The 72,089-nt window shown below is 37.7% G+C and overlaps 1 protein-coding gene across 2 annotated transcripts; it reads right to left on the reverse strand.

The window, feature by feature from the left end:
* Positions 1-1,272: 1,272 nt before the first annotated feature.
* On the reverse strand, positions 1,273-18,857 carry ZSCAN32 (zinc finger and SCAN domain containing 32). Of its 2 annotated transcripts, none has more exons than XM_007499088.3 (7): positions 18,773-18,857; positions 12,448-12,946; positions 10,599-10,803; positions 9,339-9,442; positions 8,862-8,988; positions 8,210-8,416; positions 1,273-3,141 (listed from the first exon to the last, which is right to left on the reverse strand). In XM_007499088.3, the coding sequence occupies exons 2-7, from the start codon at positions 12,817-12,819 to the stop codon at positions 2,261-2,263; spliced, it is 1,896 nt and encodes a 631-aa protein (XP_007499150.1). In that variant the 5' UTR covers positions 12,820-12,946; positions 18,773-18,857; the 3' UTR covers positions 1,273-2,260. The 2 variants fall into 2 exon arrangements, with proteins under 2 accessions (XP_007499150.1, XP_056661779.1); XM_056805801.1 differs by having other exon boundaries at positions 12,448-12,941; positions 18,773-18,855.
* Positions 18,858-72,089: the final 53,232 nt, after the last annotated feature.

The following is a 72,089-nucleotide window of genomic DNA, read 5'->3' on the forward strand; positions in this document are numbered from 1 at the left end:
CCCATTTTCAATCTCAGTGTGAGTTCTGGGCTAGAGAAAAGGGCAGATACACACTCCCTGATCTCTAGAACTCTAAGGAGAGAGAGATCCAAAGAAGCCTCCATATAATTGAGAACTGAATACAACTAATGAGAAACAAGAGGAAAAGGGAAAAAAAACAACAAAACTTTAGCGACCAGAAGTCTGAGGGTTTGCAAAATGGAATAGCTGCAGGTGTGTACTGGGGTTATAAGGAAACAAAGACTTTACTTACAATTCTCAGTGAATCCCAGTTTTTTGAAAAAATCTGAACTCACCAGTGAAACAGCCAGATTATGGGGCTGTGGCTGAGATTATGGGGCATGTGGCCAAGCACATGGCTTTCTCAGTGCAACAGACCAATATTGAACCAAATTTAATAGCCTCCAGATAAGCTTCCAGCAAGCTAAATTGTGCTCAGTTCTTCAAAAGGTTCCAAGCATAAAATTTGATACTTGACATATTACATGCAGCTTAAAGTAAATTATAAAGTACAAAAGACTGCTAGTGTAAAAGAATATAAAATGTACTTGCCTCCATATTTTCTACCCCCCAGAAAAATCACTAAGTAGCAAAGTAGGAATCTGAACTCAGGTTCTAACTACAAATATAGCATTCTTCCCACTCCTCTTATCTCAGGAAAATGTTCTCACTGTTCTTTAATTTTTTAAAAAGTTTATTATTTTTTCAACCAGCAAAAATTGGCCTTCTCATTCTCTCATGCTAACCACTCTCTCCCAAGACCTAGAGAAAAACAAACCGTTACATATGTGTAGTCAATTAAAACAGAAGTCCTCATTGGCTGTATCCAAATATTTGTTTTGCCCTGGACTACAGTCCTTCACCTTGTTATCAGGAGGTGGGTAGCATATTTCATCACTAGTCCTCTGCAATCATGGTTGGCCATTATACTGATAAGAGTTTCTAATTTGTTCTAAGGTTATTTGTCTTTGCCATATTGGTATCATATAAGTTGTTCCCTGGTTCTGTTTATTTCACTTATCCCCAGAATTAATAGATCTTCCCAGTTTCTCTAAAACCCTCCCCTTCATCATGGCCTTTCATTTCCTTGATTTGATTCCCCATTTACTTTCTGCCACTCACTTTGACTCTTAATTCTACCTGTACATTCTACCTTGAATGCTGTGCAGAACTTGACCCTGTGTGATAAGTTTGCTTTATGTACCATGTATTGATTCCCTTATCTGTGCTAACATAAATCAAGAGATTTTAAAAACAAAAACAAGACATAAAAAGAGTTGGGGAAGACTTTTATTTTAATCACAAACAGTAAGGTTTACAAACTAGTACAAATATTTGTGAAGAAAAGGCAAGCCAATTTCTAACAGCCAGATTCTTAACTTACAAGCTAGAATTAGGACAAAATAAGAGATCACTACATTTAACCTCAATTTTTAAAAAGGCAAACCCAGATATTATGTATGTTCTAAGAACAAGTCATTCTACATTGGCTTAATCCTACTCCATCCTACTTTATTAGTAATCTTTTACGATTCCTTCTATGCAATTCTGAACATCTCTATTTTGACCCAATGGATCACAGTGCCAAAGAACTTCAGGGAACTAAAATTGAATTACTGGTTATCTATGGCTTAATTCTCAATGCATATTCACATCAAGAGGAGGACATATGCTACAATATAACTGCCTCTGCCTGAATCCTGGCCTTGGAGTCAGGAAGGTCTGAGTTCAAGTCATATCTCAGATAGGTAGCTAGGGCACCATGGGAAAGTCACAAGCTTTTAGTGCCACAGGCAATTTTTAAAACTCTAATTAGATGTAACTGACTGATCTGTATGTGTGGAAGGAGTTTACACATCAGGGTCTCCATACACCGATAGAATCATGGTTCTAAATTTAACAAAAACAAAAAACCAACTCTCCAAGACTAGAATTAAAATACTTTTCACCTCACTTGTCTGCACAGCTTTATGAGCTGATGGGATCACAGAAATAAAGGACTATTCCAAGGCTTCATTTATGGGTCACACTTCTTTGTGTTACTGAGCGAAACAATGTTAACAATAGGGCAGATTCAGAGCTGAGAAGTCAGACCTAGATTTCTTGATTCTATTCTTGAACTCTACAAAGCCAACAAGAGAGTTCCTAGGATATGGATCTGCCTCAGTGAGAGGGTTGAGAAAACCATTACAAGCACCTGTTAGCCAGCTGTGAGTTAAGAATTTTCTATGTTTCATCCTTTACCCCAAGCATCATCTATTTACGATATGTCTCCCTCAAGTACATTAATCCTTGACTGAATCAAAAACTTTTCTCTCATATGAACTCCCTGGTGTCTAGTAAGGGCAGAGCTCTTCCCAAAGCTTCTCCCACACTGGGAACATTCATAGGGCTTCTCACCAGTGTGTGTTCTCTTATGAGCATTAAAGTGGGAACTATTATTGAAGCTTTTCCCACATTCTCTACATTTATATGGACTTTCTCCTGTGTGAGCTCGCCGATGAGCACTAAATTGGGAGCTATTGTTAAATCTTTTCCCACACTCATTACACTGATACGGCTTTTCTCCTGTGTGGGTTCTCTGATGGACAATGAGGCTTGAGCTCTGATTGAAGCTTTTCCCACACTCTCCACACTTATAGGGCCTCTCTCCAGTATGGGTCCTCAGGTGGGCTGTGAGATTAGAACGCTCACTGAAACTTTTCCCACATTCATTACATTTGTGGGGTTTCTCACCTGTGTGGATTCTCCGATGCCTAACCAGATAAGAACCACGACTAAAACTTTTTCCACATTGCTGACATTTAGTAGTCTTTTCTAATTCAGGGGCCGACTTGTGAAAATTTTGAGAGAAGCTATTGCCACATGCAAGCTGTTTATGGTGTTTTTCTCCAACAAAGAGTTTCTGTTGATCTAGTTGCTTCATTAAATCTCTCTCTTGGAAAGCTGGTTTCCCTTGTTTCTCTCGTGGAAAACTTATAAGTTGTTTCCTTAACTTGCTCACAGTCTCACAGGCTTCTTTGAGAACAGGATATTGGAAAATTTGCCGATTAAACTTTCCTTGTACTGTTCTGCTCAGTTGCTCTTCTGAAAATTCCCATTTTAGATTTTCCTTTTTAATCTCATTCTTCCTTTTAAAACCTGAAAAAAGAGAAATTAATTAACCAAGCCAGAAAAAAGAAAACCATGAGAAAATAGTGATTACTAAATTATTAATAGGAAAAATTCAAAAGCAGAATCTATTATGTTAATAAGCTTTATTTTAATAGAACTTGAGCATTTTGCTTCTCCATCATAGATCTATTTAGATACATTAAAAATCTGAGATTCCCAATTTTTTAATGATTTGAACCTGAGTTTATGGGGAAATGTCCACTACCACCATTTCCCTACTACATCTCTTGATGGGCACTGACAAACAAGTTATTTTGCACAAAAGTCAAGAAAAAGGGATAGTCCTTCTCTATAGGGTTATCAGGTTGCACTGAGTTAGCTGCTCAGTGCTAAATGTCAAAGCACAAAGTTAAAGGCAACACTTGCTCTTGAATACTTTAATCTTTGAAAATAAAGGTTTCTCAGACTGGGCCTCTGAATAAAAAAGCCTCTCCTTTAGTTCTGATCAAGTAATGCTAGGAGGAAACAAGCTCTAGTATCAAACAAAGTCCTGGGATGAGGAGAGCTGCTTTAGTGCTATTGTGGGGGTCTTTTCTGCATGGTAAGATCTAAAAAAAGACAAGTTTTCTAGATGCAACACCCCAAGAAATCCAAAGCCAGTATTTATATAAAGACAAGATGAACACAGTAACAAAATTTGTCTGGTGGAGTTGTGAATTGGTCCAAACATTCTGGAGGGCAATTTGGAACTATGCTGAAAGGGCTTAAAAAGAATGCCTACCTTTTGATCCAGCCATTCCATGCTGGGTTTATATCCCGAAGAGATAATAAGGAAAAGGACCTGTACAGAAATATTTATTGCTGTGCTCTTTGTAGTGGTAAAAAATTGGAAAACGAGGGGATGTCCTTTGATTGGAGAATGGCTGAACAAACTGTGGTATTTGATGGTGATGAAATACTATTGTGCTGAAAGGAATAATGAACTGGAAGAATTCCATGTGAACTGGAACAACCTCCAGGAACTGATGCAGAGTGAAAGGAGCAGAACCAGGAGAACATCGTACATGGAGACTAATATATTATAACACAATCAAATGTAATAGACTTTTCTATTAGCAGCAATGCAATGACTCAGGATAATCCAGAGAAGCTTATATTAAAGAACGCTATCCACATGCAAAGAAAGAATTGTGGGAGTAGAAACACAGAATAAAAAAAAAACATATGACCGATCACATGATTCAATGGGGATGTGATTAGGGTTTTGATGTTAAAAGATCACTCTACTGCAAGTATGATTAACATGAAAATAGGTTTTGAACAATGACATATGTATAATCCAGTGGAATTGCTTGTCAGCTCCAGAAGGAGGGAGGGCAGAGGGAGAGGGAAATCATGAATCATGTAACCATGGAAAAATATTCTAAAATTTTTTTTAATTGTCCAAAATACAATTAAGGTAAGATAGTGAAATGAGCCAGCAAGGAGATTTGATTCCTAAAATGTCAGTTTCAAATATAGAATGGATCTCAATGCATTTAGTCCAACCTAGTCTTTTCCTTACCACCCTTCTGGAACTCAGAAATTCATACCAGATTGATTTTTTAGAGGTTTTTGAATCTAAGGTTCTCGGCTTTCTGTCTAGACTTCTTAAAACCTATTTTGTTGCTCTCTGAATTATCTATTATTTATTCTTCCACAACTGTCCTGGGTTTTCAGCCTCCTGAGGCTTTGCTTTTCAGGCTCAACATTCTTTCTACCCTGATTAGAAATGCCACCTTTGCCAGAAATTTAAGAGTGAGGCCAGAAGACAAAGAGCTCAATAGAGCATGCATTTCCATATAAACACATGGCCTCTTCTTATTCTTGATTGGTTGTGTGGAGACTTGAATTTGGTTTAATATTGCTATGCTGGCTCTAGGAAGTCATGGTCTCCTTAGCTTTTCAACTATAACTCCATATATCTAGCTAATGTATAAGAAGCCTCCATTTTTCATAACACTGACATTTTCTGAAAATGAAAATGCAAGTCTTGGTTTCTTCATAGCCCTAGTACACATCTGCCACTAGGGGAGAAAGTTCAGAGCTAGCAATCCATTTTGTACAATAGAATCTTTAGCAGGCCCCAGATTTTACTTAATAATCCCTCGATTTATCCCATACCACTAGGCTTTTAGTAGCTGCTTCCTGAAAAAAATGTCCAGGATCAAGTTTTCTTCCTAACACGTAAAAGTATTTTTTGAAAAGTTAGCCTCTCAGCAACCATCCTTTCAAGTTTTTTAGCTCATCTCGAGAAATTGCCTTTCCTCTTGCCCCCTTTTAATTATATCTGCTTCCTCAAAATGATCCATTTTCCCAGATGACTTAACTAATGACAATCAGGGTGAGTGACCAATTAATGAGCTGAAACAGGTAAGAAGATATAAAAGCAAAGATCATCTTCTTGACAGATGCCTTGCTGCTTAGACTAGAGAGGACATCTCAGAATAGTTGTCTTTCAGCTACAGAATTATCCCTTAGCTGCTCTGTACATGGCTTACTATATCTAGGGGACCCCAGCCATTCTTCATATTACTCTCTAACATCTTCTCAATAGCTATTTTACAGGTTCCCTTCCCATCTCTCTCCCCTAACCAGTTCTGGAACTAAAATCAGTACTATCACAGCTATTGGAAATCCAGCTTTCCCCATAAGGCTCCTTTCACCATCCCTCTAACTTTCCAAAGGAAAATACCTTTCCCCTCCCTGGCAATCTATAAGTATTGTCCCTTTCACAATGGGGAAAATACTAATGTCTTTCCCATGAGCATGTAGGTTCCTTGAGGGAAGAGACTATCTTTGCATCCCCAGTGCTTAACACAGTGCTTAGTATGCAGTAAGGACTTAATAAGTGCTTTTTAACTTATTCATTCATTCAGCAGTAAGAAATGTTGAGTATCTAAGTAAAGGTAGATAAGAAAGAATCAAAAGAATACAAATTGATGAATTCTGAAGAAATCAGAAGGGGACTCACAGATTGAGCAAAGGGTACAGATGCCTACATTCATTCCTACAGTATTCTGTAGCACCTAGTCTAGCCCAACTCTATGACTATATCTCCTGTGTCATCCTGTGTTAACATTTCTATATCAAAATACTCTAAACTATAATTATTATGATATACACCAGTAAATACCACTTATCAAGAAGCTGGAACTTAGTTACACTTTATGCATATCCTTGAAATACAAATCAAGCCCAGAACCCCTCAAAAGACTTGATTTTATGTAAGTTGATGCAGGAGGGCTAAAATCTAGAATTTTTCCAAAATATTTAATCTGAATCCTGTCTAATTTTTGTCTAGAGAGCAAGCTATCCTCAACTTCTCTCTACCACCCCATTCTCATGCCTAAAGTTCTAGGCTGCTTGAAGGAGAATAAAGATGATAATGTGTCCAAGTTCAAGGTATGTCCAAAAGCCAGTTTTTTTTTCTGGTGATGCCATAAAAATAAACACAAGCCTATTTTAGGGCCTTTAGGGAGGCACTTAATCACACCACAATTCACACTAATACTGATTGATTCACACACAAAGACATAATTTATTGTGTTCACTGTAAATAAAAAGAAGTAAAGATGCTTGTGAAACCTAGGCAAGAAAGGGAGCCATGCTATGTATGGCCAGGAAAGATGACCTAAGCAGATCTGGTCCATGACCAAAAATTGAATCCTAAATTGAATTTATGCAATGGTGCATCTCTAGGAATCAGAGGGAGTATTGGGTAGGGGATAATGGTTAGCTTTGGAGTAAGAAAAATTAAGGTTCAAGTCCTGACTTGACACATACTAGCTATGTGACCATGGCAAGTCATAAAATTCCTCCCACCTCCCCACTGCCCCAGGAACTCTCTAAAGCCACAGATTATAGACTGCTGCTACTCTGCAGCTGGGAAAGAAATTTCCATACCAGGAGTTCTCCCAAACAGATAAAATCACAGGTCCAAAGCAAAAATAAAATCTATTCCAGGAAATGTAGTATTTAATTACTGTACAGTTCTTAGCCTTCATAAAATCTATACATTACATGGGATTTCTTTATGTTCATATATCCCAGATAAATAGAAAATCTACAGAAAAATCTGTAGGCTGAAAATATGAGTAATTTTTTTTAACCCTCACCTTCTATCTTAGTACTAATTCTAAGACAGAAGAGCAGCAAGGTGGAAAAATATTCTAAATAAAAATTAAAAAAAAAAAAGAGTAGCAAGGACTATACAATTGGGGTTAAGTGACTTGCCCAGGGTCACATAGCTAGAAGTCTCCGAGGCCAGATTTGAATCTAGGTCTTCCAGACTCTAGGCTGGGTGCACTTTCTATTTTGTCTCCTAGCTGCTCCAAATATGAGGAATTTTAAGATCATTTTTAGAGAATACAATCCAAATCTTCCACTAAAGTCCTTCTCTAAAGTTTCATTGTAACACTGAATTCCTGAAGGCTCTGCCAGTGGAATTAAGTTCTGACCAGTCCTCCTAAGCTGAAAAGGTTTCAAACTTTTGTTATAAGGAGTGCTCTACTGTGTGGGTGGGAAAGAGAGATTTGCAACAAGTCATTTGGAATTGATAATTTTTTTTACAAAAAAGAGCACTAATTTTCTAAAAATACAATTAATTTAAAAAGGTTTCAATGATAATTCAGCAACAGACTGTCATCTAAGAATCAGCTGATGTTTAAAAAGCCGCATCAATAGAAGGCTAGCCAGAGCAACCCAATCCAATGAAGACATGGAAGGAAATAATCTGAATCAATTGAGGGACTGCTCAAACCACTGAAATCACAAGTCACTGAAGTATAAACAAAACATGGTCTCTTGGTACTGTGCTAGGATTTTGGCACAATCTATAAAATCCCAGTATCAAACCCAAGGGGGACAAAGGGAACACAAGCTATGTGATTTTTCTAAGTGGGGAAAAGAAGGAAGTCTCTTCTTGAGATAATGGTCAGTTGGTCAACCACTGCCCTATACTCTTGGTTTTTCTGCTGATGGGTTCAGATTCCCAAACCCAAGATTCATTGTGAATTGAAAGGAAAGGCTTTGTTTCCTCAAAACTGCAGCATACCTGATATTTTCTCATCCGCCAACTCCTGTTGCCTCTGGTCTCCCCAGTTTTTTCCTTCCCTGTTGGCTTGTTTTTCATCAGCTTGTACTCGGTTCTCATTTGTATGGGAGCTACTTAGGATCTCTGTCTCCTTGGAACCTTGAAGATCTGGAATACATATATCTTTTCCATGGTTCATCCCAGAGATCAGAAGAGATTTGGGAAGTCCTAAACATTGAAAAAAAGAAAGGGAAAATCATAGTTTACACTGACCACAAAAAATCCCAAAATTCAGGTAAATGCTAGAATCTCCCAGATATGGAGTTTTGGTAGAGTGGGAGGCCTATATGAGAAGGTTGAGACATGATGCAGAGATGACAAAGCATGATGATTTAGAGATAGCAAAGAAGTGATCAATTTGGGCCACCATTGAAATCAGAACATTCTGTTAGGGAGAATCTTTCCTATATTGAATGATATAAGAACCAGAAAGAAGTCCATGATTCAGTCCCTCTAAAAGTCTAGGAGAATAAGGTAGAAATTACCCTGGGATGAGAAGGGTTCCTCTGTCACAAGAAGCAATGAAGCCTCTGTCTCTCTTAGGTTCTGGGGTTTTGGAAACTAGGTTAGTAAGCAAACTGGCACTAAGTCTATTAGGGAAATGAATTCTTACCCACTGAGTCCACATTTCTGAACTTCTCCTGTGCGATACCCTTGTAGAGGACCCTCTGAGCAGAATTCAAACACCTCCACTCTTCCTGGGAGAGGGGCACGGTCACATCCTCACATGTGACTGGTTCCTGTAACAACACCGGTACCTGCTGCTACCGAGAAAATAGCATCGCTCTATCCTAGGTTGAGGGGCAGAGACAGGAGCACAATGATCAGATCAGGACACAAGAAGAGAGCTGAGGTGAGGAGCCTCTGTAGTTAAAGTGAGGTATAGGTGGGGTGGGAAAAGGGGCAAAACATGAGATTATATAATTAAAGAATGTAAGAGATGCCTACAAGAAGCCAAATATACTCTATCTGCCTAATTTGCTTGGGAAAGAAAGGGGTTTGAGAACAGAAAGAAATGAACTCTGAACTATGAAAAAATCCCAGGATGAAACCTTGTGATCTCAGAAGGAACAGAGGAACTGCACCTCACCTGAAACCCAGTTGTAAGGATTACAGCTTCCATCTCCTGATTTCTCATCCTTCTTTCCTGGGAAAAGGCAGAAACCTGGGGAGTATCTCCTGCCAGAAGTCTGGCTATAGGAGGAAAAAGGAGTCATTAGAAGAATTGAAGTTGATAAATATTCTCTTTCTGTATAGTCATCTCTGAACTAATTTACTAATTTGATGAGATCTTTCCATGGTTCTTTATCCCTTCTGACAGAACAGCCTTTAAGCTCTCATTCTTTATCCTCTGAAACCAAAGAATATTCCCTCTTTCAAACCCCTCCAGGAATCCTGCACTTATGATTAATCACCAGTACTATTAACTTCAGGAGAACACACTTGGCATATGAACCTTTGTAATCATGAGCCATTTAGTAATCTGGATTAGAATTTGGGGACTAAAGCACAACAATCTCTTTCAGAAAATACCATTACCAGACTAAATATTCCATGAGGGAAGGAAATATATCTTATCTAAACACTACCTCTTTTCTGTGTATTGCATACATTGGACAGTTAAACATTGGTTAAATTTATATCTCCATTCAGTTGTTCTCTTTGCTAAGGGCTAATGCATTACAAGGGAAGGAGTAAAAATGTCTCTCTAGAAATAGGGGGAAAAAAATGTAAAACAAAACAGGAGAAAAATTTTGCTTTGCTTTTAAAAAACAAATAAAATGAAAGAAACCACTCATGTTAACTTTATTCTTAGTCACATAAAGTCTGCTAATGGTATGTACCATCTGGATAGGTTTATGCCCTGAATCTAGTCATACAAAAATGATCTGAGCTTTTAAAAAAGCTCACTAGCTACCAATGTCAATTTTCATACGTCAAAAAGGAGTCAAAATGCAATTTCCAAGAGTATGAAAACTCTGTTCCAGTCAATCAGTCTTACTTAAAAAGAAACTTCCACCCATGATTTTTTATTATAACATTTGGAAAATAGACAGGAGCACTGAAAAAAAAGGAACTCTAGGTAAAGACAAAAGGAAATGGAGAAACCCTATGGAGGAAAGGACACTGAAGGTGGAAAAAGTTAGGGCTTAATTGCATTCAGGTATAAAAAAAAAATTCAGGTGTAAAGCACTTCCTGACAGCAATTTATTTTATCAATGAAATCATCCTGAAGATCTCTTTCCTAAAGATCTTGAAAAGTTGGAACTTGTCCATATGAGTAAAAATCGGACTCCAAGGAGATATACTAGAGGGCCTTTCATCTGCCCGATCAATCACTACTTCTTACTTGTCTCTGGTCTCAGTTGAGGATCCTGTTTATAGTCAGCCTGATCTTGTGATCCTTCGTGAGGGCTCCACGATGTATCCTTTGAGGGATCTTCGTCCTGCTGGTTCTCCTCTTGCTTTAGCTGGTAGCTCACAGACTCCTGTGCTGCTCCCACAGGAACTATCTTCTCCACAAGCACTTCTGGGTTTTGCACACTGACTGAAAACTGGGAATAGCCCCATATATAGTTACTATATAATCTAAAATTGGACATAATTCTGGGAAAAGCTGAATCTAAAAACCCTCAAAGAGAGGAATGAAAATTAACTGTACCAAAAAGCAGAAATAATAAATATTGTTCCTTTGGCTATTGTGTTTCTACTTTTCCAGAAATTTACATTAGTCAAAGGTGGATTCCTTTTGAAATGAGAAAGTCTATTTTCTACTTCAAGAAACCTATGGTTAGTAAGGGTACTGTCATAAAAAAAAAATATGGCAGGGGACAGCTAAGTGGTTCAGTGGATAGAGCCAAGCCTGGAGACAGACACTTCCTAGCTATGTGACTCTGGGTAAGTCACTTAATCCCCATTGCCTAGCCCTTACTGCTCTTCTGCCTTAAAACCAATACACAATATTGATTCTAAGATGAGAGTTAAGGCTTTAAAAAAAAAAGGAAGGAAGTACTCTCTTGACATAACCTTCATCACTCTAAGCTGAGGATTCACAGAATCAGAGTTGGAAGTGATCTCAATGACCATAAACCTGAATCTGAACAGGAATCACCCATATGATATCACCAAGCTTTTTGCTGAAGATGGTTACCAAGAGTGAACCCATCACTTCACAGGCACTTCTCCAATAAATAATATATAATACTATATCTTTATCTCGGTTTCTCTTCTACCAACTTAAGCACACCCCAATTATTCAATAAAATTTAAATTTTTGTAGCAATTCATAAGAATCATCCATTTCAACCATCTTAATCTTAACATTACTCACCTATACACAAGCAGAAATAATTATACCATCCCACTCTCTACCACCAACCTTCATTTCCAGATTTCAGATCCTCATTCAAGTCCTAGCTTTTCCACCCAAAGCATCTAACCACACCTGTTAACCCTTACCTCTAGCTAGGATAACCCTAACCCTCCATCAACCCTAGAAATTATGCAATGTGTGACCTTGGGAAAGGTGCTTTGATCCCTTTTGGATCTCAGTTTTCTCATCTGTAAAATGAAGGGGTTGGGCTTGAAGACCTCTAAAGTCCCTTTAGCTCTACATCTATGACCCTAAGAAAACCAGAGAGGGCTCAACTTGGCAGGTTTTTCTACATGATGTTATGCACAATGTATATAGTCCATATTCTGTCATGCCCACAAAGCTGTTAGCTCCTTGATAAAAAGGACCACGTCTAGAATAGTTTTTTCTCTTAGCATTAGTGCAGTGTCTTACACATAGTAGAAACTCAACATATATTAGTTGAATTAACTACCTAGCTGATATAGAAAAAGGGAAGTTCTTTCCCTGCAATATAGTGGGGAAAAGACTAAACTTGGAATTAGAAAACCATGATTACGAACTCTACATTTATTTATTGTGTGACTTTGGACAAGTCACATCTATAAGCTCAACTTCTACATCTTCAAAATGGAATGACAATGCTTCAATTCTCCAGAAAGTAAGCACTTTATAAATGTAAGTTGCTAGCAATAATAGTAATAGTGGTGACAGAAGTACTATCGCATGAGAAAGATTTTTTTAAATCTTAGAAAAAGTAGTGGGATCCTTTTTCTCTTATACCAGCTGACTTCCTGATAGCTTCATCGTAGCTCCTTTCTGCTAGTCATGCATTTCTCCTTCTCACCTGCTCTTCTGGTCTTTCAGTCTCTTTCTGCAAATCCTCAACGAGTGCTACAGCCTCCTCTCCATTTTCTGGACGATGCTCCCTCACCTGGACCTGGATCTCTCCTGGCAGGATAGTCAGGAATTGCTCCAGCACCAACATTTCCAAGATCTGTTCTTTTGAGTTTGTCTTGGGCCTCAGCCACCTACAACAAAGTTCCCAGAGCGTACTAAAAGCTTCATGAGGCCCTCCCACCTCTTGGTAGCAGAATTGTCTGAACTGCTGACGGAAGGCTTCTGAGTCAGTTGTTACTTCAACTTGAAGGGCAGCTTTCTGACCCCAAGTGGAGTTTTTCTGTGGAGCTTGTACCTGGTGGCCCAAGGCTGCAGCCATTGTTTGCCTCAAAGGATGACTTCACTCCAGATGGTCACAAACTCCCAGAGTTAAATTCTCTCTCTCTGTCATGTCACTGGGTTGCCACCACATGAACTGGACACAGTAAGAGGAGGTTCTTTCTGGCCTTGGAAAAACAAAAGAGTGTCAGCGACATATATAAGAAATACCATTTTCAATTCACTTTGGGGACTCAGAGAATAAGGGAATATTCTGTAGATTCTATAGCCCATGTTCGTCTCAAAGGGACATGTAAGGAGCAAGGTCCATCTGTAAAAGAAGCAAAGCAGGGTGAAGGGAAACTATGAAATGAACTAATTGTTGTGCTTTATCCTCCCCAACCCTTTTCATCCTGTCTTTCCATCATCTGCAGTCTATCATTGTCCTTCATCTTAGACCTGCTTAATTCAGGACTCTACTAATTTTAAGGGATAATCTGAAGTGATAAAAAGAGGAAAATTCAGTAGCAATGCAATGATCCAGAACAATGGGATTTATGAGAAAGAACACTATCCACATACAAAGGAAGAACTGTAGGAGCAGAAACACAGAAGAAAAATAACTGTTTGATCACATTGATTGATGGGGATATGACTGGGAATATAGACTCTAAATGATCACCCTAGTGTAAACATCAACAATATGGAAATAGGTTTTGATCAAGGACACATGTAAAACCCAGTGGAACTGAGTAGAGAGGGTGGGGGAGGGAAAGAACATTACTCTTGTAACCAAGGAAAAATATTCTAAATGGACTAATTAAATAAAATTCCCCCCTAAAGGAGGAAAACCCCCTTTCCCCCCCCCTTAAAACCAATTGATTATTTCTCATGACATCAAGAGTCTTTGTCATCTATAGAGCCACTTCACTATTCTAAAATGTGGACTAGGTGACCTGACTGGGCATCCCTTATATACAAAGATGGCTCTTGGTTACTCATTTTCTGCCCATCATACTTCCAGGATGCTTGGGTATTAAAAAAAAAAAAGTTTACCTTTTATATTAGAATCAATACTATGTATTGGGTCCAAGGCAAAAAAGTAGTAAGAGCTAAGCAATGGGGTTAACTGACTTGCCTAGGGGTCATACACTCGTATAGGAAGATTCTAAGGCCAGATACTTGGGTAATTTTTGTTTTCTCTTTTTCTCTCCCACACCTACTCAATACCTCCTGGGTCCACCTTACTAAACTGCCCCCATCTCCAGAGGAAAGGACTCCATTCTTTTAGAAATAGTCCAAGACAGATGCACAAAACTGAAATTCTGTCCAACTATTCCAGAAAGCAATTCAGGATTATATCTAAAAATTCACTAAACTGCACATATTCACTGACCTATATATACCCCAGGTAGATGAAGGAGGAATGAAAAGGATCTATATGCACAAAAATATTTATGATAGCACTTCCTCTTGTAGTAAAAAAAGTGAAAATAAAATGGGTATTCATCAATTAGGGGAACAGCCAAACAAATGATAGCACAGGGATAGGATTCGAACCTGTAATTTCACTGGTAATGGGAACTCCCTAGTGAGGTAACTCTTTCTCCAATGCAGGTTGGAACCTTCTCTGTAATTTATAGTCTTGGTTATTTAGAAAAGAGTTTAGCCCTAACCATATTAAAATGTAATTGTGATATATTTAACAAAATAAATTAAAAAAATATGATAAAATAAAATAAAATATGTGAATTTGTGTTTTCTAAGTCAGTATGTGGCCTGATGGGTTTTCTAATTAAGACTGACTCCATTGCCTTAGAGCATGGAGAGGTTAATGTGTGATCACACTCAGCCAATGTGTTTCAGAGGCAGAACTTGAACTCTGATCTTTTTGGCTCCAAGATAGCAAGATCAAAGTCATAAAGAGTGAAAAATGAGAGAAAAAAATTTCTGGATGGATCCAATGTGGAAATTTATTTTGAATGATGATGTATGTTTGTAGCAGGGTCTGTTTTTCTTTAGTTCTCTAGTTGGGATGGGGGACAGGTAAGGTTGGGATGGAAGGGTAAGAAGGCACATTTTTGGTGTTTGAAAAAATATATATAATTTTAAAAGAGAAACAATAATGGCATCTACCAAATGATTCCTAGCACACCAGACAGAAAAGTCTGCTATATATTGAGAGTTTTGCTGCATGACTAAACAAGCATGAACACATGCTGGCTTGTTCTACCACAGAATGCATTCACAATTCAGACAAGAACAAGTCAACTAGTCATTTCTCAATCCCAACTTCTCTTCTCAACTCCCACAACAAAGTCAAACTTCATTATTCCTTAATATTGCATAATTTATATCACAATTTATGTCCACGATACTGGAAAAAAGAAAATCCATTTGCTTTTAAATTCAGCAACAAAAAAATACATATAAAATACAAGAAATACCCATTTGATAAAATATGTCTTGAATGGTATGCACCAACTTGCTGCTTAAAGACCACCATGAAGAGCACTCATGAAGTCCAATAATAAAGCAAATCGATTAAATTATTTGTTAAAACAGCTTTTGAGGCCAATAATTCTTAATTCCAAATTTCTGACAACCCATAATAGCTCAAGAATTTTTCTTGAAATTTTATTTTCATGTACTTTAAGACTGGTATAGAGGTCCAGCCCTACAAAAGTTCTCATGTGGGTTTCAATTCAATATTGAAAATTAGTATTATGCCAATTGTATTGTGCTAAATGTAATATTAGTTAAAAAGATTGTTGTGGTTGCCATTTATAAGATAATTAACCCTTAAGTCAAGAGAATGATAGTAGCTTTTAACAATTTAATTTTAATGTAAATATAGTCTAAGAATGAAATAAGGAGGGAAGAAAATAGAAAAAAATATTTCCTAGCCTACCACCCTACTCTTACCAGCCCAGAAGTGTCTTCTGCCAGTTCCACCAATGCTGAATGGCAGAAAGACCCCACCCATCCACCCACCCAGCCAAAGACTTCCAAAGAAGAGACCGGACCTCCTCTACCATCTTACTTTTTATAATAGTCCTCTTTCTCTATGATGCTTACTTTCCCTGTGCGCTACTCTATCACATCACAGGAACCAATCAAAGTCTCTCTAATCCGGACCTGTAACCCTTTGTTCTGGGTCATGTTCCTAGGGCTGGCTTGGATGAGCAGAAAATTCATGACCCTGGGAGGAAGGGGTTTCCTTTACACATAGTGCAATGGATTCAGACGCTCTCTCTGTGCACTGGCCTGCTGACAGACACTGAAGTTCTTTCTCTGTGTTCCTTGTCTATTTGTTCAACCCATGTCTCTCCTCTAGTCCTTAAACCCCTTACCCATTGCTTTCCCAGTCTTTAGTCTCCTTCCACAGGTGATTAAAACTCACTAGAGAACTTTTGTAGGGGCTGAGCCGCTACAGACTGGGAAGGCAGTAACAAACAAGTGCCTCAGTGATTAAATCGAGGTAAGGAAAGATTCCTTTAGGCTATATCATTGTATGTCTTCTTCAGGTATAGTCTCTAAATCTGTCTCATTGGTACACCTTCCCCTCTACTGGAAACAATGGCAAGAGAAGTTTCTGAAGTAAAATTGAACTGGACTTTTGGCAAACTCATTAATAAGTAATGAAGAGAGAAATTCTAGTTTTTCTCTTTTCTTCAGAAAGGATGAGTTGAGATTCAGTTAGGCTAAAGGGGTTTTAAAGTGATACTTTGTAGGTCCTTGTTTTTCTCCCCTCAGTTTTCTCACAAAGTGAAATAGATATGTGGCCTTTAAGTTGTACAAGTAAATTCTCTGGGTGCCATCCATCCCAGGATCATCAGACCCATAAGGTCTTAATGGTTGCTCCTGAGACTAAAGGGAGGGAAGGGGATCCCTGGATGAAGGTATTAGAAAGTGGGGGAAGATAGAGGGGAGTACAGCCAATAACACAAAGAATGAAGTTACCAGTGGCCAAATCTACATTAAACCAATAATCTAAAAGAAAGTAAGTTTCTTAGGGCAGAGACTACTTTATTTTCATCTTTGTATTCCCAGCATCTAGCATAGTGCCTAACATTTTTTTTGGATGACCTTTGATTTGGTTTTTCCTTTGAAGAAACTTCCTCTACCAATATAGGTCAGTACAAACAATTTATAATCTTAAAGAGTTGTAAACAGCATGGGCCTACCAGGCCAAATAGGAATGTCAATGGGAAAGCGGCAAAAATGAATGTTATTCAATTTCATTCGATATTTCTTAAGTACCCAGTATGAGACATGTTGGCCCCTTCAAGAGATACAGATGAAAAAACCCAGCACAACTCATAATCTAATAGAAGAGAAGGGAAGCTATACAAATAACAAAGGAGAATGTGACCAATGCAAAGGAAAGGTCCAGGAAAAGTGCAGAGATATACGAAGGCCAATGTTTAGCCACATGAAAAATGCTCCAAATCATTCATAATTAAAGAAGTGAAAATTAAAGCACATCTATAGTTATACCTTATACCCATTAGATTGACAAAGTGAACAAAAATGAAAAATGACAACTACTGGAGGAGCTGTGGGAAAATAGATACATTGATGTACTATTGGCATAACTGTGAAGTGGTCTAGTCATCCTAGAAAACAATTTGGAATTACATTCCTCCCCCCCAAAAGATTAAACTATGCATGCCCTATAATGCAACATTACCACTACTAGGCCTATACCCTAAAGAGATCAAAGAAAAAGGAAAATTTTCTTTATGTACAAACATATTTATAGTAGCTCTACTATAATAGCAAAGAATAAGAAACTAAGGGCAAAATGCTAAGAAATTTAAGGAAGGAAAGAGTAATCCCTTTCAGCTGTGTGAGAGAAAGGAGATGATCCTTAGGGGAGAAAATAAATGGTTCATTTGGGACTTCAAGAAAAGTTGAGATTTCAAAAGAAGAGACTGAGGAATCGAAGAATACATGGCCACTGCAGGCATAGCACTATCAAAGGCATGGAAAGAAGGCAGACTGAAAATACAGAATCTAAAAAAGTACACTATTGAAAGGTAGTATAAAAGGAGGAAGAAGAGGAGATAAAACTGGAGTTATAACTTAACTGTAGAAGTCTTTGAATGCCAGGATTGGTAGGTTATATTTTATATAGTAAACAGTAAGGTTCACTGAAGCTTTTGAGTAGATATAGATGATTTGAATGATACATAAGAATGATACAGGGCAGAAGTGTGAATTGCAGATTGAAAGGATGAAAAACTAGAAGCAGGCAGACTAGTCTAGGCAAGGGTGTATAGAGAACAGAAAGAAGGAAACAAACATGAAATAAGCTGCAGACAGAATATACAGGCCTTGACAAATGAGTATGGAAGCCAAAGTTGACAATGAGGTTTTGCGGTTGCATAAACAGGAAGATCATATTCCATCAACAAAATGAAAAATGAGGGGTGCTATCAGCCTGAACCACTTTTAGTTTGATGGGGGCCAAGGAAAGAGGGAGCTCACCAAGTGGAAAATCAGGACCAGAGCTCAGGGGAGATGCTGGGGCTAATGTGTAGATCTGGGAACTATCTTCAGAGTTATCAACTGAACCCAGTGGAGTGGATGGATTAACAAGGATTAAGGTACTAAAAGAAAAGGCTCGGGGTACACAGTCTTGGGGCCATCCAGGTTTAAAAGGTAAGAAGAACTTGCAAGAGAGACTAAGAAAAAGGAAGAAAGCCCTGGGTTACGATGTCACGAAGGGACGGAGGGGTCAAGGGGGTAGGTGGTGTCCCAAGTCAGGATATCTTTCCAACTTTGTGGAGGGCGGCAAGAGGAATCCTTTTTCTTCTACTCTGCGAGGGCCTCCCTGCTCCTCACTTCCCTCAGCCCCTCAGTTCATAACCAAAAACCCAGCAGCCTACTGGAGGTCCCAAGAGAGGAGAAGAAGCGAGGCGGCAGGAAGCTTAAGCGACCGTGACCTGTGAGGTCAGGAGGGAGGTGAACCTGGCCCGGGCCCGACCCAGGAGAAACGGGGAACTCACCAGATCCCAGCTCTCCAGACTCCCCAAACTCCCTCAGCAACCCAGCCGGAAGTTCCCGCAAGGCAGTCAGGACTAGAGCAGAGAGACCACGCATGCTCACAAAAACCACACCCGAGGACTACATCTCCCAGAAGACACCGCAGCATCCGAGTTGGGCTGGTCTCTTCCCTGTTGAAGACAGTATCCTTTGGTGAACGTGGAAGAATTGCCAGTAGAGGAGAAATGTGCAGGAAAGAACGGATCCTTCTGGCCCCCAGCATCCCCACTGAACTTTTACTGCCCTCCCGAAATAATATTTTCTCATCCTGCCGCTCTCATAGCTGTCTGGGCAGTTCAGTCTCCAGGACCTTCTCCCCAAGACGCGCCCCTGCGCTCCCGCACTCTACTCCTTGTCTCCAAAGCTTCTCATCAGGTGCAGACTTTGGGAAAACGTTGCTCGAATAGTCCCCTCCAGAAAACTTCCAGGTCATTAAGTATATGTGTGTATATATACTTATACATATGTGTACGTGTTATAAACGTGCATATACTGACAGCAGAGAAGCCGACCTTGGATAAATATTGTGTGTATGTGTGTGTACACACACACACATCAGTTTTAGCTTCAGCCCTACCCCCTTTTTCAGTTTAAAGCCCTTTTGATTAGATTTGCAAGACTCCTTGTTAGATGCACTCCATTCCAAGTGAAGAGCCCTTTACCTTATTCCAATATGTATCAAATCCAAAACTTATTCTTTAGCATGATTTTTTCATTTAAATATAAGGTGTTGCCAATATGATAAAAATGACAATCTACTTAAACTGATTTACTTAATGTCATGCCAACTTAAGCACTAAAGAATTATTTTATGGAACTAAAAAAAAATAGCAATTCATCTGAAAACAGATCAAGAATATCAAGGGAATCAATGCAGGCAAATGGATGGATGGAAGCCTAGCAGGTTCAAGTTTCAAACTATGTTTCAAAGTGGTGGATCAGTGAAATAGATTAGGGACTAATGTACAGTAGGAAATGACCATAGTAATCTAGTGTTGAATAAACCAAGGATCAAAGCTTTTGGAGTAAAAACTCAAGGTTTGACAAAAATTGCTAGGAAAACTAGAAAGCAGTTTGCCTGAAACTAGGCATAGACCAGCATTTCACGCCATATACTAAGATCGAAAGGGATAAATGAATTAGACAGTAATATAATAAGAAAATTAGGGAAGCATGAAAAAATATACCCATAAGACCTTATGGATAAGGGAAGAGTTCATGACCAAATAAGAGATAGAGAGAATCAGAGGAAGTAAAACAGAAAATCTTGATTACATGAAAAAATCATACAGCTGAAATTAGAAGGAAGTTAGGAAACTGGGAAAAATGTTTATAGCCAGTTTCTCTGATATGTAAATCTTGAAATTTCTCAGACTTGTGAATGTTAAAAATTTCCACATTGAGGAATCCTCCATTGGGGCCATCCAGGTTTAAAAGGTAAGAAGAACTTGCAAGAGAGACTAAGAAAAAGGAAGAAAGCCCTGGGTTACGATGTCACGAAGGGACGGAGGGGTCAAGGGGGTAGGTGGTGTCCCAAGTCAGGATATCTTTCCAACTTTGTGGAGGGCGGCAAGAGGAATCCTTTTTCTTCTACTCTGCGAGGGCCTCCCTGCTCCTCACTTCCCTCAGCCCCTCAGTTCATAACCAACTCCCTACTGGGAAACATTCCCCATTTTGATGTGAGAACTCGCCAGGATCAGGACCTCTACTCCACAGGTACTTAAGACTGCTTTAGGGGAGAAAACTCCTTGCTAAACAATGAAAGTACTTGGACCCATGCTTATAATAAGGCAAGGAGTTCTTTGAGCCATGCCTGTTTTTTAGAATTGATACAATGAGATGCTAGGTACCTAAAAGGGTCGGACAAGTTTTCTCTTAATGAGATTAGTTGACTCAGCTGTGTTTTCACTGGTTCAGACTTACTGAGGAGATTAGACGACTTAGCAGGAATTCAGATGGACAGTCCTTTGGAAAACATCTACAGTGGTTGGTAGATGTAAGGACTTAGGGGAGGTGACATAGGAGAAAAACCCCTATATAAGAAAAAGCAGAATCTCTTGAAAAAGAAAAAATCCTTTTGGAGGATCTCTGATGAGGATCGCTTGGGAAGAATCTCTTGAGAGAGGCTCTGGAGAAGGGAAGCTCTTGGAGGACAATCTCTAAGGAGGTCTCACTGGAGCTCCTCTGAGGGGACTCTGTCCCTCTGGAGGCTCTGGAGAGAGGCCCTTTGGAACAGTCTCTGGCTGGAAGGCTCTTTAAGGAGGACTCTGGCTGGAACTCTCTCTGGTGAAGTCAGCTGAGATGGAGCTGGCCTGGTGTCACTAGAATCCTTGCTTAGACAGACCTTGTGGTGAGTGTTAAAAGACTGACTGACTGATCTCTCTCTCTTAAGACTCAGGTCTAGGCCATGTTGGCTTAAAGCCCTTCATACTTATTTCCTTTTTCTCTCTTTCTCTCTTTTCTTTAATTCCACATTTGTATTAATTAAAATCTCTATAAAACCCAGTTGACTTGGGTATTTGAAAAATTGGGAATATTTCCCTGGTGACCACCTTATATTTGATTTAAAAACCAAGACACTGTAGTGAACATATTTTCTGCGGTCAAATTTACTCACCCTCTCTTATATCTATCACAATTTATATCTTCCACCATTTTAACTCACTACAGTTTACAACATCACTCTTTTAACTGTTACAGTTTAAGGCCTTCAACCATTTTAAATCTAACAGATAAAGGCCTCATTCCTCAAACATATAGGAAATTAGTCAAATTTACAAAAATAAGAGCCATTCTTCAGTTGATAAATGGTTAAGGGATATGAACAGGCAGTTTTCATATGAAGAAATCAAATGTGTAATCACATGGAAAAATGCTCTAAATTATTACTGATTAAAGAAAGGCAAATTAAAACAATTCTGGGGTACCACTTCACATGAGTCAGATTGGCTAACATGACAAGGAAAATGACAAATGCTGGAGAGAATATGGAATACATACGTTGTTGGTAGAGATATGAACTAGTTCAACCATTCTGGAGAACAATTTGAAACTATACCCCAAAACTATAAAACTGTATCTATCTGTAGCATACCAGGCATGTTAGCATTTGGAAGTATGATTGATGTATTGATAGTGTATCTTAAGCATTCATATACCAAGACTCATGGTCAGATCACTTAATGTTCATTGTAAGGAAAAGGGACTACTGCCCAAAGGACCATCGCAAAGGACTAGCAAATTCCTGGGCTGGGCGTTGAGAGCCACAGTGCCCTGGCTTGGACTACATTCCTTTACAAAGCACGGGTTCGATTAATCTCCTCCTCTTTGATTCCGTCATTGTCAATTCTGCCAATGTAAAAACCTATAGCATGTCACCTATATTCATTAATCACCTCCCACCTGACATTCCTAAGGTCCCCAATAAAGGCTGGAGAACTGGTTCGAGCCTCTTCTCTTCTCTTCTATTACACCTCTTGCTCTCACAGTCCTTGCTCTTGCTCCTGCACCTCTTAATCTTGCTATGGCCCATAATGGCCTCCTCATGTCTGACTGATGTATGCAGCGCAGCTGCCCCGCACATCTCCCATTAATCTCTTGGCTGTGCAGCCCATGGGGGATATCCCAGAGTTCTCAGCTCCACTCATATTCTCTTGTTTCTCATACTTATAATTTCTCCATTTGCTTTCTCTTGCTTTCTCTTGCTACGGAGTTCGTATTCCCCACATGTTTTAACTTGTGGTCTCTAAGTCTTTATTCCTGTGTCTCTTCCTCTGACTGCCTTATCTATCTCACATCCATATTCCTCTAGTCTCCATTTTCCTTCTCAGGGCACACGCACAGATAAATTATATAGGAAAGGTTGGCGGATCTTTGATCTGTTTCTCATATAGATCTAATAGTGGTATTGCTTGATCTGTATGAGAAACAGACCAAAGAAAAAAAAGACTATAATATTTTGTACATATTTGTAAAAAATATTTATAACAGCTCTTTTTGTGGTAAGGATTTAGAAATCAAAGGGATACTTATCAATTGGGAAATGATTAAACAAATTGTGGTATATGATTATGATGTAATACTATTGTGCCATAAGAAATGATGAGCAAAAACATTTTTTAAACACTTAGGAAGACTTATATGAACAGACGCAAAGTGTCACAAGTGAACAGAACCAGGATAACACTGTACACAGTAACAGCAATATCATAAGGATGATCAACTTTGAAGAACTTAGCTACTCTGATCAAGACATGATCCAAGAAAATTTAAAAAGACCCACGATGAAAAATGCTATCCATGTCCAGAGAGAGAATTGATCAAGTCTGAATGCAGATCGAAGTATATTTAAATATTTTTTCTTTTTGCAACTTGGCTAATATGAAAATATTTTTTGCATAAATTCACATGTATAATCAAGATCAAATTACTTGTCTTTTCAAAGAGGGGAGAGGGGAATAAGAGAGGGAAAGAATTTGGAACTCATAATCCTAAACAATGACTGTTAAAAAATATACATGTAATTGGTAGATATTTAATAAAATAGATAAATATATTGATCAATCAATAAATATAAGGTATTCCGAAATCTTAGTGCAGTTTTAAGATATTCATCTTATTTTGACTGATATTAACCAGTATAGGGATCGAAAAGTATGAACAAAAACAAGAATGTAATAGTTGCATATATATATGAAACTTCCATTATTTTTTTATTATCCCTACCCAAAATGGCGTGTGGCATTGCTGAGTTGTCTGAAGTTTTCTTGGCAAAGATACTGGAATGGTTTGTTATTTCCTTCTCTAACTCATTTTACAGATGAGGAAACTGAGGCAAACAAGGTTAAGTGACTTGCCCAGGGTGACAGAACTAGTAAGTGTCTAAGGTGGATTTGAACTTAGTTCTTTGTGACTTTGGGCTTGCACTCTACTGCTTTCAAAGTAATATGTATGTTGATTTTAATGTAGTGGTATACAACTTAGATTTTCCTGGGTGCCACCTCCTCTCAGACTCTGAAATTATTTTGTTTTTGTGTGTTTATGTGTGTGTATTATTTACATGTTATTTCCTTTATTGAATGTAAGCTTTTTGAGGGCAGAGCCTGTATCAGCTTTGTTTTTGTTTCCCCATCACCTATGTTAACTTGGAAATAACACAGAACTACCAAAGTAGTCAGAAAAACCTACATTTTTAATCAGGAAAAGGGGGATAGGGTCCAACACTGGCCACCACCCAGAGTCCAGCACCACATACTACACAGGGCCCGCACCCCGAGGACTCTGGGAACCATATCCCTGGGAGAAGGCACCACACTAAATGTCAGCTCTGATGCCAACTCTGCTCTGAGAGAAAACACCATGCTAATTGCCAACTCCAAAAGAGGGACAGAACTTGGGGAGGTCTCTTATACCCTCTAGAGAATTTGATATGGCAAGCCTGCAAAGACAAACCACAAATAGGTTGCAAACCTATTTCTCAGGGGTATCACCTAGGGGTCAGCTATATCACACCAAAGGCAAGGGTCAAACTCCTGAGAGGAGACTTAGCACAATAAGGGAAGCACTTAACATTAGCTATGTCCACAAATCCCACCTATGCTAAGGGTTCCCAAACAGCTCTAAAGTCCATAGTTCAACCCCAAAACAGGGGTGCCTGGTACTGAGGTTTCTCAAAGGGCAGAGGTAAACTGAGTCATCCAAATTTCTCCTCGACACCTAACACAGTCCTTGATAAAAAATAGACCTTAATGTTTGTTGATGGCTGATTAGTTTCCTCAAACAAATATGTGGAAACCTTGTCCCCATCTCCATCCATTCATTTGAGGTGCCCAGAATTACACCTGCACTGATACTAGGTAGATGTATCCTTAGAGGAAGCACCAGGACTTCAGGGGCACAGAAATTTCTTGAGTCTAGCAAAAGACCAGGTAGATCTAGGATACAATGGATAGGAATTAAATTAAAGATGAATACCTGAAGTATTATTTTTTTAAGTTTATTATCTAACAAAACAGAACTACGTTACTAAGTTTTTTCTACCTGCTCAAAAAGCCTGCTCCACCAAAGCCTTGACATGAAGGAAAAAAGAGAGAGATGGACCTCCACCCAATTTATATCCTGTCTACCTCAACATGTAATGACAAGAAGAGAGTAGGGTTCTGGGAATCATAATTTTGCTGGGGATCATAGTTTTTAGGGTAACAGATTCTAATCTGATTCTAACCCTGAGATCCTTTGGAAGACTAGTCTCCCCAAAGGATCTTGTAAACATAACCAACTTATAAATTACAATAATTTGGGAATGAAAAGGAAAGAGAACAAAACCAATGATTGCTAGGTACATTGACAAAAAGCCAATTAGGGGGCAATCCCCTTCGGCATAAGAGTATACATACAAAATAAATGTGTTACAACCCCCCACAGTTCAATTTCACCACAACCCAAAGTTCATTCTAGACTTTTTGGCCCAGTGTGAGGTTTCTGTAGGCATCTCCATGGCACCTTCTCCAAGCAGTTCACTTCCTGGATTCTGGGAGGTAGCAAGTTTCTTAACTTTTATAAAACTAGAATTTTATGACAATTATACAATCCCCCCCCCCCCCGAAAAGGATGTTGACAAACACACAGATCAACTCAGGATACATTAATTTCCACTAAGAAAACAACTTTATAAAAAACAATAGTATAGCAGCTAATTCAAGAAAACCTTTTGGGTCTAAAACGTCACCAAGAATCTAGATCATTTTGGTGGAGGTAGATTAAGCTGAAGAGTTGTGTAAAAATTAAATTAGTCTCTAGTAATAAAAAGATTATATTTTTTGAGGTTTATTAAGGATTACTAGAATCAAGGATACAAAATAATAACCACGTTTGTGCCCAGGGCTGATTAGCCCATTCAAAACTTACTTACTACTTACAGTTGGAAATCAACCATAAGCTACTTAGACTTCATGGGAAATGCTCCCTCCTGGTAGCCATCCAGGGGAACCATACCCCTTAGGAAAATGTTCCCAGCTGCTCTGGTATGAGACTGTAACAGCCATGAAAGGCATGTCTTTATATGTCCCATCCATTAGATTTTTATAAATGCAGAGGTGGGGATTAGTGCTATAACACTTCACTCAAAGCTACTTTTATGATGGTATCTTCTCCAGTCCAGTTATATGGTTAGGTACAAATAAAGACAATGTAATAGCACATATAGCTAATTGTCAAAACACAGTAATCTAAAGTGACATAGTGTAACAGAACTTAACAAACAAAATAAAATCTTAAAACAAGCAATCAGCAAATACAATATATGTGACAGGATATAGACACTGAATTCGAGTCCTTTTTTTACAATTCCTATACAGAGACTTAAACAATGGAGTCTGAAAAGACTTAAAAATCCACCTCCAGACTCTTTAAGGTTCCTTCCTCTCCCCAGGATCATTATCCATTTAGGTTCCTTTTGTCACACCTCTGGGATCTCCCATAGTGAGGGAGAATTCCTCACTGAACACAGTGTGGAGGAATCCCATATTGGATGTATTGTAGAGACTGGGCAGGCCAGAATGGCAAGGGGGTGTAGGGAGATGAATCTCTCCTCAAAATTGAAAGGATCAGTGCACCCAGGAGCAGTAGGAAGAAAAGACATCCCAAAACTGGGAGCTATTTAAGATAATTAATGTATTGCTCCTTCACAGAGTGAGCCATACTTGTAATTCTACTTCTTGTTTGGAAGAATAACGTTCCTTCCCCTCCCCACTAGGAGTAAAAATACCAGGGAGCAGCTTGCTTTCCCTGCCACATGGACAGGGTAAAAGACCTTTAAGAGGCTAATTATTGCCTAAGGGAAACACACCTGGGCTTCCAAGTGTAATTTGGGGGGGACTCACACTCCTTAAATGGAGAAATGAGGGTTAAAGGCAGTGAGGAAAGGGTTGCTGAAAATGACTTCCCTCACTACTCCCTCCTGGAGTCCCTGAATTACTTGAGAGAGACAAAATGGAGATCTCCCCTCAGTGAAGGCTTGTCCTTTGGTGACCATGCCAACCCTCAAGGGTGGCGGGGAAGTCTTCTCTACAAGGAGAGATATGAAGGACCTCAATCTGGATATGCACTGGTTTGGGGAGCTCACAAGCCTCCCCCTCGTGGCTTCTTGAAAACTGGCAACAAGATGGAATCTGCCAATGGGCTTACTCTCTAGATATAAATAAATGAGATTGAATTTGCTATCTGACTGCTTATTTGATTTAATTCTTGATTGGAGCAAAGGGTAAAGGATAGAGGGGTTCTGGGTTGCCCTAAATCTCTTTCTAAATAAAACTAATTACTGAAGTACAAGGTTTTCTCATATCCAGGGAAGAGTACTGCTTTTTTACTGAGTCCAGTATCTCAATAGTTCATGGAATGAAAGTCTTTGAAGAAATTAGGTTTCTTGACAGGAACCAGCAATGTTTTAAACAGGAATCCTCAATGTTAGAATTTCTGTCAGTGACAGAAATTTCCACAGGTGACTTGAAATGGCCCAGAGAAACAGCTCCTCCTTCCATTCCCTTCTGCATCTCAGCACCCAAAACCCTGCTCCCCAGAATTTCCCAGAAGTCCTTGTTCAGTTTCCAACTGTCCTTCCTACATCCCAATTTCCCCCAACAGTTCTTTTGTCCTACTCCCCATCATTACACAAGGCAAGCAGTGAGCAAGCACTCAGCTGTTGGCAATGTAAGGGAAAGAGGGATTTATACTTTCCAAACCTCCAGATTGCTGCTCCAATCAGCCACAGTAGCAGGAGGAGGAAGAGGAGGAGCAGGATTGGCAGAAGCAATGGTTCTGCAAGGACCACCCAGGCAGGGAGGCAGGATAGGCAGGAGCGGGCAGCTGGGACAGCCCAGGGTGTTAGCAGAAGGAGACAAGATCAGCAGCAACAGGCAGCAGCTCCAAAGAGAGTTCCTCAAAGTTGGGGGGAAAGAAACCATGGCAGGAAAAATGTGGTTTCTTTTCAAACTAATCTACTCAAAGAATTAAGGGTTCTGAACCCCACTTCTGGTCACCATAAATGTAAGAATTAAATTAATGTCCAAAACTTCAAGTATTATATTTTTAAATTTTATTCTCTAACAAAACAGAACCACATGACTAAGTTTTTTCCTACCTGCTCAAAAACCCTGCTCCACCAAAGCCATGACAGGAAGGAAAAAGAGAGAGAGAAGGATCTCCATCCAATTTATATCCTGTCTACATCAGCACATAATGGCAGGAAGTGAGTGAGGTTCTGGGAATCATAGTTTTGCTGGGGTCATAGTTTTGCTGAGAATCATAGTTTTTAAGGGTAACAGATTCTAATTACACAGAGGATAAGGGAACCTTTGCTATTCCTCCTGAGGTCTTGCCCTGGTTCTAGTACTTCTTGCTGCCCATAAGGACAGTGACAGTCAGCCCTGCAAATTCCCTTACTACACTAGCAAAGTCAGTTACATTTGATCATCCCACAATGTTTCAGTTACTGTGTATAATGTTCTCCTGGTCTTGCTTATTTCACTCTGTATCAGTTCATGTAGGTGTTTCCAGTTCTTATAGAAGTCAAGCAGTTAATCATTTATTATAGCACAATAGTATTCCATCACCAACATATACCACAATTTGTTCAACCGTTCCCCAATCGAGGGATATTCCTTCATTTTCCAATTTTTGGTACCACAAAAAGTGCAGCTATGAATATTTTTGTACAAACAGAAGCTTTCCCATTTTTAAAATCTCTTTGAGATACAAACCTAATTGTGCAATATTGTCATATCAAAGGACATACATTCTTTTAAAGCCTTTTGGACATAATTCCAAATTGCCTTCCAGAATGGTTAGATCAAGTCACAACTCCACCAGCAATGCATTGGTATCCCAATTTTGCCACATCTCCTCCAACATCTATTATTTTCCTTTACTGTCATATTGGCTACTCTGTTAGATGTAAGGACTCCACCTATATTTTTATGCTGTGGACAGAAAATTTCCAAATTAACTCTATGCTATAAGGTAGGCCGAAAAAGGAATTATTCTGACTTCTGGTCAAGATGGCGGTGTAGAAGCAGCGAAAGTTCAGACCTCGGAAACCCTTCCTTACCGATTTCAAACAGAGTGCTCCTAGGCCACCGAAATTAAAGCTGAACAACAGGATAGACCTGGGGAAACCTCCTCCTGGACCTGGATCAAAAGGTACCACACCCCAAAAGCCAGAACCCTAGATCACTCGGATCTAAGGGGTAGATAGAAAGAAGGTCCCAGGACCCATCCCCCCCAACCCAGAGTGCTGAGCCCAAGGCAGCAGTGGGAACCTCAGGGCTCTGAGGACTCACCTTGAAAGCAACCTGAGCCAGTCTCCGTGGCGCCCAACACAGACGGCAGGGAAACATAGAGAGAAGGGGGAAGCCTGTAGCCCCCTGGCTGGGTTCTTTCATCTGAGTCTCAAGGGAGGTCCCAGCTTTAGGGCACCAGCTGAACCCAATCCCATCAGGAGCCCTCAGAGCTACTGAAAGGACAGAAAACTCAGGGCAGGCAAAGGGGTTGCTCCAAAGAGCTTACCTTGAAAGTAACCCAGGCCAGTTTCTGGGCACTCAACACAGACTGTGGAAGAGGAGGTTGCTGCTTTTCTTTTTCTTCTTTCTTTTGGCTCGGGGATCATTCGGCCCACACCACCTGAACCTAATCCTATCAGGAGCCATCAGAGTCCAGGCAAGCCACAACCCCTCCCCCCTTAGAGAGCTGGGTCTTCTGAAAAAACAGAAACCTAGAGGCGAAGTCAAGATGGCAGCCTAGAAGGAGCATAGACCTGGCAGCCTGGCCAGAGCTTTAGAGATCCTCCATATCTGCTCCAGCCGTCCAGGAAGTTTAAAACTCAGAGTAAACCCAGCCCAACTAAGCTGAACTCAATCCCATCAAAAGTCTCCAGAACACAGGGAAGCCCAGGCACCCCATCCATCCTCATTGACTGCTGGACTTTAAGCCAATCAAAAGCCTCCAGAGGACAGGAAAGCTCAAACCCCCAACAACCCTCCCTCAGAGATTACACCAAGAGATCCTCTGTTAAAGCTCCAAGAGAGGAGACTGATAGAAGTCCCTAAAAAACAAAAAAATGAGAGGAACAAGAGCACAGACAAATACGGGGAGGAAAGAAGGGGTGAATTTGAACAACAGAAACAGAAGAAACTACAATAGACAGCTACTTCTCACCAAATGGAACAGAGGGGGAGAGATCAGCAAACGATAAACCAGAAATCCCAGCGAATTGGATACAGGCTGTGGAAGAACTCAAAACACAACTAAGAGAGGCTGAAGACAATTGGGAAAAGAACTTAAAAATTAAGATAAGTCATCTGGAAACAGAGGCACTTGAACTACAACAAGAAAATAGTGTCCTGAAAGCCAAAATCATCCAGTGTGGAAAATGAGGCAAAGGAGATGAAAGACGAGATAAAGAGGATGAAAGACGATCTTCAAAGAAACTCAGACCAGAAGGAAAAAGACGACCAAAAAGCCAAAGATGAAATCCAATCTTTAAGAACCAGAGTAAAACAACTAGAATCAAGTGACCTCACAAGGCAGCAGGACACTATTAAACAAAACAAAAAGAATGAAAAAATTGAGGAAAATGTGAAACATCTCATTCACAAAACAGACGATTTAGAAAATCATTCAAGAAGAGACAATTTAAGAATAATTGGACTACCAGAAGACCACGACAAAAGAAAAAGCCTGGACATAATACTAGAGAAAATTATCCAGGAAAACTGTCCCGAAATCCTAGAACAAGAGGGGAAAGTGGAGATTGAAAGAATCCACAGATCACCCCCTGTATTTAATCCCCAACTGACAACACCAAGAAATGTTATAGCCAAATTCAAAAACAATCAGATGAAAGAACAGGTATTACAAGCTGCCAAGAAGAAACCATTCAGATACCATGGAAACATGGTGAGGATAACACAGGATCTGTCTGCATCCACACTGAAGGACCGAAAGGCATGGAATATGATATTCCGGAAAGCAAGGGAACTAGGCCTACAGCCAAGAATAAAATACCCATCAAAACTGACTATATTCTTACAGGGGAAAGTATGGTCATTTAATACAACAGAAGAGTTCCAAGCATTCATAAATAAAAGACCAGACCTGAACAGAAAATTCGAAGTCCAACCACAGAACTCAAGAGAATCATCAAAAGGTAATTAAAAAAGAGGGGAAAAACAACAACAACAACAACAAAAAAGGTTTTTTTAAGAGACTCAATAAGTTAAAATGATATGTATCCCTATAAGAAAAGAGGTCATTGGCAACTTAAAAACTGTTGCTATCACCTAAGCAGCTAGAAGAACTACACTCAGAGGGAACAGTGACAAACTGTATAGGATGAAAGGACAAGACATAAATAGGTATATAGATATATGCATGCATAAATACATATACATGTGTATGTATATATATATATATACATGACTTAAGCTAAAAAAGAAAAGAGGTTATGACTAAAAGAAATGGGAAAAGAAACAAATGGGGGTAAATTTATAAGTCACAAAGAAGCTCATGGCGGGAGGGGGGAGAACATCGATACACTGGAAGGGTAAAGAGGTTGGAGATAGGAAATACTCAACTCTTACGTACTTTGAAACTGACCCAAAGAGGAAAGAACAATCCAATCCATTGGGGAAGAGAATAGATTTGTGCCCTATAGGGGAGTAGAAGGGTAAAAAACAGACTGGTGGGGAGGGAAGCAGTGCAAGGGAGGGAGAGGGTGGGTGGGGGGAATTTTTAAAAAGACTGCAGGGGAAAATGAGGGAGGGAATAAGAAGGGAGGGGGGTAAAAAGGGAAATACAAGGGGGACTGATTTAAAGTAAATCACTGGACTAAAAGGTAGAGCTGAAGAAGAAAGGTTAGAATTAGGGAAGGATATCAAAATGCCAGGGAGTCCACAAGTGACAGTCATAACATTGAACGTGAATGGGATGAACTCACCCATAAAACGTAGACGAATAGAAGAATGGATTAGAATCCAAAACCCTACCATATGTTGTCTCCAAGAAACACACATGAGGCGGGTAGACACCCACAAGGTCAGAATTAAAGGATGGAGTAAGACCTTCTGGGCCTCAACTGACAGAAAGAAGGCAGGAGTGGCAATCATGATATCTGATAAAGCCAAAGCAAAAATAGACCTGATCAAAAGGGATAGGGAAGGTAATTATATTTTGTTAAAAGGGACTTTAGATAATGAGGAAGTATCACTAATCAACATGTATGCACCAAATAATATAGCACCCAAATTTCTAATGGAGAAACTAGGAGAATTGAAGGAAGAAATAGACAGTAAAACCATATTAGTGGGAGACTTGAACCAACCATTATCAAATTTAGATAAATCAAATCAAAAAATAAATAAGAAAGATGTAAAAGAAGTGAACGAAATCTTAGAAAAATTAGAATTAATAGACATATGGAGAAAAATAAATAGGGATAAAAAGGAATACACCTTCTTCTCAGCACCACATGGCACATTTACAAAGATTGACCATACATTAGGTCACAGAAACATGGCACACAAATGCAGAAAAGCAGAAATAATAAATGCAGCCTTTTCAGACCACAAGGCAATAAAAATAATGATCAGTAATGGTACATGGAAAACCAAATCAAAAACTAATTGGAAACTAAACAATATGATACTCCAAAATCGTTTAGTTAGAGAAGAAATCATAGAAACAATTAATAATTTCATCAAGGAAAATGACAATGGCGAGACATCCTTTCAAACCTTTTGGGATGCAGCCAAAGCGGTAATCAGAGGTAAATTCATATCCCTGAGTGCATATATTAACAAACTAGGGAGAGCAGAGATCAATCAATTGGAAATGCAAATAAAAAAACTCGAAAGTGACCAAATTAAAACCCCCCAGCAGAAAACCAAACTAGAAATCCTAAAAATTAAGGGAGAAATTAATAAAATCAAAAGTGATAGAACTATTGATTTAATAAATAAGACAAGAAGCTGGTACTTTGAAAAAACAAACAAAATAGACAAAGTACTGGTCAATCTAATTAAAAAAAGGAAGGAAGAAAAGCAAATTAACAGCATCAAAGATGAAAAGGGGGACATCACCTCTGAGGAAGAGGAAATTAAGGCAATTATTAAAAATTACTTTGCCCAATTATATGGCAATAAATATACCAATTTAAGTGATATGGATGAATATATACAAAAATACAAACCGCCTAGACTAACAGAAGAGGAAATAGAATTCTTAAATAATCCCATATCAGAAAATGAAATCCAACAGGCCATCAAAGAACTTCCAAAGAAAAAATCCCCAGGGCCTGATGGATTCACCAGTGAATTCTATCAAACATTCAGAGAACAGTTAATCCCAATACTATACAAACTATTTGACATAATAAGCAAAGAGGGAGTTCTACCAAACTCCTTTTATGACACAAACATGGTACTGATTCCAAAACCAGGTAGGTCAAAAACAGAGAAAGAAAACTATAGACCAATCTCCCTAATGAATATAGATGCAAAAATCTTAAATAGGATACTAGCAAAAAGACTCCAGCAAGTGATCAGAAGGATCATTCACCATGATCAAGTAGGATTCATACCAGGGATGCAGGGCTGGTTCAATATTAGGAAAACCATCCACATAATTGACCACATCAACAAGCAAACTAGCAAGAACCACATGATTATCTCAATAGATGCAGAAAAAGCCTTTGATAAAATACAACATCCATTCCTATTAAAAACACTAGAAAGCATAGGAATAGAAGGGTCATTCCTAAAAATAATAAACAGTATATATCTAAAACCAACAGCTAATATCATCTGCAATGGGGATAAACTAGATGCATTCCCAATAAGATCAGGAGTGAAACAAGGATGCCCATTATCACCCCTACTATTTGACATTGCACTAGAAACACTAGCAGTAGCAATTAGAGAAGATAAAGAAATTGAAGGCATCAAAATAGGCAAGGAGGAGACCAAGTTATCACTCTTTGCGGATGATATGATGGTCTACTTAAAGAATCCTAGAGATTCAACCAAAAAGCTAATTGAAATAATCAACAACTTTAGCAAAGTTGCAGGATACAAAATAAACCCACATAAATCATCAGCTTTTCTATATATCTCCAACAAAGCTCAGCAGCAAGAACTAGAAAGAGAAATCCCATTCAAAATCACCTTAGACAAAATAAAATACCTAGGAATCTATCTCCCAAGACAAACACAGGAACTATATGAACACAACTACAAAACACTCGCCACACAACTAAAACTAGACCTGAACAAATGGAAAAACATTAACTGCTCATGGATAGGACGAGCCAATATAATAAAAATGACCATTCTACCCAAACTTATTTATCTATTTAGTGCCATACCCATTGAACTACCAAAATACTTCTTCACTGATTTAGAAAAAACCATAACAAAGTTCATTTGGAAGAACAAAAGATCAAGGATATCCAGGGAAATAATGAAAAAAAACACATACGATGGGGGCCTTGCAGTCCCTGACCTAAAACTATATTACAAAGCAGCAGTCATCAAAACAATTTGGTACTGGCTAAGAAACAGAAAGGAAGATCAGTGGAATAGACTGGGGGAAAGCGACCTCAGCAAGACAGTATACGATAAACCCAAAGATCCCAGCTTTTGGGACAAAAATCCACTATTCGATAAAAACTGCTGGGAAAATTGGAAGACAGTATGGGAGAGACTAGGAATAGATCAACACCTCACACCCTACACCAAGATAAATTCAAAATGGGTGAGTGACTTAAACATAAAGAAGGAAACCATAAGTAAATTGGGTAAACACAGAATAGTATACATGTCAGACCTTTGGGAGGGGAAAGGCTTTAAAACCAAGCAAGATATAGAAAGAATCACAAAATATAAAATAAATAATTTTGACTACATCAAACTAAAAAGCTTTTGTACAAACAAAACCAATATAACTAAAATCAGAAGGGAAACAACAAATTGGGAAAAAATCTTCATAGAAACCTCTGACAAAGGTTTAATTACTCATATTTATAATGAGCTAAATCAATTGTACAAAAAATCAAGCCATTCTCCAATTGATAAATGGGCAAGGGACATGGATAGGCAGTTCTCAGATAAAGAAATCAAAACTATTAACAAGCACATGAAGAAGTGCTCTACATCTCTTATAATCAGAGAGATGCAAATCAAAACAACTCTGAGGTATCACCTCACACCTAGCAGATTGGCTAACATTACAGCAAAGGAAAGTAATGAATGCTGGAGGGGATGTGGCAAAGTAGGGACATTAATTCATTGCTGGTGGAGTTGTGAATTGATCCAACCATTCTGGAGGGCAATTTGGAGCTATGCCCAAAGGGCGACAAAAGAATATCTACCCTTTGACCCAGCCATAGCACTGCTGGGTCTGTACCCCAAAGAGATAATGGACAAAAAGACTTGTACAAAAATATTCATAGCTGCGCTCTTTGTGGTGGCCCAAAACTGGAAAACGAGGGGATGCCCATCAATTGGGGAATGGCTGAACAAATTGTGGTATATGTTGGTGATGGAATACTATTGTGCTAAAAGGAATAATAAAGTGGAGAAGTTCCATGGAGACTGGAACAACCTCCAGGAAGTGATGCAGAGCGAGAGGAGCAGAACCAGGAGAACATTGTACACAGAGACTAATACACTGTGGTATAATCGAACGTAATGGACTTCTCCATTAGTGGCGGTGTAATGTCCCTGAACAACTTGCAGGGATCCAGGAGAAAAAAACACCATTCATAAGCAAAGGATAAACTATGGGAGTGGAAACACCGAGGAAAAGCAACTGCCTGAATACAGAGGTTGAGGGGGCATGACAGAGGACAGACTCTAAATGAACACTCTAGTGCAAATACTATCAACAAAGCAATGGGTTCAAATCAAGAAAACATCTAATGCCCAGTGGACTTACGCGTTGGCTATGGGGGGTGGGGGGGAGGAAAAGAAAATGATCTTTAACGAATAATGCTTGGAAATGATCAAATAAAATATATTTAAAAAAAAAAAACCAAGCAAGACATAGAAAGAATCAGAAAATGTAAAATACATAATTTTGACTACATCAAATTAAAAGGCTTTTGTACAAACAAAGCCAATGTAACTAAAATCAGAAGGAAAACAACAAATTGGGAAAAAATCTTCATAGAAACCTCTGACAAAGGTTTAATTACTCAAATTTATAAAGAGCTAAATCAATTGTACAAAAAATCAAGCCATTCCCCAATTGATAAATGGGCAAGGGACATGGATAGGCAGTTTTCAGATAAAGAAATCAAAACTATTAATAAGCACATGAAGAAGTGTTCTAAATCTCTCATAATCAGAGAGATGCAAATAAAAACAACTCTGAGGTATCACCTCACACCTAGCAGATTGGCTAACATGACAGTTATGGAAAGTAATGAATGCTGGAGGGGATGTGGCAAAGTAGGGACATTAATTCATTGCTGGTGGAGTTGTGAACTGATCCAGCCATTCTGGAGGGCAATTTGGAACTATGCACAAAGGGCGATAAAAGAATGTCTACCCTTTGATCCAGCCATAGCACTGCTGGGTCTGTACCCCAAAGAGATAATGGACAAAAAGACTTGTACAAAAATATTCATAGCTGCGCTCTTTGTGGTGGCCAAAAATTGGAAAACGAGGGGATGCCCATCAATTGGGGAATGGCTGAACAAATTGTGGTATATGTTGGTGATGGAATATTATTGTGCAAAAAGGATTAATAAAGTGGAGGAATTCCATGGAGACTGGAACGACCTCCAGGAAGTGATGCAGAGCGAGAGGAGTAGAACCAGGAGAACATTGTACACAGAGACAAACACACTGTGGTATAATCGAACGTAATGGACTTCTTTATTAGTGGCAGTGTAATGTCCCTGAACAATCTGCAGGGATCTAGGAGAAAAAACACTATCCATAAGCAGAGGACAAACTGAGGGAGTAGAAACACCGAGGAAAAGCAACTGCCTGACTACAATGGCTGAGGGGACATGACAGAGGAGAGACTCTAAACGAACACTAATGCAAATACTAACAACATGGCAATGGGTTCGAATCAAGAACACATGTGATACCCAGTGGTTTCATGCGTCGGCTACGGGGGGTGGGAGGGAGGAAAAGAAAATGATCTTTGTCTTTAATGAATAATGCATGGAAATGATCAAATAAAATACTATAAAATTAAAAAAAAAAAGAGGAGACTCAAAACTGAAAAAAAAAAGGAATTATTCTTCTCATTTTATGGTGGGGGGAAAAAAGGAAAACTCTCTTGCTCCCAGAGTATAAGATCAATAATAGAGACAAAAATAAAATCTTATGACTCAAGTTGTCCAGTGCTTTTTCCACTACCAAATTGCCCCACAGATTATAGATCCTCAGGTCCCAGAAAGAGAATTATTATAACAAAGTAAACTGTAACAAGGATTGGAGGCAATTCATGATCACAAGAGTCCACTCTGATTAAGTTTTCAGTATCTTCCTCCAGCTTCCAGGGCCTTTGCTCTGACTCTTTGGGCTCAACATTACTACCTGCCCTCATGACTCTTCTAAGCTTCCAAAGAAAAGAACAGCAGCTTAGGCTCTCATCTATCTTATAGAACAGTCAGGTTTCTGGCATGTGACCACTCCTTTTTTTTCTGTACCTGACCTGAAAGCTTTTGAAATTGATCTGATACTGCTCCAGGTCTTGAAGGAAGTCAGACTCCCTCAGACACTCAGGCATAGCTTCATAAACTTGGATATTAAAGTGACAGGTCTGAAATTTTTCACAAAATTAAGAATTACTCAGAATAGAAATCAAAGTCTTAGTTTGTTTCGGCCAGTGCAATCATAGATTGGGGCAGGGTTCTGAAGAGGAAACAGCTCTCAGTCTGGGTGATCCAGTGGTTGAAGCAGCTGCAAACTTGACTAAGCTAAAGTGCATATTAGAAAATTAGGGTACTGTGGAGAAGAGAGAAATTATAATGCATGCAAAGGACAGAAAGCTGAGGATGGATCATCTGTCAGTCAAATGAAAATTCCATTTTCAAATGTTACAGGGAAAAGCAGTTGAAGCCAACCCAACTGCTGAACCAGGCTGAAGGTCTTTGTCTGTTAGTGGTGACTGAAGCTGAAGGGCTTTTGGCTTCTGGCTGATGTGGAGAAAGAAGCTAGTTGTATCTCTGGGACTTGAATTCATCAATTTGGAGGTGACCTGTCTGATTTGAAGGAAGAAGGACAGTGGTCCTTATATCTCTCTCTGACTGACTATTCTGTCATGCTTGTTACAGAATTTCCATTTCCCTCAATATCCTCCTAACACTCACTGTAGACAATAGGGATATCTTACACCTCTTACCTTATCCTCCACCCTTATTCTGTCTTCCCCAAATAAATCCCTTGTTTGACAAAGAAGATTAAGAATTATCTCATTGAAACTTCACAGCTCACAATGAGAGACTGAAGAAGAGGGGAGGGGAAGCTGAAAGGCTTCTGAAGAGGGAGGAAAACAGGAGGAAGGGTAGGCAAAACTTGATCCATTAGTTATCTAGTATCAATCAAATATACACCCTCAAATTATCATCTATTATAGTACATAGCAATGTGACTTGGAAAGTGTAAAAGTTTAAATCTCAATAATAAAAATATTATATTTTAAGAGATTTATTAATGATCATTAGAAATCAAGGAATAAAGTAGATACAAAATAAAGACCACGTGCCCATGGCTGATCAGCCAGTTCAAACACCTGCCTTACCACCACCAAGCTCAGGACAGGAAGTAAAGAGGTGCGACCCTTCATGTCCTTGCCTAATATCCCCTGTGTACAGGAAGTATGTAATGACAAGACGTCAGTGGGCTCCTGGGAAATGTAGTTACTTTTTAGGGTAACAGATTTTCAATTATACATTCCCCCCTGAGATCTGTGGAAGACTAGTCTCTCCAATGGATCTTGTAAACATAACCAACTTTGAAATTACAATAATTTGAGGATAAGAGGAAAAGAGAGCAAAATCAATGATTGAAGAGGGTGTTGAAAAAGACAGGGATCACTTAGGAATGCATGGCTGAGTTATGAGGTATATGAATCAATTGACAAGAGAAATCAAAAACATTAAAAAATCCAAATGAAAAAAGATAAGTTCTGGATGAAATATAGACTATCAAAGTCTTATATGAAAAATTCTAAGTAAAGGAAAAATAAATCTATAACAGATCCTTGAATCAGGGCACAATTAAAATGATTATAATAGCCCATTTAATGACAATAGCAAACAAACCCACTATCGTATTTTACATGAGTCTGCTGTATGACATTTAAAGAAAAAAAAAAACCTTAGAAGCTAATGGATACTTGTCACAAGTTTTTCAGATGTAGTGACTATTAAATTTATAGTTGGACTGAATATATTAATTGGTCACCAGGGATTTAATTACTAAATTCCAAAAATGAATTATTAAAGTCAGAATGGAATTTATGGTAGTTTATTTTATAATAGAGGGAAGATATTAAGGAAGAGAAAAAGAGAAGAAAGGCTGATACCTCCAGAAAGGCCAAGGAAAGTAAATCAGCCTTTACACTTATCATGTGTCAGTTCACTCAGCAGATTCTTTATCAGCCTCAACTCCACTAGAACTGCTTCTTACAGGAGGTTCCACTCCAAGTGTGTCTTCACTCCAAGTGTCTCTCTTCACTCTAAGTGTATCTCTTCACTGCAAGTCTGTCTCTTCACTTCAAGTGTCCCTCTTCACTCCAAGTATATCTGTGTGTGTTTGTGTTTCCACTTTTAAAGACCATTTTCTCTTGTGTCATTTCCCCCAAATTTTTACATCTACCAATCACAGCCAATGCTCCACTCCAGGACTGCCCACTCTTTCACATATGGGTCACAGACCTCCCACTCAATGTATGAAATGGGTGTTCATACTTTTTTGTGGTTAAAATCCCAAATGGTAGATCTCCATATTCAACTTTAAGTACTGTGCTTACATTTTGGGGGATTAAAATCTAAAAATAGACAGGGGATTACAATTTAATCTTCACAAACAAGGGAGAGCTAAGTACCTTCATTGTTACAATCAGGGGAGAGCCAAATCCAATCTTCACAAAATGTTTCAACCATGGCTGAGATATTTTTTAAAAATTCTATTACTGCCATCATTACAAAAATGTGGCAGAAGTCTAGAAAAATCAAACCTCTGTACTGTTTATATTAAACCTAAAAATGTCACCAGGAATCTAGAAATCATTCTGGTGAAAGGGTAAAGTGAGTTGAGGAGTTACACATGAGAGGTGCCCCTCTTTTGGGAGCCATCCAGGGGTACCATGCCCTGGGATCAACTTCCCAGCTCCTTTGGTATGAGACTGTAATGTTTCATTGGGAGGTGGGGATTATAATTATATTTCACTTCAGCTACTAAAATGGACTTTACCTCTTGTTACAAATAACTAAGGCAGACTAAATGATCAGAGTTGAGAGGGGAAAAAATCTAAAATTCATGTTTGAAGACCCCTTAAAATCAATTTGAGATATTTAGCTCATTAAATTTTCCAAAGGTTATTATGCAATTGTAACCAGCTTTTTATGAAGTCCATCCATCCTCTATGTGACAATTTGGAAATAGAAAATAGAAATAGCCAAAACAGAAAAAAAAACTGTTTTTATGTGAGCTTATTCAATAATATTTGTTCAGTATAGTTATAGGGGAAAGATAACAGAATATAATAGTAGTTAAAACCCAGTACATTAAGATTATTTAGTGTAACAGACTAGTATTGAATACATTTATATATTAACTTAAAACAACAAAATTAAATCTTAAACAAAATAATCAGCAAAATACAATAAGATACAGAGACTTTCATTAAAAAAAATGGAGTCTGAAAAGGCTTAAAATTTCACCTCTAGACCCTTTAAAGTTCCTTTTTCTAAAATTCAGATCCCTATTGTCAGCACTGTGGGATCTCCCATAGCAGAGTTAAGTTTGAGAGTCCTCAAACTTAAAACACCCAGGCCCATAGGGAGAATGACCAGGCAAAAAGTAGGGATTAAAGAAAAAGGCAGCAGCTCCAAAGAGAGTTCGGAGTTTGCAAGGGTGGGTGGGGTGGGCAAAAAACATGGGCAGGAGAAACATGACTTAAAAAAAAATTTTCTTTAGGCTATCTTAAAAAATTGAGAGGTTCTTCTCTGACTAGTGGTTGCCATCAATGTAAAAGTTAAAATTAAATCTCAATAATAAAAATATTATGTTTTAAGAAATTTATTAATGATCATTAGAAATCAAGGAATAAAGAAGATACAAAATAAAGACCATGTGCCCATAACTGATCAGCCAGTTCAAACACCTGCCTTACCACCACCAAGCTCAGGACAGGAAGTAAAGAGGCAGGACCCTTCATGCTCTTGCCTAATATCCCCTGTCTACAGGAAATATGTAACAACAGGACATCAGTGGGCTCCTGGGAAATGTAGTTTTTTTTTAGGGTAACAGATTTTCAATTATACAAAAGGAATGGTGGGGAGGGGGATGAACAATGGGAACAAACAGGGGGACAATCAAGGGAGAATGGATGACACAATAAGGTGCCTTTGGGTCCAGGGGCATAAGCAAAGTATACATCATTCATGACATCCTGATCATAAAGGTGGATAAGTTATCTATCTTGAGAAACTTAGTGATGTTTCAGATTATAAGTGATGATTGAGATGCAAGCGGGAGATATCCCTCTGTGCTAAGACCCTCATTATAAAACTAATGTAAATACATCCAAGGGTCAGAGAAGATCCTTTGTTTATTTAGTCACCAGCACTGCAAAGGTGGGATTCCTCAGGTAATCTTTAACCTATGGTCTCTCTAGGAATTTGGGGTGTACAGGGGGACCCAGTGCCCACCACATCTTTCTTACCAGTAAAAGGTCAGGAAGTTATTCATGGTTTTCTAACTTATGAATTTACCTGGATTTGTCATTAACAAGAGAATGCTTCTGCAAAATATCTTGTATGTTCCTGAATTGGTACTTTTGCAATGATTCTAGGGTGACATCTTCAGGTTATTCATGTGTATATTTTGCATTGCTGTGGACCATACATACCTGCCACTAAACAAAGGTTAAGAATTTGTTATATCAAATAGCTTTGTAGTACTGTAGAGGATTATTTATTAATTAAGAGTTCATTAGGAAATAGAGTTAACTAGCATTAGTTATTGTTAGATTGTTAGATGCATAAGAGATTTATCAACTAGGTTTCTTTTAAAAATCTGAATGGAATCTCAGACGGACTTATGGGTAAGAGAGGATTTTCCCAGAGTGCTTTGGGAGACAGTTATTCAACTGATTTTTTTTACTCTTTGGGTTGATCCTGTCCTGAAAGGAGGTCCTAAAAGCTGATCAGTGAGATTTGGAAAATCTCAGTGTTTTCACATCTAATATTCATCTAAAAGACCTGACAAGTGAAGAAGATTGTTGGATAAAACATCAGTGCAAGCCCCAACAGGTTTGCTAGGCAAGTGGAGCAGGTTGTAGAGATTCAAAGCTGTTTGTTCATCTATACAGCAAGGAAGAGAGAGACCTAACTTATTTCTCTTATGTATAATTTAAATAAGGTAGATTGATTCAGGTTTTGGAGGATTTAAATAGAATAGGAAGAGAGAGTAGCCTCAACTCTGTTGGGGAAGAAGGAGATCTGCCAAGGATCAGATTTGGGTGGTTGGAGTAAGAAATCTTAGCTTAGGAATTTATATGCCATAAGAATTTCTTTTCCACTTGTTTCCTTTTACTATCCCTTTCATTAGTTTTTTTTAAAATCCATAATAAAAATATATTTTTTGAATACCTGACTGAGCCGGAATTCTTAGGCTGCTCTATTTCTCAAACACTATTTCTCAAACAGTCAAATCCAATAGCCTGTCCACACAGGACATAATTATTGGTATTACCATCCTATACCAACAATCAATAAGGGTTAGGAAACCCTTATAACAGTACTGAGAACAACATTTCTACAGTCCCTTCCAGTTAACCTCATCACAGCATCTTCCATGATTATCACCTGAACAATCATCAAATATAGTTTTCCTAAACATTCTGGTCCCATACTATAAAAACTAAGTATATTGAAAAAAAATCCTGATCATACCTCTTTTTTGCATACCCTCTTAAGTCTCAATAAGCACTAGATTTTCATTGAGGATTATTAGTTAATAATAAGAATTAGAAACCTTACAGTGTAGATATAGGATATATCCCTTCTTTCACTTCTTCCATAAATCTCATTTCTTTTTTTACTTTTTTTCTTGAGTCTTTTTATTTGTTTTAAAAAATAATTTCTGGTTCTCTTTTTTTAAAAAATGGTTCTTGTTTCATCTCTTCTAGGAGTTCTAATTGAACTTATGCCCAATCTATGTTTTTCTTTGGGATTTTAGCTTGTAGATGTTTTAGTCATTTTTTTCTTCTAGACTTGTATATTTTTTTTAATTTAATTTTCAAAATTTTCATATTATCATTTTTGTAAGTGAATAATCACATAAACCAAAACCCTAAAACATATGCCCAAATAAGCAAGTGATAAATTATGTTTTCATCTACATTTCTACTTTAACAGTTCTTTCTCCAGAGGTAGATTGCATTGTTTTTATAAGTCCCTCAGAATTGTCCTGGATCATTGTATTGCAGTTAGTAACAAAGTCTATCATATTTGATCATTCCATAATATTGCAGTTACTATGTATAATGTTCTCCTGGTTCTGCTCATTTCACTTTGAATCAGTTCATGTAGGTCTTTCCAGTTCTTTCTGAAGTCATACTGTTCATCATTCCTTATAGTATAATAGTATTCCATCACCATCAATATAGTATTCCATCAGCACAAAAGACAACATGGCCATCCAATGCAGCTGAGGAAGTCTCCAGGTGTAACGACTTTCGTGCCAATGAACCCAGGCTTCCAATGCTGAGAGAGTGGGACTATCTCTGTGCATCGACTTTTCCACTTAAATCTTCACGTACAAGTGTCTTTGTGCACACTCATCTAACATAGATGAAAACGCACAAAGACAATCGTCATCCTCGGTTACCGAGAGACTATTACTAATTCCATCACCATCATATAAAACACTTTGTTCAGCTATGTACATACCTTTAGTTTCTAATTCTTTTCTACAACAAAAAGAGGAGCTATCAATATTTTTTTACAAACAGGCCCCCCTCCCGCCCTTTTTAAAATCTCTTTAGGATACAGCCGTAGTAGTGGTGTTACTTGACCAAAAGGTGTACATTCTTTTATAGTCTAGGCTTGTATCTTCAGCTTTCCCATCACCATAATAGCTCTTTATGGTCAGATTTCTTTTTTGTTTGCTCATTCTTCCATCCCACTAAATGATTGAGCACTTATACAAAAAATATTTAGATAAGCTTTTTTCTTCTTGATATCTTTTGTTACTTTCTTGGGTTATCAAGTATAGTCATTTCTTAGGATTTCAGGGCATTTCAGCTAGGGACCTATACGTTTTTGCTATTACCAAAGTCTGGTTGAGTACTGTCCTCTTGAATTCAGCCCTCAAAGTTTCGGATCTGTGTTTGGGTCTGTACAATACTACTGTTGTCTTGTTAGAAGTTCTAGTAGACTGCCATTGGATTTGGTCACTATCAGACAACTAGAAGCTCTGTAGTTTCAGAGTGACAGAACTACAAGTTCCTCTGTGGTCTAAGGTTCCTGCCCTAGTTATTTCTCTGTAAGCCTCAGATTATCCTCAAGTCTGGAACCAAGACCCCATTTAGTTCCTGGCATGAGAGTCACACAGCTACTATTTGCTTCTGTATTTGTTTCTTATTCTGTACTCATGTATTCATGATTTCTTCTTACTCTGGAATGTCACCCCTAGGCACAAGTTCCTTCCTTAATCCATTCTGGACTTGTGACTTAAAAAAAGGTAGTAAGCAAGAGAGTTGCAACTAGGACCTTTTCTTGAATCCTGCACAAGGATTGAAACAGACCTTCCCAGGAAGGCTGAGCTGCTTCAGTACACTGGAAGTTCTTTATGTATACCTTGTCCCTTGGGTTTAGGTCATGAAGTGGAAACTAAATCATTCTTCAAAACAGGTAGATCAAAGAACAAATCATAGAAATAATCACTGATTTCATTGAAGAGAATGACAATGAAGAGACAATATATCAAAATTTATAGGATATAGCTGAAGTAGTACTCCAGGAAAAATTTATATCCCTGAATGTTTATATCAATAAAATAGAAAAAAGTCAGATCAGTGAATTGGGCATGCAACTAAGAAAAATATAAAAAGAACAAATTAAAAATCCCCATTTAAAGACTAAATTGGAAATCCTAAAAATCAAAGGAAAAATTAATAAAATTGAAAGTAAAAGAATTCTTGAATTAATAAATAAGACCAAGCTGGTTCTATGAAAACAAAAACAAAATAGAATATTGATTAATTTGATTAAAAAAAGAAAGAAGAAAATCATATTACCAGTATAAAAATAAAAAGGGTGATTTCACCTCTAATGAAGAAGAAATTAAAGCAATTATTAGGAGCTATTTTGCCCAATTATATGACAATAAATCTGATAATCTAGATGTAATGGATATATATTTACAAAAATATAAATTACCTAGATTAACAAAAGAGGAATTAGAATACTTAAATAACCCCATTTCAGAAAAAGAAATTAAACAAGCCATCAATGAACTCCCCAAGAAAAAATCTCCAGGCCAGATGGATTCACAAGTGTATTCTATCAAACATTTAAAGAACAATTAATATCAATATTATACAAACTATTTGGCAAAATAAGAAAGGAGTCCTACTAAATTATTTTTATGACACAAATATGGTGCTGATACCTAAGCCAGGAAAACAAAGAAAGAAATAACAGACCAATTTCCTTAATGAACAGTAATGCAAAAATCTTAAATTAAATACTAGCAAAGAGACTACAGCCATATATCACAAAGACTATTCACTATAACCAAGTGTAATTTATACCAAGAATGCAAAGCTGATTTAATATTAGCAAAACTATCTGCATAATTGGCCACATTTATAATCAAGCTAACACTAAAATTAGGTTTAGATCAATATCTCATGCCTTATACCAATATAAGGTCAAAATGGGCATACTATTTAAACATAAAGAGTGGTATTATGGCTAAATTGGGGAACATATTATAGTTTACTTATTAGATATATGGAGAAGGGAAGAATTTATGACCAAACAAGAGACAGAGAACATTGAAAAATGTAAAATGAAAAATTTTGATTATGTTAAATTTAAAAGGTTTTGTACAAACAAAACCAATGCAACCAAGATTAGAAGGGAAACAACAAACTGGAGGAAATTTTTAAAAACAAATTTCTCTGATAAATTTCTCATCTCTCAAATATATAGAGAACTAAGTCAAAGTTTTAAGAATCCAAGTCATTCCCCAATTGGTAAATAGTCAAAGGATATAAATAGTCAGTTTTCAAATAAAGAAATCAAGGCTATCAAAAATCATATGAAAAATGTTCTAAATCCCTCTTAATTAGAGAAATGCAAATTAAAACAACTCTGAGATACCACCTTGCCTATAAGATTGACCAGAATGACAGTAAAGGAAAAAAAATGTTGGAGGGAATGTGGCAAAATTGGGGCACTAATGCATTGCTGGTGGAATTGTGAATTGATACAACCATCCTGGAGGGCAATTTGGAATTATGTCCAAAGGACGATAAAAGTATGCATAGTTTTTGATCCAAGAATACTACTACTAGGTCTGTATTCCAAAAAGATTTTTTTTAATGGGAAAGGACCTGCTTATACAAAAATATTTATAGCTGCACTTTTTGTGATGGCAAAGAAGTGAAAACTAAAAGGATGTCCCTCAATTGGGGAATGGCTAAACAAAGTATGGTATATGATGGTGATAGAATACTATTGTGCTTCAAAGAATGATGAACAGGATGATTTCAGAAAGAACTGGAAAGGTCTACATGAAATGATTCAGAGGGAAATACACAGAACCAGAAGAACATTATACACAGAAACTGCAATATTGTGGAATGATCAAATGTGATGGACTTTGCTACTAACTGCAATACAATGATCCAGTACAATCTGAGGTACTTATAAAAAACAATGCTATCCACCTCTAGAGAAAGAACTGTTGGAGCATAAATGTAGATGAAAACATGACATCACTTATTTGGGTATATGATTTGGGGGTTGGTTCTATAAGATTCACTTAGAAAAATAAATAATATAGAAATGTTTTGTGTGATAATTCATGTATAAGCCAAATTGAATTGCTAGTCACCTCTGGGAGGGGGGGGGAGCAAAAAAGGAAGGGAGACAATATGAATCATACAACTTCAGAAAACTTATGGTGAGATTTGTTATTAAAATAAAAAAAATTTAATTTAAAAATGACAAAAAAGAATTGATCTAGGAGCAGATTAAATAAAAATTGTTCCAAATCTCCAGAAGACTGAGTTGGCTTTGTTGTGATCTGACTTCAGCTGTGCTCCAGAATAAGTCTGAGTAGCTTTAAGTATTTTAGGCATTATTTGTTTCCTCATTTACATACTAAATGCTATATGTAATAATAGAAAATGCATTAGACAAGGAGTCAAAAGACAGGTTCTGGTGTCAACATTATTACTTCCTTATTGCATGACCATGGCTAAATCATTTCAAAACCAGTTTTGCCATCTGGGAATGAGAGCAAATTATTTTTGTCCATTCACAGATATATGTATATAACAGTGCATTTTAGACAGCAAAGCATATATAAATGGTTGAAACAACAGATCTAACTATATTGACATGCTGTTAACAGACCCTTTGGGTCAGGAATAAGCTGAGGCTGGGTAGGAAACAGACCTAGGTATATGGTGGGGCTGAGTGCTATTCTTCTGTATATACTTTCCTGAGCATCATTGGCTGTTAATTCATTAACATTCATTAAACTTAGTAGCACTATAACATAGAATAAATAATTTCCTGGAAAAGGAAGAATGATCTCATTGAAGGGACCTTTATGAATAAGATTGTGGGGAATATGCAAAACAGGATGGAAGATAAAGTAGCCTAGGAAGATGATGCATAGACATATGCCACATAAAGTCTTTATTTCCAGGAAAATATAAATGTAAGGGGTAAACTTTTATTTATGAGAATAATTGCTATACACTGTGAGTGGCCATGCAGGGTTTTTCAATGCTATAATGATTAAGTTACAACATATCTGCAAGATTATTGAATTTATGTGGTTAAGGATATATTATGCCTATATTTCTTCTGGCGAATGGCTAATATTTGTACCAAAAAGAGAAGGTATCAAGGTAGATGACATATTCTAAGCTAAAACCTCAAAGTAAAATATAGGTTGGGCATAAGTTCAACTAGAATTCCTAGAAGAGATGAAGCAGGAACTTTTTTTTAAAAGAGAGCCAGAAATGTTTTTTTTAAACAAATAAAATGACTCAAGAAAAAAATTTAAAATAAGGTAATGTGCTGAAATAGATGTCCATTTGATGATCCTGAATGACAAAGATCCATGTTGTATCTTGGAGTTTGGGGAAAAAAAATTTCTCTCATCTAAAAATATCTTGGAAGAATAAGAGAAAAAGTATTCAGCAATAGGGGAAAAATATTAAGGTTAACTGATCCTAAAAAACCGTCAAGGGCTTTATATGTCCTATTAAAAACAATAACCTATTAATTTATCCTATTGTCGAGGTAGACTCTAGAAACCCCCAAACTTGTAGCCTAGTATGATCTGATGAACCCCAAGTTTTAGGAACAGGGAACAAGTGCAAGCTTTGGGATCCCCAATTTACAAGCTAATCCTAAAACATGGGGTTCATCAGATCTTACTAGGCTACAAGTTTTTTGGTTTCTAGATTCCACTTCGACACTATTAAATAAATACTAGTTAACATTTATATAGTGCTTTAAAAATTGCAAGCACTTTACATGTTATCTTATTTGATCCTCACACCTATTATTAACGATAAATAAACCCGTTTCCATTGAGGAAACTGAGGATAGGTGGGGTTAATCAGTCAAGGTTTACTAAGTGCCTATTGTAGACCAGACACCGTGCCAATCGCTACTTAAAAGACCTGCCCAAGGTCACATAACTGTTAAGCGTCTGGAGAATAATTATAACTAAACTCTTCTTGATTCCAAATCTAGAGCTCTAGGTTTTGTGAAAACAAGTGCCGGGGGCCCACCCCCACAGTGGACCTTTTCTGAGCTGTAAGACATCTTCTGTAGCTGTCCCCTCGCGAGACTTCGTTCTCTTTGGCTCCTTAGGAGGTCCGATCAAAAAAAGCCACCGGGAAGACAAAAGAAAGGCAAGGATTTCCGATCCATCCAAGGAAGCCCTAGAAAAACGGCTCCTGAGTGAGAGATTATCCCTTCATTATTTAGAATGAACAAATGCCAAGATAAGGGGATGGAGTGCAGAGACTGGAAGTCAAGAAGTAATGAATCATGAGCTCATCTCTGATTGGTCTATTCTAAGACGAATGTGATCTAATGACTGAGAAGAGGCGGAGCTAGACAGGCAAGCCTTGAATCTTTCTGGGAGTTGTAGTTCTGGGCATTTGTGTACCGGTCAAGTTGTTCTTGAGTTGTTTCAGGTTTCCCTCAAGCTAAAGGTTTCCTACATGGAGCTGCAGTGGAATCCTGCAACCCAATAGCATGACCTGTACAAAAAAAGGGAGAGGTAGTGAATTCTCATTCTTGGGGGTCTTCCGGGAAAGACTGAATGAAGAAAGATTACTTCGTTCCGAAGGATGAGAAAGAGGGGATTCTCGCTCAGGTACATTTTGGAGTAGATAACCTATGGAGTCCCTTCCAGAGCTGAGATTCTGTGTTACACTAAATTTAGAAGCAAATGGAAAGTAGGGCTCCTTTGGGAGGTACGTCTAGGCTGCACCTCTCGCATTAATTCTTCGTCCAGCTTCTGGTCAGAAGTGCCTGCCTCAGATGCTTTAGGAGAGAAAGTACCACATAGAGAAGGGAGCAAAAACCTTTCTTTCTTGAATGGTGTGCTGGGAAGGAAGAAGGAGAAAGGAATTTATGGATCACCAAGAAGAGACAGCCAGTGAGGAAATAATATTGGCTGTTGAACATCTAGAAAAGGAAGGTGTGCTCATTGTCATGGCTTTATCAAGAACAAATCCTATACCAATAAAACAATATACACAATGATTATAACAAAGCAAATGGAACTAACAACAAAAATAATAAAAAACCCAGAATTCTGGTTAATTACAGCAATTAAGTTTTGTGGGGAAGAAGAGACACTCAATGCATTACCCTCCCTTCTTTGTAGAGGTGAGGAACTATTGGGACACAATAGTGATTGTGTGTGTGTGTGTGTTATGGGAGAAACACATCAAAGTTTGTGGCAAGGTCTCACCCCAAGATTGGAGACTCAAAACTGTTCAATCCAGAGATATGAAAGAATTTTATTTAAAGAAGTTTAAGATAGTAAAATAACTTAGACTAATGAAATGGCCTAAGACCTGATTGAGTTGCCTTGAGGCTGATGGAATATCCCATGCTGTAGATCAGAGTTTGTAAATTTGTTGAGGGTCTGGGGACTTGTGACCTGCTGTTCCAAGAAAATGTTCACCTTTTCCCAGAATATCCCACCCCTCAGTGTTCTGGGGCATTCCAGGCAGAAAACCCCAGAAAACTGGTATTGAGAAGGTGGGTATAAATCCAGGTGAAGGTGTATTTGAGTGTCTGACTTGTCATCAATAAACATAGACACCAAAAGGGGATTTAAGGAGCATATGAAGGTTTGGGAGATTCCCCTGGACTTCCTGTGTCTTTAGTGTGCATGCCATATATTCCTTCCATTGTCCCACCTGCTATCATTTATCAGGTTAAAAGATGTCTTGCTATCCTTCTGGAAAACCCTCATCAAAGAGGGGAACATAGGAAGGGTATAGTACCATGATGGTGAACCTATGATAGGTGTGCCAGAGATGGAATGCCTAGACCTCTCTGTGGGCACACATGCCAAGGACCCAGTGTGCCGGTCTCTATAGTACAGAGTTCATCAGAGTTCCTAACCAGAAAGCCTGAGGAAGGTGCAACTGGCCTGCTCTCCTCCTTCTCTCCCCAGTAGGAATTAATAAACAGCTCTCTTAAAGACAGAATCCCTGTGTTTCAAGATTGCCCTCCCCCCCATTCAGAATACAATGGCCTCTTAATTGCCTTTGGCCTAGGTGAATAGAAACAATTTATGTCTTTGCTATCAGAGCAACCAGTGTCTTTACAAAGTATTTTTGGGATTTGTCTTTTGAGTTTGTACTTTAAAAATGTTCAAAACTGTAATCTATTGATTTAGAAATAATTTTTATGAACCCAAGGCAAGATGAATAACCTCTTCAGCTATTCCCCAAGTTTCTTTCACAAGCAAACTAGGGCTGTAATTTGCTTTCTTAATCCCCTGGCCCAGCCTGTTCAATTTGCATTCAAAGGGCTCCCTGCCTGAGGGAGAAAGATGGGCTAAAAGCTCTGGAAGGTAGCAATCTCCCAATCAGCCCTGTATCCAGATTAAAACCTGATTTCAACCCTTGAGCATTTGCTAAAAAGGTTGTTAAATGTAATTGTGGTTGGACTCTGAATATTTATATATGTGGTCACCAGGGATTTAATTTCTAAGTCCCCAAATGAATTACTAAAGTAAATGGAATTTATAGTAGTTTATTTACAATAAAGGGAAGTTATTAGGGAAGAGAGAAAAAGGGAGAGACAGGAAACTATGACTTCCTCTGAGCCAGGTAGAAATACTAAGGCCCTAATTAGGGAAAAGAGTCTCAAAAAGATGGGCCTTTCTCGGAGGCTTTACACCTCCGAGAAAGGCAGAGTTCCTAAATCAGCCTTCCACTTACCAATCATGACCATCTAAAAGAAAAAGCAGTCCAAGGTCTCCTGCATCAGTTCCTCCAGGGGTCCAGTTCCTCCATTCCAGCTCCAAGTCAGAGAATCCTCCATCCAACTCAAATCTTGAATCGAATATTGAATCAAAATATCTTCTTCTGGCCTCTGATCGTCTTTTTAAAGATCTTTTTGTCTTGTGTCACCTCCCCTAAATTTCATATCTACCAATCACAACAGACACTTTTCTCCAGGACTGCCCACTCTTTAGTTCACTCCTTCTTTGGTTAGATTATACCTTTTTGGGTTACTTAACACCTTTTTTTGGTTAGTTCACCTTTTGTAGTTACTTAACACCTTTTTGTAGTTAAAATGGTTAGATCTATTTAAAATACTGAGTTATCACCTTTTGGGGATTAAAATCTAAAAATAGACTCGATTACAATTCAATCTTTCCAATAAAGGAAGAGCTAAGTACCTTCATTGTTACAATCAGGGGATTACAATTTAATCTTCACAATAAAGGAAGAGTAAGTATCTTCATTGTTACAATCAGAAGATAGCTAAATCCAGGCTTCACAAGATTAATTTGGAGGATACCTGCTTCAAGAAGGCTAGACAATGCCATCATGTAAATGTGTCAGGGTGATTTCATTTAACCTGAGGATTTTATTTTCCTACAAATGAGGGATTTTCCTAAAGTCTGGGGCTTTTTTTGCTTTTTTTCTGGCCACCTTTTTCTCTCTTTCTCTCTCAATAAAGTATTGAATTTGAAATGGTTTCTTGTTCCTTGAATAGTGGCTAAAGAGGGTGTACTTTGAAATTTTCAAAGTCTCCTCAATTTCCATTTTGGAGAGAAACTAGGTTTGAGGGGATCATAGCTCACATAACAAGAGGGGATCAGAGCAGAGTGTTTGTGACCTTTGTGTCTCCCTTGTGAATTTCAAAAATATTCCACCCTATTCAGACCATTTTTAGAAGATCGGATTTAGCTATTTCCTGATCAATAACAATAGAGATACTTGGAATAACAGAATCAGGTCTTGGAAACTACATTCTCCACCCTACTCAGTGTAACAAGATTAGGAAGTGCAGCAGCAAACTCAAGATTTAATTATTTGAGAATATGGCCTTCAACAGACATGTGAAAAAAAAGGACAGACCTCTGGGCGGTCCTAGGTCAAGCTAGAGCCACCATTGGCACATGTGAGATGCAGGAAGTGAGGTAGAGAACAGTCTCTGGAGTTCTCGGGACTTCCTGTGAGGAGGGCTAGAGTTCAGTTCGAGGCTGGTGCTTGAGGTTAGAGGAACCCTGCAGACTGCTTTCCTTCAGATTGGTCACATGAGTGATGAGGACTGATCCCTTTCCCTGCCTTGGCTATCCAAGGCCTTAACGCCAGCTTTGGCTCAGCCTGAGCCAGAGTGGTTCTGAGTTAAACTTTTTTCCTTCTCTCCCTTTTTCCTTCTCTCTCTCTCTGTCTCTCTCTCTCTCTCTCTGTCTCTCTCTCTCTCTGTCTCTCTCTCTCTCTCTCTCTCTCTCTCTGTCTCTCTCTCCCTCTCCCTCTAATACTTTCTTCCTCCTGTTGTAATTAAAACACCATAAAAATTTGATAGGTGACTTGGGTATTTTATTATTTGGGATTTCCCTTGGTGACCATTTAAATTTAGATTTTTTTCTCAGTCTCAACCATACTATTCACCCTTTATACCCTCTCCCCAAGCCTAACTGCATCACCTGCCCTCCTGCCCAGCAGTCCAATGGGAGTGCTTCCTCCCTCCTCTGGGTTGAGTAAGGGGGAGAAGCAGGGTACACCAGGCACTGGGGGGGAGGGACACAGAATGTAGTCTCTGATAGGGGGCATGGGTATTCCACTTGGTCTGGGGAGGTAGGTTGGGGGCAGGGCCTGGAACTTCATCTCCAAAAGGTTGCTCATCTGGTACAGTACATTACAAGACCACTACAGGTGATTAATAATGCCTAACAGTACAGAACTAAGGTATATAAGCAATGAATAATACACAATAATACAAAGCTGGTGTATAGAACAGAACAGTACAAAACCATTATGAGTGATTAATCCAGAATGGTTAAAGAATTATACAAATTTCGCAATTTATTCGTAACTAATCCTAACTGGAAAAAAACACAAGATTTTAGAACACGAGGGTCCCACTTTTATCACTGTTCATCTCTGCCCATCCTTATCATATGTATATATAAAGTATGAATATGCAGACACATAAATAATGGAATATACATGCATATGAATAAATAATGAACTAGTGACAAGACTTTCTGCTCAAGCACCAAAAGTTAAAAGACCCAAGTTCTGTCACTTAGCAAAATGACAGGGAACATTGATCATTTGATCACTTCAACATTATACCAAAGGAGACATGAAAGGATGGTATCTAGGGCCACTCAGTCTCTAAGTCCAGAGAGAAGGATAAAAGGATTGGAGAAAACCATAAGGTTTTGAGGTGAGGGAGTTTAGAAAGTTCATTTTGGGTTCTCTTAATCTTCTGGGAAAGAGATTAAGGATAGCATATTTGGGCCTCAATGAAGCAAGGGGAAAGTGTAAAGATTAAAATTTAGGGGAGATGGGGAGACTGAGGCAGGTAGAAATTAGTTTCTCTCTGCAAGGAGTATTATATTTTTTTAGAGGTTTATTGAAGATTAAGGATTAAAGAAAATACAGGATAAGAGACACGTGTCCAGGCCATAGAGAGGCCTAGACACAACCTCACCTACATTATGAAAAAAAGCCACGCCTGCCCCAAAATGGAAATCCAAGAGCAAGAGAGCTCTCAAAAGCCTTTGAATCGGCTTAAATACCTTCTCGATCTCGGCCCAGGTGAGATTACAAGGCATTCTGGGGAAGTGGAGCAAAGGCTTGTGGGGATTGTAGTCCTGTATTCGAGTCTATTTTTTACAAAAGTCTATCTGCTAAAGAAAATAAAACAGGAAGCCTTTCACAGGTCAGTTAAATGGTTTAGGTAGTCATGAGAAACATTATGAAAATTAGATAGCAGATTTTTGTAGCTAGCCTACTCAGTGTGGTTTTTGTGAACTCCATTAACATTCCACTACTTAGCTAAAAGAATGGAGAAAACAAATATATGGAATTACCAGGATTGGGATGAACAAGGCAGGAACAGTGGAGAACATAAAATTGAAATGGCTGATCCTATAGGCTCAGGATTCTGAAGAGAAGTTGGAACAGAAGTGATATCGTGGGAGAATATAGAGGAAGAAAGGAACTACATGAGGACAAATCATAGAATCAATTGTGAGGATATTGTAAAGGAGGTCATATTATTTCTTAGTTCTATAAGAATTTAGATTTAGGATTTATGCTAAAAATGAGAAGTCTAAAGTAATGTTGTGGTCACCGATTTAAAGAATATTACATCTTGAGTCAAAATGATTTTAGCAGCTTTATTTACAAAGAAGTGGAAAGAGTGAAAGTGAAAAAATGTAGATAGATACCCTGCTACCTAGCTACAAATACCCCGAGTTTAATCCTAATGTCTCCAGACTGAAAATGCGAATCCCAAAAGGAATCTCACCAGAATACAAAGTCCTAATTAGGAAGCCAAAATCCGAAGAATCCACTGAGAACCTTCAGTGCACATGAGGCTAAGACCACCAAGAATCTCCCTAGAACTCATGCTGAAGGGAGTGTCCCACTGAAGCACCAATAAGCAGAGAGGATCTCCTCCCCAAAGAACCAAGGAAGGAATCACTCCACTCACCACTGCAAGCAGATGCAGGATCCAGAGAAAGAGTCTCTTCCTCCAGCCTGGCTCACCAATGCAGTGAGAATGCATCAGTTCTCAGGTTGGCCTTTTTAAAGCAGTTTTCTCAATGCCACTTCCTTTTGCTCCCCAACTTTATGGGAACCAAATGCAATCTTTCAGTTTACCTAGAATTGCCCAACGGGGAGGGGTGGAAGTAGCCTTTGGAGGTGTGAGCTTACTCTAGTAAGTGACTCATGAATTTTCTTACTTAGTGTTAAGTAAGAGTGCTTTGAGTTCTTGATTTATTTAGCTAAAAATAGATAAGGGGAGAGTTAATCCTATCTTCACAGTTCAATTATTTACATAGCACCCTGCAAAGATTTATCCTATTATCTCACTTGATTCTCCCAAAAATCATTTGTAGTAGTCAGGTAGGGATTATTGTTCTCATTTTATAGATAAAATTCTGTAGAGATTAATTTAGGACCAGGGATAGAAAGTTTTAAAGAGTCATTTAGTTTAGATAAATGTACAGGTAACATGGTATAGTGGATAGTATGCTGGATTTGGAGTAAAAAATACTTGGATTAAAAATCCACCTGTTAGACTGAAGTAACTGGTTTGCGACTATAAGTTTCACCTTTCAACACTGATGTCTTTGAGTTTCATGTCCTTCAAATATTTTCCTCAAGACATCAGCACACACCCTTAATCACAGCTTGTTTGATGAATTCCTGATCCCTCTTGTACTATGTAAAAATCCTATAAAAGCTAAAGAGTCAAGAGGCTCTGGGTCTTTGTACTGACAGAAAATCTTGGACTCAATTTGGTCTGCAGTCTTGCTAAATACAAGTTTCCCTTCCACACTGAAGGGGTTTGGAGCTCAGATGCAACCTCAATCTGGAAAATCTGTGTAAAATTCAAGATGCAAAGATCACTGCAAGATCATGGGGAGATATCATGTGAAAGATTGCCTTAAATACACTTGACATTCCCACTTGACATCTAGTATGTAAAAATGCAGTTCTTTTACAACAAATTTAATTTTAAGAAAAAAAGTTGTGGAGCTGTTTAAAAACTAATATACACACTATATGGATAACATATGTAAAAGTACATACATTTTGCGCATTTATGAATTGCTAAACTTTTAAAGATATCTCCATTTTCTAGCATTTGTGTGTCATTTACTGGCTTTTGAGTTCTTTTTGCAAACTTCAACTTTTTACTTTAAAAGGTAAACTGTATATTTATGGTATTAAAAGATAAAATATGTTGATATATATTATACATTATATAATATATTATACTATTATTATATAACATATATATTATTATATGATTATATAATACTATGCATATATTTTATGCATTTCTGATTTTCTAAACATTTTTTGTGTTGTCTGTAGCTTCCATCTGTAGCTTTTGCAAAACATCTCAAAAATTTCCTTTTGGTTTCTTATGCTGACCCCATGCATGATATATTGAATCCATAATGATGAAAGTTGTAATATGGAAGGGATCATTGTAAATCATTGTCTGGATGTAAATTGATGTCTTTATTTTCTATAATCCACCTTTAAAAGTGTAGCATACCAGGCATCTTAACATCTGGGAAAGATGATTGATGTATTGATATTGTATTCTGGATATTCATTTACCAAACACATGGTCAGATTACATGATGTTCATTGTATGGAAAGGGCCAGTCTGAAGCACTAGCATAGGACAGGCAAATTCATGAGCTGGGCCTTGAGTACATTCATTTGCAAAATGCAGGTTCGATTAGGGTGTTGACAGCCAGAGTTCCTGGCTCTGACTACATTCATTTGCAAAGTTTGGGTTGGATTAATCTCCACCTCTTTGATCTCATCATTGTCAATTCAACCAATGTTAAAACCTATGTCATGTTACATATTCATGGATCATCTCCCAATACACATTCCTAAAACCTCCAATAAATACTGGGGAACTAGCCGGGAAACTCTCTCTCTCTTACTCTTACTTTCCCTCTCTTCCCTCCTCTCTCTTACTTCCCTATATCTTCTTAGCACTGTCTTATCTTTTCCTGCTGATCCTAGAGATGCTGTTGCCTCCAATACTTCCTATTAATGCTCAGACTCCCTTGTCTATAGGAGACATTAAGGAGTTGGTACTCCCCATGTATTTTCTTATTCCTCATATTTCCTCAGAGTTCGTGCCACTCCCCATATCTTCTAACTCGTTGTCTCTGAGCCTTTATTATTCTCCCATTTCCTTAGTCTCCCTTCTCCATCTCAGGTTATTACCCAAAGATAAATAATATAGGACTCCTGTGGAGGGTTGCTATAAAAAGTTACTAGCTAGGTGATTCTGGCCATATCACTTAACCTCTGTGCACCTCAGACACTCTATTAGGATTTATCTACTAAATCATAGAAGGGTTTCAATCAATGGTCCTGGGAGTTACCCAGGCTCATGCAATTGCAGGTCTTTGGAGAATTGTAATATCAATGTGCAGTGAAAAAGAAAATCAGATGTCTATATCCCATGGTCAGAACTATTTTTTAAACTCCCATTTGTTTTAAGTTTCAAATTTTCTCTATCACTCCTCTCCTACCCACTGAGAAGGCAAGAGAAACAGAATCCATTGCAAATATCTATAACCATGCAAAAACAAATTTCCACATTTCCACTGCAAGCCCAAGAAAGAGAGGCCCAAGAGGATTGCCTGCTCACTAATATCCTCTTTCTGCAGGAAGTATGTAACAACAAGAAGTCAGTGGGCTCCCAGGAAATGTAGTTCTTTTTTTGGGTAACAGATTTTCAATTATATATTTGATGCTTATCAGGTAAAAACTATTTAAAAATTAATCTTAATTTTTAAAAAGAATAGAGCTTGGGGGTATCTGGGTAGCTCAGTGGATTGAGAGCCAGGCCTAGAGATGAGAGGTGCTAGGTTCAAATCTGACCTGACACTTCCCAGCTGTGTGACCCTGGGCAAGTCACTTGACTCCCATTGCCTAACCCTTACCACTCTTCTGCCTTGGAGCCAATACACAGTATTGACTCCAAGATGGAAGGTAAGGGTTTAAAAAAAAAAAAGAATAAAGCTCCTTGAGGGCACAAATTGCTTTGCATTTGCCTTTTTTTAATAAGTATACTTCCTGATAGAAAATAGGCACTTCATAGAAACTTGTTGATTGATTGACAATACATCTACAAAATCTGCTGAATGGATTTTCATTTCTTCATAAAACTTTATCTCCACTTGAAATATTTTATCACACATTCCTATTTCCCAATGTGTGTTCTCTGGCATCAAATCATATGTGAATTTCAAACAAATAATTTTTCTACATTGTAGAGTTTTCTTCCTATACAGATTCTCTGAAACTGAATAAGGCCTGAGTTACTCCCCATATACACTGCATTTAAATTCTCTTCAGTGTGTATTTTTCTTTACATAGAATAATATTTGTATTGAGACTGATATTTTCCCCATATAGTCATATGGTCTTTCTTCAGTATGAAATCTCTGGTGTTAAAAAAAAAAAAGATGAACCCACTACAAATTTGTTCTATAACTCCCATATTCAGTCTGTTGTCAAGGCATGTTGATTTTACTTTGCAATATCCCTTTAAAAAGCCCCCATCTCTGCAGATGCCCTTCAATTGGGGAATAGCTGAATAAATTGTAGTATATGTTGGTGATGGAATACTATTGTGGTCAAAGGAATAATGAAGTGGAGGAATTCCATGGAAACTGGAATGACCTCCAGGAATTGATGCAGAGTGAAAGGAGCAGAACCAGGAGAACAATGTACACAGAGACTGATACATTGTGGTACAATTGAATGTAATGGACATCTCCATTAGTGACAATGCAGTGATTCTGAACAACTTGGAGGAATCTATGAGAAAAAACATTATCCACAAACAGAGGAAAAACTGTGGGAGTAGAAACACAGAAGAAAAACAACTGCTTGAATACATGGCTCAAAGGGATATGATTGAGATGTAGACTCTAAATGAATATCCTAATGCAAACACCAACAACATGGAAATAGGTTCTGATCAAGGACACATGTAATACCCAATGAAATTGCGCGTTGGCTGCGGGAAGGGTGGGAGGTGTAATGGTGAAAATTTAGCTTTTTAAGATTGTTGTAATATTGAACAATGGCCGCCAAGGAATTTACTTATGAAATTCCTAAAATGAAACACTCAAGTCAGAATGGAGTTTATGGAGGTTTAATCACAATGGGAGTAGGGAAAGGAGAGGGAGAGAAGGAGAGAGGAGAAAAGGGAAAGGGGCTACTCAACCTCTGACCAAGGCAGAGGGAGTTTTAGGCTCAAAGGGCCCAGGTGGAAAGAATCAGTCCTTAACTCATGTGACCGATCTGAAGGAAAGCTGTCTGCGGGCGTCCTCCCTGTCCAAGCTCCTAACACCCACTGCCATCTAGCTCTCTCCACAGGAAGTCGGCGAATTCCAGAGGCTGTTCCCTACCTCAGTTCCTGTGTCTCACAAATGCCAATGATTGGCTCTAGCTTGGCTTAGGACAGCCCAGGTGGGCAGTTAGTTATTTCTGATTTGTCATTGACTAGCATATGCCCGTGTTGTGTGGGTGTGCACAATTTTTGGGTGCTATACCAAGATGGAGACTTTTAAAATTCACAGAGGAGGGGAAGGAGGGAAATAATATGATTCTTGTAACCAAGGAATAATGTTCTAAATTGACTAAATAAATTAATTTAAAAAATAAAAAGCCCTCATCTCTCCTGTGACACTTGCAATAGCCTGCTGGTAGATCTGCCTGTCAATTGCCAACTTCAATATATCTTCCACTCAGCCACCAAAGTGATTTTCCTAAAGCACAAGTCTAACCATATCTCTCCCCTATTCAATAAACTTCATTGGCCCCTACTATTTGCTTCCAGGATCAGATATAAAACCTTGTTTGGTGTTCAAAGTCCTTTGCAATGTAGGACTTTTCTTCTTTCTTATAACTTTACTTCCTACCATGTATTCTTCAATCCAATGACATTGACTTCCTAGCTACTTCATGGACAAAACATTTCATTTCTTATCTCTCAGCATTTTCTCCATGGCTAAAATGCCCTCCCTATTCATTTCAATGTACTGTCTTCCCTGGTTCCATGTCACAACTAAAATCTTAATTCTACTGCCTTCCCTCTCTTTTTTTTAAACTTTATTTATTTATTTTATTTGGTCAATTTCTAACATTATTCCTTGGTTACAAAAATCATTTTCTATTCCTCCCTCCCCTCCCTCCCCTCCCATAGCCAACTTGCAATTCCACTGTGTATTACATGTGTCCTTGATCAGAATCCATTTCCATATTGTTGGTATTTGAACTAGGTTGTTCGTTTAGAGTCTACATCCCCAATCATATCCCCCTCGACCCATGTAATCAAGCAGTTGTTTTTCTTTGGTGTTTTTACTCCCACAGTTTTTCTTCTGTATGTGGATAGTGTATTTTTCTCCTATATCCCTCTGGGTTGTTCAGGATCACTGCATTGCCACTAATGGAGAAATCCATTACATTCGACTGTACCATGCTGGGGACTGTATTTTAATTTAAAATCCAAGAATTTTTTATTTTTTGTTTGAGATTGTATTTTAATATAAAATCCAAGATTTTGATTTTGTTCAAGAAAAGATCTTCAAGGAAGAAGCTTGCTAACTCCTAAATCCAGAGAATGAACTGTTGCATAAAGATGCCAGAAAACCTACACTATAGCAAGAAGATCAAGAATGAACTTTGGATATGATTGATTGAACTGAAGATTGATTGAATATTTATTATAAATGTACACATTTATGCCAAAAGGGACTGCCCCTAATTTGGCTTTCTGTCAATGAGCCTAGCAAAACATTGGTTTTGCTTTCTTTCTTTTTCTTTTTCCTCCCTCACTACTCTAATTTCCTCTTACAAAATTGAATATTGTATGCATGTGGTTAGAAGTGCGTTTAGGACTACAAGATGATTATGTTAAATGATCGATGGGGAGACTAGTCTCCCAATGATCATCAGGGGGGATTGTGAATCTTAAAAATTCTCAGACCCTACTTCAGAACACTTGGTTAAGACCATACCCCATTTTAAACAATGAAAGGACTTAGGAATGTGAGAACTCTACTCCACCCATACTTAAGCATACTTTAGGGTAAGATAAAGTTGTAAACTCTTCACTGAATAATAAAAAAGTACTTAACTCATACTTATAGTGAAGCAAAAGCCTTAAGCTAAGTCTATTTTTAGGAAGGTGCTAAGTACCTATGAAGGTCAGGCAACTTGCAAACTTCTAAGGGGCAAAGAGGTGTGAACTTACTCAAAAGTTTAGTCTACTCAGGTGTGAATTAAGAATGGTCTGTCCTTTGGAAAACTACCGTGATTGGTAGATGTAAGAACTTAGGGGAGGTGACATAGGAGAAAATTCTCTTTAAAAGGAGGTCAGAAAAGGCCTCTAAAAATTCAGTTTGCCAAAGCTGAATTGGAGCTCGGACTAGTTGGAGTAGCTGGGTCTCTCTGAACACTAGAGTTTTGCTTGGAAGGATCTTGTGGTGAGTTGATAAAAGACTGACTGATCTCTCTCTTAGGGCTTGGGCCTAGGCTGGCCTACCCCCTTTCTCATTATTTCCTCTTTCTCTCTCTCTCTCATTATTTCCTTATTTGTATTAATTAAAATCTCATAAAAACCCAGTTGACTTGGGTATGTTTAATATTTGGGAATTTTTCCCTGGCGACCACTTTATATTTGATTTAACTCAAGACAATGTCTTGAAACCATATTTCCACGGTCACAGTTTATGCCAACCACTCTTTTTTCTGTAACAGTTAATGCCACCCACTCTTTTATTTGTCACAGGACCATCAGTCCACAACATCTTGACAGAGTCACACATGGTAGCTGGAGAGACCACAGAGTGGTCCTTGGCGAGATGTGACTGCCCACTCTATCCCCCTTGCATGACTTCTTTCATCAGTGCACCTTACTTATCAATTGACATGATTATTATTCCCCCTAATCTCAAAAGAAATAATGCAAGAGCAAAACTCATGTACCCTTATTCCCCAAAATATCACCAAAAGATCAGACCCTTAAACCCAAACCCAAAAAGACTATCATGAATTAACTTTTACTTAGGTACATAATTCCCAGCAAAACTGCAGCTACAGGCCAAGTCCAAAACTTTCTCATGAAGCCAGCACACAAATAAATCATAGAGGCCCATACAATAGGTACAGGTACAGTACAGGTACACTAAGCTTCAATATGCCTCAGTGACTCAATTACACAAATCAGTAACTGAAACTTCCTAGTAAACCACCTGTGACAAAATCATTTATCTTGTGTGCAACCTTTATTCTGTCTGTAATCACAATACAAAAATATAGAATGTTAATCAAGTGATTGAATGTATCACTTTTCCAATTCTCTCTTTGATTTTGTGTATCTACATGCCAAGAATATGGATATAAAAATAAATCCCAAGTCTGGGAATGTCAGAACAGCTGAGATGCAAAGCAGTCCCATGGCCATTAAGCTGTCTTCCATTTGTTATTTATTTTATTTTATTTATTTTGACTGATCATTTACTACCAGTCGGGAACCCTGGAGTCGCGAGTGAGGCTGGACCCTGACCAAGGCATTCTGGCACCGAACAGGACCATTCCCGGCTAGGTAAGTCCCCTTTCCCTAACCCTAAAAGTTTCAAACGGATCAGGTTCTCCCCTGGATAGAGCAGGGTTTGGGAGGGAGTAATCCAGGGCCCTCAATATAAGAGGGGCAGGCTCTCAATATAAGAGGAGCAGGCTCCCAAGGAGGAGTGGTTTCAGAACAGGTAAAGTTAGAGGAAGCAAAGGGCCGCAATGGGACACAGTGAATTAAAAGAAAGCAAGCTATTCACTGAAATAATAAAACACAGTTTTCAGAAAAAGGGAGTAAAGGAGAGAAAAGCAAGCAAGTCACAGCTGAGTAACTTCTTGGAGTTTATTCAAAATTGCAGTCTGTGGTTCCCCAATGTAAGGATGGTAGATTTAGACACAGAAGAAAAAATTAGCCCTGACTTAAAATCTTATTACATCCCCATTCAGGCTAGACAACCACCAGCAACCCCCCACCTGAGGGAAGGAGGAGTGAATGGACAGGAATGAGGGGTCCCCCTCCTCCTCCACCTCCACGACCCCTAGATCCTAGGTTTTAGCAGAGAAAAGCCCATTTTTAAACCTCTTATCACCTGCCTTTTCAAATAAGGCTTGTGGAGCCAAAAACTTTTTTCACCTCTCACAGTTTTAAAGGGACAGTACCTTGGAAACATCAAGATGGATTTTTTCATTCTTTCTTCTTCCTTTTTCTTTCTTCCTCAAGACCTTAACTCTTAAAAGCATGCTTCCCTTAGTTCATGTTTAATGTTTGTTATGTGTGATTCAAGGTATGTGTGCGTCATAAGTTTTGTGTTCATGTTTCCTTAATTGATCATTTACAAAAATTGCTTCAAAGCCCTCTGCCTTAAAGAGGTAATTTATGTTCCATAAATCTTCTCTCCTTTTGTTTTGGAAAGGGCCCATCCAGGAAAAAAAGAGAGAAAAAATTATTTGGAACACACAAAGGGAACTTTTATCCCCAAAATTGGTTATTCTCTTGGATTTGATATTGAAGATCTATATAGATAACCTTGGAAAAGTTCTAATTAGTCTGAAAATGTACTGTGATAAGTGGAATTTTATGGTGATGATTGTGTCTCAGTTAGAAGTGATATGTTGGCTAAATTCAATTCTGTTCAAGCCAGAGGCCTGCTTATCAACACTAGGACCGATAAGAGATAGTGATTGAAATAAGTTCAGAACTGGTTGAAGGTAATTAATAGAGTTTGATATCAACAGGGATTTTTCCTTTTTAAAAGGCAAAAAACCCATACTGGTTGCTTAGTAAAACATGAGATGCTTATGTGTAAAATTCAGTCAGATAACAGTTATAGTGGAGAACTTTTTTTAAGAATTAAATGTTGGATTTCAAAATGAGATGTCCTTCAAAGACAACAACAAGTGATTGCATGTTTGCATTGAGATTTTAGAAGTTCAGGACTGGTAATTAGCATATGTGTATTTGCATAGTTGTTAAGTGTGTGATGTATGGCTAAGGTTGGATGTTTTAAACAATGTTATACTTGATTGGGAATATATGTTCTATGAATAAGAAGAAACATATCTATTCAAAATTTGTGCTGTGAAGAAAATTAATTTTTATGCAGACTGTGTATTGTGCAATTGGCAAAGGAAATTTGAACAGTTCAGAAATCAAATAAGATGCATTATTATTCTATTAAATATAGGTAAAAGGTAGTCACCTCTCCCCTATTTATAGTAAGAGTAATATAAACAAAAACTGAAGGTTTTATTCTTCTTGGAGCAGAAGTTTGAAAGGAAAACTAGAATCTTAAGGAAATGTTAGGGGACTTTAAACAAAGTGAATTTGGAAGTTGTTAAGTTTTTAATTAATATATTGGGAGTTATTTAATATCAAGGTTTTAAAAACATGTAACTAAAGTGTTAAAAAAGGATTGGAAAGAAGGGAAAGATCTCAGACTACAAGAGAAGTAAAGCATCTACTGTCTTGGATACGTTCCAAAAGTAATTTAGCCCCTTCCTCAGGGACAGGAAGGAGAACAAAAGTGCTTGTAATTATTTTACATTTATATTAAGGGAAAAATACAACAAAATATTTTAAACAGATAAAAGTTTTCAGCTACCTTATCTAAATTTTAGAGATATAATTTGAAAAACCTGAGAGGTTAGCTGATAACTGGAATAAATCTTGATCTTATATTAAGACATATTACACCTAAGGCTTAAAGAAGTAAGAGGAATTTCAATAGTTTATTTGAGTATGCCTAAATATTATAATTTGTATAAACTACTATTAAGTAAAAATATGAGCTTTTCTAGAAGCAGACAGGAATAAAAAAGTTGTTGTTTTTTTTTAAGTTGAAACTGCACAATTTGGCTATGTGATACAACTCCAAAAGTCCAAACTATAAACCCAGAATCCTTAAGAAGCTCAGGTTAGAAAATATGCCTTCCTTTTAACAACAACAATGGATATGTTACAGTTATTTAAACAAAAATAAAAATGCAATGATTTATGAATAATTGGATTAACTGTTTAAAATGGTAATGTAAATATATTAGAATTGAAAGACTTACGGTTCAAGTGGTTAGGATAAACTTTGGAGAAAATATATAGATTGCTTTTTCTACATCAACATGTCAATTTTTTCTGTAAATGCTTCTGTGTGAACCATAATACACTGATGATATAAATTTAAGATCACATTTTGAAAAGTTAAGTATATTAACCCCTCAAAGGAATTCTTTAGAATTGCTGGGATACAAACTTGATGACTCATTCTGAGTCCTTGCTACCCCTCCCTTCTTTCTCTCCACAGCTAGAGTTAAGTAATCATTCACTAGCTGGCAAAGAGAAGCAAGTTTTTATTACAAATTATTTCATTGATTATTGGAAAAGGGATTCCATTATCCACCTACATGAATGGGAATCTACATATAATTTTGAAAACAATAATCCTGTTACTTTAAAATAATACTATTAAAGATTTTATTTCAATTTTTGAGTAAACCTGTTTCATCACACTCACATCCCCCCTCTCCTGCTACAACAAGTTACCTGTTACCCCTCCCTCTTCCTACTACAGTAAAGAGAATTCTTAGAGAGAACACTAAGAAGTTCTATCATACTAATTTTAAATAGACTTTAAGATAGGATAGGATAGCTTTTCATCATTATAGTGACATGCACATAAATAAAGCTTCTATGTAGCAAAGTTAGTGAGAACCTTACACTTATTTGAAGTAAATATTTTAACAATTGCTAGGTTATGTAAACATGCAAGCAACATGTTTCCAAATTATAACAATGATTGGAATTTGAGTATTATTGATAATGGGTAGAGTTTTTGTTCCTTAAAAAAAAATAATATTGACCACATCCATTATATCTTGCTTTTATTGATTTTACTGCTTAGTCTATGCATGTATATTTCTAAACAAAATCTTTTCCCTTGCATTACTGAGATTTTGATTGGCCTATAATTAAATGTTACAAATATAATTTAGTTATTTATAAGGGAAAGATAATCAAAATTTATAATAAAAGGTCAAGACCTCAGGAATTTTTATATCTCCTGAAGTAAAAGAATTTATTGCACAATATGTTAGTTCCACCAAAATTTTTCTTAATAAAAGGACATACCCAAAGCAACATGGACCACATAGATCAGGGTCCAGACAAACAAGATCCATGAAAAAGAAAAGAAAATTCAGTTAAAGTTTCATCAATATTAATAATTTCTATTTGGAATACATGTTAAATCCTGCCCATCTGTGTATCATTGGATAACTTTTCTTTTTCTTTTTTTTTAACTTTTAAACATTATTTTATTTGGTCATTTTCAAATATTATTCATTGGAAACAAAGATCATTTTCTTTTCCTCCCCCCCCCCTTAGCTGACATGCGATTCCACTGGGTATCACATGTGTCCTTGATCCGAACCCATTTCCATGTTGTTGGTATATGCATTAGGGTGTTCATTTAGACTCTCTCCTCAATCATAACCCCTCCACCCCTGTAGTCAAGCAGTTGCTTTTCCTCAGTGTTTTTATTCCCACAGTTTGGCCTCTGCTTGTGGATAGTGTTTTTTCTCCTAGATCCCTGCAGATTGTTCAGGGACATTGCATTGACACTAATGGAGAAGTCCATTACATTCAATTGTACCACAATGTATCAGTCTCTGTGTACAATGTTTTCCTGGTTCTGCTCCTTTCGCTCTGCATCACTTCCTGGAGGTTGTTCCAGTCTCCATGGAATTCCTCCACTTTATTATTCCTTTGAGCACAATAGTATTCCATCACCAACATATACCACAATTTGTTCAGCCATTCCCCAATTGAAGGGCATCCCCTCATTTTCCAATTTTTGGCCACCACAAAGAGCGCTGCTATGAATATTCTTGTACAAGTCTTTTTCCTTATCTCTTTGGGGTACAAACCCAGCAGTGCTATGGCTGGATCAAAGGGCAGACAGTCCTTTGTTGCCCTTTGGGCATAGTTCCAAATTGCCCTCCAGAATGGCTGGATCAATTCACAACCCCACCAGCAGTAAATTAATGTCCCAACTTTGCCCTATCCCCTCCAGCATTCATTTCTTTTCTTTGCTGTCATGTTAGCCAATCTGCTAGGTGTGAGGTGATATCTCAGAGTTGTTCTGATTTGCATCTCTCTGATTATAAGAGATTTAGAACACTTTTTCATGTGCTTATTAATAGTTTTTATTTCTTTATCTGAAAACTGCCTATTCATGTCCCTTGCCCATTTATCAATTGGAGAATGGCTTGATTTTTTGTACAATTGATTTAGCTCTTTGTAAATTTGAGTAATTAAACCTTTGTCAGAGGTTTTTATGAAGATTGTTCTCCAATTTGTTGCTTCCATTCTAATTTTAGTTACATTGGTTTTGTTTGTACAAAACCTTTTTAATTTGATGTAGTCAAAATTATTTATTTTATATTTTGTGACTCTTTCTAAGTCTTGCTTGTTTTAAAATCTTTCCCTTCCCAAAGGTCTGACATGTATACTATTCTGTGTTTGCCTAATTTACTTATAGTTTCCTCCTTTATGTTCAAGTCATTCACCCATTCTGAGTTTATCTTGGTGTAGGGTGTGAGATGTTGATCCAAACCTAGTCTCTCCCACAATGTCTTCCAATTTTCCCAGCAGTTTTTATCAAATAGTGGATTTTTGTCCCAAAAGCTGGGGTCTTTGGGTTTGTCACAGATGGTCTTGCTGAGGTCATTTACCCCAAGTCTATTCCACTGATCCTCCTTTCTGTCTCTTAGTCAGTACCAAATTGTTTTGATGACCACTGCTTTATAGTATAGATTGAGATCTGGGACTACAAGTCCTCCTTCCTTTGCATTTTTTTTTCATGATTTCCCTGGATATCCTTGATCTTTTGTTCTTCCAAATGAATTTAGTTATGGTTTTATTCTAATTCAGTAAAGAAGTTTTTTTGGTAGTTCAATGGGTATGGCACTAAATAAGTAAATTAATTGGATAGGATTGTCATTTTTATTATGTTAGCTCATCCCACCCATGAGCAATCAATTTTTTTCCAATTGTTTAGATCTGGTTTTAACTGTGTGGAGAGTGTTTTGTAGTTGTGTTCATATAGTTCCTGTGTTTGTCTCAGCAGATAGATTCCTAAATATTTTATATTGTCTAGGGCGATTTTAAATGGCATTTCTCTTTCTAATTCTTGCTACTGAAATGGGTTAGTGATATATAGAAATGCTGATGACTTATGCGGGTTTATTTTGTAACCTGCAACTTTGCTAAAGTTGTTGATTATTTCGACTAGCTTTTTGGTTGATTCTCTAGGATTCTTTAAGTAAACCATCATATCATCCAGAAAGAGTGATGGCTTGGTCTCCTCATTGCCAATTTTAATACCTTCAATTTCTTTTTCTTCTCTAATTGCTACTGCTAGTGTTTCTAGTACAATGTTAAATAATAGGGGTGATAGTGGGCATCCTTGTTTTACTCCTGATCTTATTGGGAAGGCTTCTAGTTTGTCCCCATTGCAGATGATGTTTGTTAATGGTTTTAGATATATACTGTTTATTATTTTTAGGAAAGGCCCTTCCATTCCTATACTTTCTAGTGTTTTCAATAGGAATGGGTGTTGTATTTTATCAAAGGCTTTTTCTGCATCTATTGAGATAGTCATGTGATTTTTGTCAGTTTGCTTGTTAATATGGTCAATTATGTGGTTGTTTTCCTAATATTGAACCATCCTTGCATTCCTGGTATGAATCCTGCCTGGTCATAGTGGATAACTCTTGTGATGACTTGCTAGAGTCTTTTTGCTAGTATCCTATTTAAGATTTTTGCATCTATATTCATTAGGGAGATTGGTCTATAGTTTTCTTTCTCTGTTTTTGACCTGCCTGGCTTTGGGATCAGTACCATGTTTGTGTCATAAAATGAATTTGGTAGAACTTCTTGACTTATTCTGTCAAATAGTTTGTATAATATTGGGATTAGTTGTTCTTTGAATATTTAATAGAATTCATTTGTGAATCCATCTGGACTTGGGGATTTTTTCTTATGGAGTTCTTTGATGGCTTGTTCAATTTCTTTTTCTGATATATGGTTGTTTAGGTAATTTATTTCTTCCTCTTTTAGTCTAGGCAATTTATATTTTTGTAAGTATTCATCCAAATCACTTAGATTGCCATATTTCTTGCCATATAATTGGACATAGTAGTTTTTAATGATTGCCTTAATTTCCTCTTCATTAGAGGTGAGGTCTTCCTTTTTCATCTTGGATACTGTCAATTTGGTTTTTTCTTTCCTTTTTTTAATTAGACTGACTAGTACTTTGTCTATTTTATTTGTTTTTTCAAAGTACCAGCTTCTAGTCTTATTTATTAAATCAATAGTTCTTTGACATTCAATTTTATTAATTTCTCCTTTGAGTTTTAGGATCTCTAATTTAGTCTTCATCTGAAGATTTTTAATTTGTTCTCTTTCTAATTTTTTAATTTGCATGCCCAATTCATTGACCTCTGTCCTTCTTAATTTGTTAATATATGAACTCAAGGATATAAATTTCCCCCTGAGTACTGTTTTAGCTGCATCCCATAAGGTTTGAAAGGATGTCTCATCATTGTCATTTTCTTCAATGAAGTTATTAATTGTTTCTACAATTTGTTCTTTAACTAACTGGTTTTGGAGAATCGTATTGTTTAATTTCCAATTAATTTTTATTTACCTCTCCATGTTCCCTTACTAATTATTATTTTCATTGCATTGTGATCTGAGAAAGTTTCATTGATTATTTCTGCTCTTTTGTACTTGTTTGCAATGTTTTTGTGCCCTAATACATTGTCAATTTTTGTGAATGTACCATGTGCTGCAGAAAAGAAGGAATATTCCTTTTTGTCACTATTTATTTTTCTCCACATGTCTGCTAACTCTAATTTTTCTAAGCTTTCATTCACTTCTCTTACCTCTTTATTATTTATTTTTTGGTTTGATTTATCTAATTTGGATAGAGGAAGGTTCAGATCTCCCACTAGTATAGTTTTTCTATCTATTTCATCCTTGAGCTCCTCTAGTTTCTCCTTTAGAAATTTGGATGCTATACCATTTGGTGCATACATGTTGAGTACAGATATTTCCTCATTGTCTATACTGCCTTTTATCAGGATATAATTACCTTCCCTATCTCTTTTAACTAGATTTATTTTTACTTTGGATTTGTCAGATATCATGATTGTGACTCCTGCCTTCTTTTTTATCAGTTGATGCCCAATAGATTTGGCTCCACCCTCTTACTTTCACCCTATGTGTATCTACCTTCCTCATGTGTGTTTCTGGTCAACAGCATATGGTAGCATTTTGGATTCTAATCCACTCTGCTATTCACTTGCATTTTATGGGTGAGTTCATTCCATTCACATTCAGAGTTATGATTACTAGCTGTATATTTCCCAGCATTTTGATTTCTACTCCTGGTCCTGCCTTTTCTTCTTTCACTATTTCCTTCTATACCAATGTTTGTTTATAGTCAGTCCCCTTAGTTCCCCCCCCCTTATTTTACTTCCCTTTCTACCCCTTTCCCTTCTTATCTCTCCCTTATTTTCCTTGTAGTCTTTCTAAAATTACCCCCTCGCCCCCTCCCTCCTTTATACTGCTTCCCTCCCCAACAGTCAATTTGTTACCCTTCTACTTCCCTATAGGGCACAAATCTATTCTCTGCCCCAATGGATTGGATTGTTGTTCCCTCTTTGGGTCAATTTCAAAGCACGTAAGAGTTGAGTATTTCCTATCTCCGACCTCTTTACCCTTCCAGTGTATTGATATTCTCCTCCCTCTCACCATGAACTTCTTTGTGACATAAATTTACCCCCATTTTTTCTTTTCCCATTTCTTTTAATATTAACCTATTTTTAGCTCTAGTTTTATATATATACATATATATATACGTATACACATGTGTATGTATTTATGCATGCATATACCTATATACCTATTTATGTCTTATCCTTTCATCCTATACAGTTTGTCACTGTTCCCTCTGTAAACCTTAAAATTTCCCAGATCCTACTTTATAAGATTGGATTAAGACCATTCCCCATTTGGGCAGTGAACTCTACTTAAAACAGGAATGTGAGAACTCTACTTCACCTATTTGTGTCTGCCCTAGGGGAAGATAAAGTTGTGAATTCTTTTCTGAACAATGAAAAGTACTTAAACCCATACTTAAGCCATGCCTATTTTTAGAAAGGGGTACTAAGTACCTATAAAGGTCAGGCAACTTGTGAACTTACAAGGAGCAAAGAGGTGAAAACTTACTCAGAGCTTTCCTGATGTGAATTACTCAGAAGTTTTAGTCTACCCAGAAAATGTGAGAGCAAGATGTGAATTAAGAAGGTGATAACAACATGTGAATTAAGAATGGTCTGTCCTTTGAAAAACGTCTACTGTGATTGGTGGAT

Source organism: Monodelphis domestica, chromosome 7 (assembly GCF_027887165.1).
Source record: "Monodelphis domestica isolate mMonDom1 chromosome 7, mMonDom1.pri, whole genome shotgun sequence".
In the NCBI taxonomy this organism is placed as follows: Eukaryota; Metazoa; Chordata; class Mammalia; order Didelphimorphia; family Didelphidae; genus Monodelphis; species Monodelphis domestica.

What these genes read in the sequence shown, in the direction of transcription:
- ZSCAN32 (XM_007499088.3), bottom strand. Translation starts at nt 12,819, where the DNA reads ATGGCTGCAGCCTTGGGCCACCAGGTACAAGCTCCACAGAAAAACTCC. An exon ending in CTGAAAGACCAGAAGAGCAG is followed by an intron (nt 10,804 to 12,447) that starts GTGAGAAGGAGA and finishes GGCTATTCCCAG; the next exon opens with TTTTCAGTCAGTGTGCAAAA. An exon ending in TCCTTACAACTGGGTTTCAG is followed by an intron (nt 8,989 to 9,338) that starts GTGAGGTGCAGT and finishes GTGTTGTTACAG; the next exon opens with GAACCAGTCACATGTGAGGA.